The 53,377-nt window shown below is 41.5% G+C and overlaps 2 protein-coding genes across 3 annotated transcripts; both read right to left on the bottom strand.

Annotated features, from left to right (window-relative positions):
* Positions 1-22,927: 22,927 nt before the first annotated feature.
* Positions 22,928-29,311, bottom strand: LOC124271314 (histidine-rich glycoprotein-like). Its single transcript, XM_046706410.1, has 5 exons — positions 29,245-29,311; positions 26,816-26,941; positions 25,520-25,594; positions 23,848-24,446; positions 22,928-23,764 (listed from the first exon to the last, which is right to left on the bottom strand). Exons 1-5 carry the CDS (start codon positions 29,309-29,311, stop codon positions 22,928-22,930), a joined length of 1,704 nt encoding a protein of 567 aa, XP_046562366.1.
* A 2,453-nt stretch (positions 29,312-31,764) lies between these two features.
* Positions 31,765-46,393, bottom strand: LOC124271327. Of its 2 annotated transcripts, XM_046706421.1 has the most exons (8): positions 46,363-46,391; positions 39,138-39,247; positions 37,776-37,841; positions 37,060-37,122; positions 35,370-35,444; positions 34,252-34,335; positions 32,838-32,948; positions 31,765-32,017 (listed from the first exon to the last, which is right to left on the bottom strand). In XM_046706421.1, exons 2-8 carry the CDS (start codon positions 39,220-39,222, stop codon positions 31,845-31,847), a joined length of 657 nt encoding a protein of 218 aa, XP_046562377.1. In that variant the 5' UTR covers positions 39,223-39,247; positions 46,363-46,391; the 3' UTR covers positions 31,765-31,844. The 2 variants fall into 2 exon arrangements, with proteins under 2 accessions (XP_046562377.1, XP_046562378.1); XM_046706422.1 differs by lacking the exon at positions 39,138-39,247 and having other exon boundaries at positions 46,363-46,393.
* Positions 46,394-53,377: the final 6,984 nt, after the last annotated feature.

The following is a 53,377-nucleotide window of genomic DNA, read 5'->3' as shown; positions in this document are numbered from 1 at the left end:
AATATTTCGCTCATATGAAGACGTGTATGCGTGTGTATGTGTGGCTACTCAAAGAGTTTATACGTTTATAATAATGACCTTTGTTCTTACAATGAAAATTCATACTACTCAGAATAAATTATTTAAATTATTGATAACATATGCCTCTCTTTGTTTAATTTGGTCCCAACAGTAGACTACTAGTTATGAACAGTTATTACACTCATGAAATAAATAGTGAACAGTTGTTTCAGCCAAGGAACCCATTATATACAGTTGCTTCAGTAATTTCAGTAATCAGACAATTAAAACATTTACTTCACTCATGCAACTATTTATAAACATTTACTTTACCCATGGAACATATTAAAACCCTTAACTTTACTCATCTAACACAATTTAAAACATACACAATTACTTTTGCCATGGAAGAAATTATAAACATTAAATTAAGTCATGGAACTAATTGTCAGCATTAGCTTTACTCACGAAACAGAATATAACAATTTACTTTAGTCATGGAACTAATTATAAACATTAATTGTAGTCGTGGAAATAAATAAACATTAGGTTTAGTCATGGAACTGGTTAGCTGTATTTAATTTTGTCATGGAACTAATTATATACCCCAGCTTTAGCCAATTGAACTAATTGTAAACATTTACTTTCGTCATGGAACAAACTATATACATGTACGTTACTCATGTAAAATACAGATATTTACTTTCGCCATGGAACTAATGATAATCATTTTCTTTAGTCATGGAACTAATTATAAACATTAACATTAGTTGTGGAACAAATTATAAACATTCACTTTAGTCATGGGAATATATACACATTACGTTTAGTCGTGGAACTAATTACATACATTTACTTTAGTCATGGAATTAATTATAAACATTAGGTTTTGTTAACTAGCAAAATATAGACATTTTCTTTAGCCATGGAACTGATTATAAACAAAAACCTTAGTAATGGAACAAATTATAAACATTTACTTTCTGCATGGAACAAAATATATACAGTAGAACACGGATATAACGAACTCCAAGGGACCAAGAAATTTAGTTCGCTATATCCGTTGTTCGTTATTCACATTTGACCGCCATCTTGGATTGTAGAGATGAGGACATTCACAGACATTACCTATATCATGTTGATAAATATGAAGTTTATTTTTATAATAAAATTGAAATAATACAACTACAACTTAAATAAATTTATTTTATTTTTTAATGAAAATGCAAGGTTGTTGAATGGGTTAAACACGATATGTTTGTTTTGTTAATTAATTAATGACCATCAATCAATGTTGATTCACCACCAACAAGATTGATGTATACTGTACCGCTAAGTGGCTGAGCTGACACTGAGTGAGTTCGCTAATCACGTCCTTAATTGGGTCTTGGGGGTAGTAAATCAGTTCGCTATAGCCGTTAATTCGCTACTCACGAGTTCGTTATTCGCGTATAATTTTAATGATATTATAAAGGACTGTTGACGGGACTTTTAAATTTGTTCGCTATATCCGTTTGTACGCTATATCCGTGTTCTACTGTACATTATTCATGGAATAAAATATAGACATGTTTCCTTTCGCCATTTAAACATATCACATTATTCTTTAGTTAAAGAACAAATCATAAAAGTTTACTTAAGTCATGGAACTATTTGTAAACATTTACTTTATTCATCTAACAAAATGTAAACATTTACTTTAGCCATGGAACTAATTATAAACATTATTTTTTGTCGTGGAAATATATAAACATTAATAGTCATGGAACTGATTAGATATATTTCCTTTTGTCATGGAACTAATAATATACCCTAACTTTAGCCATGGAACAAATAATAATTTAAATAATAACTTTAGTTATGGAACAAATTGTAAAGATTTACTTTCGTCATGGAACAAACTATACACATTAACATTTCCATGTAATAAAATATATTCATGTATTTTCGTCATGGAACTAATTATAAACGTTTACTTTAGCCACGGTACTAACTATAAACATTAACTTTCGTCGTGGAAGAAATTATGAACATTAAATTTAGTCATTTAACAGAATATAAACATTTACTGTAGTTATGGAACTAATTATAAATATTAACTTTAGTTGTGGAACAAATCATAAATATTTTCCACTTTAGCCATGGAAATAAATAAACATTAAGTTTAGTCATGGAACTAATTATATACATTTACGTTAGTCATGGAATTAATTATAAACATTAGGTATAGTCAACAAGCAAAATACAGACATTTACTTTAGCCATGGAACTGATAAGGAACAATAACCTTAGTAATGGAACAAACATTTACTTTCGGCATGGAACAAAATATATACATTAACACTACTCATGACATAAAATATAGACATGTTTCCATTCGCCATGGAAACTTATTATTAACATTTTCTTTAGTCAAGGCACAAATTATAAACATTTACTTTAACCTTGAAACACCACATATCTTATTTATTTTTATTGTAGGATATTTATATAGTGAGTGAGTGAGTTTAGTTTTACACCGGTTTTGGCAATATTGCAGCAATATCACGGCGGGGGACACCAGAAATGGGCTTCAGACATTGTACCCATGTGGGGAATCGAACCCGGGTCGTCGGCGTGACGAGCAAACGCTTTAATCACTAGGCTACCACGCCGCCCGGATATTTATATAGCGCACATATCCACGCAACAAGTACACGCTCAAGGCCCTGGGTTTTTTCCCCCTCTAACATTAGATGTCAACCTCAACGGCACATCGTATTATCAATCTCCTTGGGGAGCATACAACTCGTGCAGCTACTAGGCGCACCAAGTTAACGTTGCTTTCCCATCTTTACCAGGTACCCATTCGCAGCTGGGTGGACTAGGGCACACAGTCACAGTATTTGTCCCAAGTTTTACTGCACGTTGCTGTACCCGCAACTAGGTGTTTGCACGTATTCATGTGGCCACAACCTTGTCAGTTACCAACGGATTAGTGGGTTCTTTTAAGTGCACAGGGTTGTGTACTGTACACTTGGGATTGTGACAACACTGAAAGAGTCTGCACATAAAGTTGACTCCAAGGTTTTTACACCCGGTCACAGGTGGGCTCGATCCCGACACCTCAACCTCGCTGGATCACTAGCCTGGAGCCCACCATGCCCCCAAATATATTAGCCATTGAACAAATTATAAACGATAACTCTAGTAATGGAACAAACTATAAGCAATATCCTTACTCATGGAACCCAATACTAGCATTTACTGTAGCCTTGGAACTACTTATCATTAGTTTTCTTAGTCATGGTAATTATATTATTTGCCTAAGTCATCATGCTGAATTATTTATCCAAGATTATCCAGAGCTGTATGTCTCCATTCAGTTTATGAATTACTAGTATTCAATAACAGCCCTCGCTATACTCGCCATTACGGCTTCCCACGGAGTTGGTTCGAATTACCAGATAAAAATAGCTGTCTGATACACGATTTTGGTGACTGACACAAGTCGCGATATCACCATTGCTCGACTCGTCTTGTCGAGTACCGTCTTAAATACAACCTTGGACCTGAACAGAGTGACGTTGGGTCAAAATAGGGGTCAGGTGGATGCACAACAGAGGTTAAATAAACACATCGTGTACATACCAGGACGGTGGGGTAGCCTAGTGGTTAAAGCGTTCGAAATGTGTGAAGCCAATTTTGGGTGTCCCCTGCCGTGATATTGCTGGAATATTGCTGAAAGCGGCATAAACCTAAACTCACTCACTCTTGTGCATATCAGCTACTTTCAAACTATACCCTTTCGAGGGATTATGGTTGGATCTATATTTTTATTAACATTTTTACTACCAGAGTCCCTTTTGCATTATGAGACTTACATCTAGAGCAAAACTGATATGGTGATATCGTTACGGAAGTTACAAGAACATACATCATTGCTTGATTTAGTATGTTTTTACACCTTTCACACTTTATTTAAAGGAATTGATAGGGATAAACAACCATCCAGTGATAACAATTAGAGAAAGACATAACTGGGCTAGTACAATAGAATTCTAGTGTATTATAATACACTTAACTGTGAGTCTGGGAAGCGTCAAACAAAGAGCGGTAGAATGCCCATTGTTCATGAAATTTATTCTATTCACTTTATCCAAAGATATATGTTTTTTACATATATCTATTTTTTATTTCATTCTGAAAATTCTTTAAAGATGGTTTTATTTTCTTCCATTTACATTTATGAAAAAAGTTGATAGCATTAAAGTCAAATCCAAAACACGATCAGTTTCTTTTTTTTCAAACAAAAATAGCTCTGCAATCAAGGTCATGTTGCAAATATGAACGCAGGTGTTTGTTATTCAGAGAAGTAAATTCTTCCAAAAATCCTTGACTTCATGACACTCCCCCAAAATATGCAAAATACTTTCTTACTCTGAGCTGCTGAAACTGTTCAGTGAACTCTCTGCCTTACATATTCAATATAGTATACATTTGTAGGTATAAATCTTTGCAACAGCCGGGTTAGAATTGATCGTCAGTAACCCATGCTTGTCGTAAGAGGCGACTAACGGGATCGGGTGGTCAGGCTCGCTGACTTTGTTGACACATGTCATCGTATCCCAGTTGTGTAGATCGATGCTTATGCTGTTGATCACTGGATTGTCTGGTTCAGACTCGATTATTTACAGACCGCCGCCACAAAGCTGTAATATTGCTGACTGCAGCGTAAAACTAACCCCACTCACTCACTCACTCGCTCACTCTTTGCAACAGTCCATATTGGAACCATGGTACTTTTGTGTCCTGAAGGGCTTTATATAAATATTTGGCCAGTCAAGATTCTGAGTTATGGCAGTGTCGTTCTGTCATTTAAGCTGTGATTTGATGTTACTTTTGGAAGAAAGCAATGTATGATAATATCTTTTGGAACCTTTTGACAGCTGTGAGGAATTTCTTTAGAGAACATTTCACGCCAAGATATTCCTTTAAATTCTCCCAAGGACACCGCCCCTAAAGCGTCTAAATTCTCCCAAGGACATAAACGTCTTACCATCAGTAGGAATAGCTACACAACAACTAGGGTTTCAGTCATTGTCCTCATGTCGGGAATCGAACTCCGGCCTCCGGCGGGATGTAAATAACAAAGGCCAGACAAGACAAACCTGTTACGGGCATAACGGGGTGCGATCTATGCTGCGGAGTACCACACACGCACGCACGCACGCACAATCACATTCTCACACACAAACTTGCGCGCACACTCTCACATAAACTCGTGCGCGCAGACACACTTGCACATACACTCACTCACAAATACACACACAAACACGCACACGCACACTCTTGCACTCGCACACACATACACACATGCATGCACAAGCGCGCGCGCACACACACACACACACACACACAGACGCACACATATGTCCTTAGTGTTTTTTCAAGAGTTCTTCATGTTTAACTTACGGACATCATTATCTATATCCCAACTCACAATATGAAGTCAAAGTCAAAGGTCTTAACTATGCATGAAGGCCACAGGCCCATATATACAATCAAAATATATTCGATATACAAAATAAAACATTTAAGAGTTTAAATATGTATGCAGTAACACACACACACACGCACGCACACACACACACACACACCACCACCACCACCACACCACCACACATAACACACACATATATAATGATTCAGTTCAAATACGTCAGTATTTAAAAATCTTCCTTCATTTATTTTTAATCTTAATAAGCCTGCTCGGAATTGTATAAGAATATTACGATATTTAATTTCATGTGAACAGCACTGAATACCATAAGGAAAGCGTGTTGGGACTTCCAATTTAAACAGATTGCAGATTGTCGATATTGTTTCGCCATATGGCCTCAGCAGAACAGTCAACCCGTTTGAAACCTGGCTTCAGAAATACGCCTACACCAATAGAGTCGACATCAACACAATAACCACTCTTAGCATAGGTCAGCCTTGCCTCAGTGGTAAGTACAGATTCCTTCTCCATGACTAATTTCCAGAACTGGTCTTGATGACTAATGTCACGATTCCCAAACACATCACATGATCATTCGACAGCACCATGACTCGACAGAAGCAAGGCTGAATTTGAATGAAAACTATTTATCATGACAATTTGAAAAGCCATATTGTTATTGCCGAGCAATACTGTGCCGCACAGATAATGTCTCGAGTAATATTTGAAACCAGATACTGCCAAAATATAATCTATGATGATTACCTTCTGGTGAACGATTTAAAAGAAATGAAATTTCGAAATGTTATAGAGGTTTTCGTTGCTGTAGAATCAACAAGTGAAAGTGGGTTCGTAATGCTTTGGTCACCCAAACTGACCATCTTTTTCTTGAATTAAATTAAAAGAACCAAGAGCATTCATTTCAATCCGCGCGTGCGTGTGTGTGTGTGTGCTTGCGTATGGGGAGTGGGGTGGGGTCCTTAAAACAAGTCAACTTATCCAGTATTTTCTTTCATATATGAATTCACAATGTCTAAGTCATAATTTTCTTAGGATTTGTAAATCAGCGTGCATTGTAATCCTTTTGAAATATAAAAGATTTATACGCATTATTTTTACTGTAAACATAGCGTTTCTCCTCCCGTCTGTAACAGAGACTTACAGGATCAGCCGAGTGTTTTAATAACATTTCTCTGAAGGCCTTTAGGAACTTACAGGGAAGGATTTTTAAAGGCTAAATCTTACTGACATAATCACCATGACACGATTCTAACCACAACCATATTGTCAGTCTGTGTTTATGAAACTCTATCACATATTGACGATAACAAGTATTCGCCAAAAGGTTAGCATATCCTGCCTTGTCGGTGTTACCCGTCACAGACGCATGCAGAAACAAAAATTATCCTGAAAAACACAGGAACTTATGGTACAAGTGACATCAATGAAATTCATTGGACATTTTTTTGTCACTGATGCATCCGATTTGGAAATGTTCTGCACATACATGTATCTACCATGAAAACTCCAGGTTGCCTAACGAAGGCATCAGAAGTTGCCACATTGATCTATCATTTTTAAAAAAATAGGGTTTCGAACGCTCTTTGAAATCTTTGATGAAAAGAACATGCCAGGCCAATTTGTTTCATTTAAGCCCGATAGGTTGCAAAGCTTTATTATTTAGATAGTATTGAGGGCTTGCCCAACTGTTTTTAGCAACTGTTTTTGTAAGCAAGGTTGCAATCATTATTTAGTAAGCCCGGTTGTTAGCCCGGGCTTTTTATATAATGGTATAGTATGACCAGACATTATTGAGAATTTTAGGAATATGTTTAATTGGATTTCTAGTATAAACAACCTTGACCAGCTATCAAGTGCTTGGTTTCATTCAAGAGGAGACAACTCCGTTAATCCTTTTCCATTAGTTTGTGAAGAGTTATCCCCCTTTGTTTACTTGCTAGCAGACGACATTTTCAGTGATCCTCAGTATGGATGATTTAGAGAAGAGGAAGTTGATTTTAGAGTATTATAACAAGGACATCAGATCAGCTAAAGTGATTTCAAGTAGAACAGGCACCCCTTTGTCCACTGTTTATCGTGTTTTGAAAATATTGCAAATGGATATGGCATTGAGCACCAGGGAGGCGCAGGTAGGCCCAGAAAATTGACTGTCGGTGACAGGAGGCGGCTTGGTATTCTTGTTTCTAAAAACAAACGAAGGAGTTTAGAAACCTTACGGCTGGATATGATTGATAGAGGTACTGCGGCTGTCTGTAAGGAGACAATTAGAACTGAGCTGCATGCAATGGGTTGGCAGAAGTGTCGATGAATTCCATCACCGATCATGAAACCTGAACAAAAGGAGCGAAGGTTGAACTGGTGCTTACTAGTGGTGGTCCGTTTAATTGAAATAATCGAAGATTGGTCGCAATGACTAAACGACCAAGCAATCGATCATGTTTTCTCGTAACAAACAATTCTGTTACACTTGTTTGCATTAACAATATTTTTCACACAGTTGGTTTCGTCTGTTACATTTCAAAGCACTACTAGCTCCTTCCAAGTCAGGATTGAATTGGTCTTAAAGAATCCAGGGAGTCTATGTTCCTAACATACTAATCATTCTTTAAAGCTGTGAAATTTGCAAATGATTTTTGTGCAAGTTGCAAAATAAACCCCCCAAAACCCATTTTTTGTGCAGTAACACACACAGTTAGGAAGATTTGGTAAATGACGCTTACCAATTATTTTCGATGATTGATCGGTTGCGATGAATCAATCATCAATTATGAGATTTAAACCAATTCCCAACACTATAGTGCTTACAGCATAGAAATTTTAACTGGGACAATGTGATTTTCTCAGATGAAAGTTCTGTGTGGCTGTTTCCTAATACACTGAAATTCTGGACCAAACAAACTGAAAATCTTTGAATCAGCGCCCAAAGTACAGTTCGAAATTTAACGTGTGGGGTGGCATATCTGTGTTAGGGGCAACGCCCCTCTGTGTATTTGAAAGGAATATGAACAGTGAGCGGTACACAGATATTCTCGAGGGACATTTACGACATTCCAGCAGGAAAACGACCCAAAACATCGTTCAAAGCATTCACAGGCCTTGTTTCGGACCCAAAATATGACATTATTAGATTGGCCAAGCTATAGCCCTGACCTAAATCCAATAGAAAATGTTTGGGGACTTATGAAGGAAAGTGTCAATAAGAAAAATCTGACAAATATTGCTGAAATGAAAGAAGAGGTGGTCCGATATTGGGACAGCATGGACCACGACTTTCTCACTTCTTTGATCAGTAGTATGCCCCGCCACATTGAAGCCTGCATTGCTGCCCATGGTGGCTTGACAAAATACTAACTGTTCACCTGTCTTTGAATCTGGAGTTATGTTCTGCTAATATTCACATTTAATACGTGAGTAATGAGTGAAAAAAATATAAAAAATTACAATCTTCAAATTCTCAATAATTTCTGGTTGTACTGTATCTATGCCTTTGCATGCTGCTCGATTCTTCTCTAAAAGTTGTAAAAGGTAGACATCAAAGCCTGGAGCTGGCGGGAGAAGAAAGTGTCTGTTACAGGCGGGAAAGAAACGAAAACCCGTATCAAATTTCAAAGTATCTTTTATTTTGAATAATCCTTCAGCTAATAATCTGCTAATATACTGCTTCGAGTATATTCTCTTTACTTTATTATTTTTCAAAAACTTGAAATTTCGATTAATTTCTCGTTACATCAAATATTTTCTCGTTGCTTCAAGCTTAAGTTTCTATCAAACACACGAAACTTCAAGGTTTTGAAAGAAGCCTGGAACGACGAGAAAATACTCGAAGTTCATGTAACGAGAAACTAATGAAATACCGAGAAAAAAGCATCGACAAAATAAACAAAGCAACAAGACATTTCGCTGAAAAACACGTAATTATGCTACAAAAGTGTCAAAATTAGGTTTTCGTATGTATTAGACATTTTTAATATTAAATACATCATGTATTATTGTGGTGTAGTTTTATCATCCTTGTCCAGTGGACATTGGTATCTGGTATTTAAATGGTAAATTGTGGTTACATGTACCTACTAGGTAAACAACGGTATACCATGTGTTGAGGGCGATGGTTGTCCTACAAATTCACCCCAGTTCATTTCACCCTGCAACTTCACCCCATCTTCTGCCCCGTCATCGCACGGTGTTTAGACATCGTGATATTAGTCAACGAGACGGATCTGTACATTAGTCAACGAGACGGAATCTGCACTTTTATGTTAATTGTTTTGGATGTCGAGTGGGGAGTGTAAGTGGGTGAAGGTGTGTTTCCTAAGCCTCTGGTCAGTTTGTTGCGCTAAAGGCATTTGCCGTGACACAATATGGACAAACTAGAAATTGTCTCCACTGAATGTCCTAACATTTTCATTCACATTTCATTATTCAAAACCATGTGTTTAGTTTACTCTGCTAAAGTCGTGGTTCATGTATAAGAAGTCTGTTAGTGTTAGTGAATTATTACACAGATAGAACGCATTAACAATACTTAGGGTCCGACTGTAAAGTGTCGCTTGTATCGTTGGCATTTGTTGTTGTTGTGTGTATATGTTGTGTGATGTGTGTGTGTGAGAGAAAGAGAGAAGGAGGGGGAGAGAGAGAGAGAGAGAGAGAGAGAGAGAGAGATGTGCGGAGAGAGAGAGAGATGAGAGGAGAGAGAGAGAGAATGTGCGGAGAGAGCTGTGAGAGAGAGAGGAGGAGAGAGAGAGAGAGACTGTGCGTGATGTGCGGAGAGAGAGAGAGAGAGTGATGAAAGAGACTGTGCGTGATGTGCGGAGAGAGAGAGAGAGAAAGAGACTGTGCGTGATGTGCGGAGAGTGCGGATGTGCGGAGAGAGAGAGAGAGAGAGACTGCGTGATGTGCGGAGGAGAGAGAGAGAGAGAGAAAGAGACTGTGCGTGATGTGCGGAGAGAGAGACTTAGAGAGAGAGAGAGACTGAGCGTGCGTGATGTGCGAGGAGAGAGAGAGAGAGAGAGAGAGACTGTGCGTGATGTGCGGGAGAGAGAGAGAGAGGAGAGAGAGACTGCGTGATGTGCGGAGAGAGAGAGAGAGAGAGAGAGAGAAGAGACTGTGCGATGATGTGCGGAGAGAGAGAGAGAGAGAGAGAGATGCGTGATGTGCGGAGAGAGGAGAGGGAGAGAGAGAGACTGTGCGTGATGTGCGGAGGGAGAGAGAGACTGTGCGTGATGTGCGGAGAGAGAGAAAGAGAGAGTGCGTGATGTGCGGAGGAGAGAAGAGAGAGAGAGAGAGACTGTGCGTGATGTGCGGAGGAGAGAGAGAGAGAGAGAAAGAGACTGTGCGTGATGTGCGGGGAGAGAGAGAGACTGTGCGTGATGTGCGGAGAGAGAGAGAGACTGCGTGATGTGCGGAGAGAGAGAGAGAGAGAGAGAAGAGACTGTGCGTGATGTGCGGGGAGAGAGAGAGGAGAGAGAGAGAGACTGTGCGTGATGTGCGGGGAGAGAGTGTTTTGTGTTTACTAACTACAGTGGAAACCTGATAAGTAAAATGTCAAGGGACTCGCCAAAATTGTTTACTTATCAGGTATTTTACTTATCCAAACTTATAAAAACCTGCAAATGACAACCATATGCATGTATATGTATGCATATGTAACAATGAACAACTTATCAGGGCTGGCCTCCAGTTGTCAGTGTATTGTCAACTGCTTGACGCCAGCGAGCTGTAAACAGGATGTTTGTTTGACTGGAGACTGACACGACTGCCCCTCATGTCGGATTATGTGGTGATCGCTAATTTAGTTATCCAGTCTCTTTTGTTAAGTAATTTACTTCCAGGGACCGTGAGAAGACGTTTAGTTAAGCGGTATTGTTTACTTATCCGAGTTTAGTTAACCGGACTCTAATAGTGATAATTAATGAAGAAAGTTGCCGGGACCAAAGAAAAGTGTTTACTTATCAGGTCTGTTTAGTTAAGCGGTCTTTACTTAGGCGGTTTCCACTGTAGTTGGTGGTTTCGTTTCCCAGTATCGGCAAAACATAGAATAGTATGCACTGTTGCAAAGTTAGGGCGGACGTTAAGTTTAACACCAACGCTAAACGACCCAAAGGACACACGAAAGTACTTTACATTTAGTTTATTTTGACAGATTTAGAACTTCACATATGTTATTCAATCAGCACGTTGAATTGTGAAATGATCCGAGTTAGAACTGGTCTTCAGTAACCCATGCTTGTCGTAATAGGCCACAAACGGGATCGGGTGGTCAGGCTCACCGACTTGGTTGACACATGTCATCGTATCCCAACTGCGTAGATCGATGTTTATGCTGTTGATCACTGGATTGTCTGGTCCAGACTCGATTATCACCGATCGAAAACAGAAAAGAAGATAAGGATTTATATATACAAGAAATGTACACAAGAAACACTAGTGTGTGCATTTAGGGATTACGCAAATATCCTTCAACATTTTCATGCCTTTGAAAATATGTTAATTTTCGAGAACATCAAACAGGGATGGTGTGTCGATTTATTGTTTCCCTAGAGCATGTATAAAGTAAAGCCTGAAGCGTGAACAGTGCATATTTTAATAACAAACAGTACCTCGATTAACCTTTTCTGCATGCACTCATGGCAAATTGTATACGAAATGTAAGTGAAAATAGAATTATAAAAGGTTCGAGAAACATTGAATTAAACATTACCAAAATAACGATTTCCTTGTTATTATTCGTGTATAATCGAGATTAAAATGTAATATAAACCATGAACTTAGTTAAACACGTGCACCCCCTGACATATCTTACGATGGAATGAGTCCCGATCTTAACCCTTTGGAGCATATCTGGAACATGATTGGTCGTTGTGTGCAACAAAGGGATCCTTCTGTACCTGGCCCAATTGGAAGCTGCTTTACACGAGGAATGGCGTAGACTGTGCCTTCAGAGGATCAGGAGGCTGACAGGGGGTATGAGGAGGAGAGTTTGGTCTGTCATACAGTCACATGGAGGTTACACTCGGTATTGACCTTGAATCTTGTAAGACACGCAAAATGACATCTTGAATGTCCACATTCAACATTAAACATTTCAGGGCCATACTGAATATTACAGACATGGTTTTGCATGGAAATCAGTGTTTGTTTGTTTTAAAAAGAGCAGTTATCATTAAATCAACATGGGTCAAAGGATCATACGGGTCAGAAAAACTGATGCTTTTCCATCGTGGTCACGACGAGCAGTTTTATGTACGTGTTGAAAACCTATCATTACAAAAATACAGGGGGAGCTTAATTATAATGCTTCAAAAAGGCGTACATCAGACCGTATTACCCGAGGGAGGAGTTTACAACGTATTTATCTTACCGCCATGTTAAACTACAAAATATCATTTTATTATATTTTGAAGATCCATAAGCTCGCTTCCGACAATATGACATGTAAACAAAATGGCGTCTGCCTCCCGACTGGATTTTTATAATCAGTGAAACATATTCTGACAAGCTTAAAACTGCTATAATAATGGTTAATGTTTAAGTTGAGTATGCAAATGATTCAATGTATAAAAAAGTTTAAACAGAGCAGTGAAAGTCAGTAAAATAAATGTGTACACAGTGAACTCAAAAACAGCTAATCGAACGGTTTTCGAACTCCGTGCACTGCTTGCGCCATATTATGACGTCATACGATTGTTAGCGATACAGCATCTCGGCGGAGAGCTTGGCGGTCACCGTGGCAGCGGGTAATATTTATTCCAGTCGTCACCCTCCTGAGAGGGGTGACACGGAAACTTGTTGAAGCGTCATTGACCAATGAAAATAAAGTATTTTACATGAAGGTAAAATAATATAAGTTGTATGGTTCTCTCGAAGGTAATACGGTCTGATGTACACCTCTCTGTAGCAGTGTCACCCGAGCCGGTAGCCGAGCAGGTAGGCGAGGGATGACACTGCTACAAAAAGACGTACATCATACCGTATGAACCGAGGGGGAAGCATACAACGTATTTATCTTACCGCAATGTTAAATGTACACAATATCATATCACGTTAAACATCGCTACTGACTACATGACATGTAAACAAAATGGCGTCTACCTCTCGACTGGATTATTTAAATCAGTGAAACATATTCTGACAAGCATAAAACTGCTATAAAAATGGTTAATCATGTTTAAGTTGAGTGTGCAAACGACTCAGTGTATAAAATAGGTTAAATAAAGCAGAGAAAATCGGTGAAATAAATGCCTATATATAGTGAACTCAAAAACAGCTCATCGAACGGTTTTCGAACTCCGGGCACTGCATGCAATCATACGATTGTTAGCGATACAGCTTCTCGGCGGAGAGTTTGGCGGTTACCGTGCCAGTGGGTAATATTTTTTTCCAGTTGTCACCCTCTCCCCGAAAGTGAATGAGTTTTACACCGCTTTTAGCCATATTCCAGCTGTATCACCACAGGGGACATCGGAAATGGGCTTCAGACAATTTGCCCATGTGCGGCGTAGACCACACTCACTCCATGTCATCATTGTCACTCAATTTCATCATTGTCACTCAATTTCATCATATTCACTCATTTCATGATACACACTCTATTTCATCTTACTTCATTTCATCACTCTCCGGGCGGAGGAGTAGCCTGGTGATTAAAGCGTTCGCTCGTCACGCCGAAGGCCCGGGTTCGATTCCCCACATGGGTACAATGTGTGAAGTCCATTTCTGGTGTCCCCTGCCGTGATATTGCTGAAATATTTCCAAAAGCGGCGTAAAACCCAACTCACTCATTCACTCACTCATAACACTCCCTGAATTTAATCAATCTCAAGTATATTCGTTATCAGCCGGTAAAACTAAATTTTGGTACACGAAAGAAACCAGTGTCACTGGTGGCACAGAATGTGCTTATTCTTTTACCGAACACTTGGAGCCATCACAGATTTTCAGTGATCCATTCTAATGATCAGCACCGTTTCATGGAATGGAATCTGTTTCGTCTGATTATCAGGACGGGTTGACATTTCAAGTACATGTTTTCAAATCTCTGCTTTTGTCCTTCACTCCTGAAAATATTACAGCCAGGTACTTTTAGATTCAGAATGGCACAAACGAACTATTTGATACCGATCAGGGTGAGTACCAAGGGTTGGTTGGTTTGTTGTTTAACGCCACATTCAGCAATATTCCACCTATATGGCGGCGGTCTGTAAATAATCGAGTCTGGACCAGAGAGTCAAGTGATCAACAGAAAGAGCATCGATCTACGCAGTTGGGGTACGATGACATGTGTCAAACAAGTCAGCGGGCCTGGCAAACCGACCCCGTTAGTATCCTCTTAGGACAAGGACGGGCTACTGAAGATCAATTCTAACCCGGATCTTCACGGATGCAAATAAAAATAATAAAAAAGCAGCATGCAGCAGTATGTATTAAGTCAGCCTAAATATCGAAACAAAACATTGCCAACATTACAATGGTCGCGAATGACTGAAGTGTTCCACGATTGACTCACTGTCGTTCACCGTCCCATCTCCTGTACCTAAAACAAAAACGATTTTAATTACTTTCTTTGATACCTTCACAGATGTAACGAGGCTCACAGTTGTATTGTGGGGTTGGGATACGTATATTAAATATAATGAGTGTCCCGAGCTGTATATACTGGACAAAATAAGTTTGGGATATTGGTATTTTATGATTGATATTTTATCAATGTGTCAATGAATAAATACATCTTTATTCATAATTTCAAAATTTACATATATCCCTAATATTTCTGTCCAGTATATGTAGTCTGTGGGCCATTCGGGTATAGTAGTAGCACATTAGGATCCAAAGATCAATACATATTTCATGGACTATTAAGAGACTTAAGAAATGTTTCAATAAAGGCCATGCAAAAGAAGTGTGTTAAGCATGTAATATCCCTATTAACTATTCTGCATTACATCTATATTCAGGAACACGCCTTCCAGAAAAGTTTTCCTAGTCTCCTGCCGGCGTTAATTGTATTTGCTGTATTTGTCATTAATAATTACATAATTGCAGTTGAAGTTAAGCAACGTTTGTCGCGGAGAGTCCTTGGATGGGTGACCGTGTTTGGCAGCTTGACTCCAGATAGTTTCTAGGACTTCAGTCCAGCCCTACAACGAAGCACATGTGATACATGTGCTCTCACCATAGGCAAGTGAGTTTGTTCATGAAGTGCCTTTTTCACCCAGGAGTGAATGGGTACCCGGTGGGATAAGTCATATGACTGTTATCCTTCTAGCGCCTCACTGGCGGGTTAGGTTATCCGGGATAATAATGCGTTAAAGCTTTGAGCATCTACAAGTGCGTGAAAACAGGCGCTTTGTAAATAGCCATTATTTATAATTATCTCAGCACGATCAACATACCTTTCCCTTGTTTTCTGCAAGTTCTAGAAATTGAAAATGCCCGAGAACGGCCTGGAACCCATTGAGCTCTTACGTTGACCCATGGATGAAAACGTTGAGCCCATCGCATTCATCATGTGACTGAGACCTGCAGTAGAGAGAGCATGTTATCTTTTATCCCTGTGTCATATAATTAGTAACTGTGGTATCGCTTATCCCTAATACAGATAATGCATGTTGTAGCTGGTATCGCTTATCCCTAATACAGATAATGCATGTTGTAGCTGGTATCGCTTATCCCTAATACAGAAAATGCATGTTGTAGCTGGTATCGCTTATCTCTGAGGCTGATAATGCATGTTGTGACTGCATTATCCCTTGATAATGCTGGTATCGCTTATCTCTGAGGCAGATAATGCAGATAATCTCTGAGGCTGATAATGCATGTTGTGACTGGTATCGCTTATCTCTGCATGGTAGCTGATATATGCATGTTGTGACTGGTATCGCTTATCCCTAATACAGATAATGCATGTTGTGACTGGTATCGCTTATCTCTGAGGCATCGCTTATCTCTGAGGCTGATAATGCATGTTGTGACTGGTATCGCTTATCCCTAATACAGATAATGCATGTTGTAGCTGGTATCGCTTATCCCTAATACAGATAATGCATGTTGTGACTGATACATCTTGTATCGGTTATCTCTGAGGCAGATAATGCATGTTGTGACTGGTATCGCTTATCCCTAATACAGATAATGCATGTTGTGACTGGTATCGCTTATCTCTGAGGCAGATAATGCATGTTGTGACTGATATCGCTTATCCCTAATACATATAATGCATATTGTAACTGTGGTATCGTTTATCCCTAGGGTATATAATACATATTGTTACTGTGGTATCGCTTATCCATATGGCAGATAATACCTATTGTAACTGTGGTACCGTTTATCCATATGGCAGATAATGCATGTCGCGTGACCACGGAACGGCGAATCGGTGTAACCACTATGTGATGTGTGAGCTTGATTACTTGACCATCATTAGGCGTAACCATTGTAAGTCATATGGGCGTGACCATTAGGCGACATCTGGTTGTGACCATATGCATTGTGCCACATCTGGGCGTGTCTATTGGGCCACATCTGGGCGTTACCATTGGGCTGTGTTTGGTCATCACCATCTTGCCACATGTGAGTCTGACCATTGTTTGACATATGGCCTTGTCCATTGGGTGGTGTCTGGGAGTTACTGTCGGACGGCATATGGGCGTGACCATTCAGCAGCATATGGGTGTGACCACTGGGCGACGCCTGGACTTGACCAGTGCGAGACCCACTCAGCCGTCGCGGTTTCCACAAAAACAGAAGTCGGACAACTGGTAGTCTAAAACACCAATCTGATAATTGTGAGTTGGCACAGCTCCCACGGCGTGGGTTCGAACCCCGGATCGGACTCAACTAAACTAAAGTAATGAGAAAGTGTAATCCCAAACAGATTAGTGATTTAGCATTAAAATTTAAAAATATAAAACACCGACTGTGCAGTGAATTTAAAGAAGACTATCCAACAGTCTGCCAGTGGATACCCAACGTTGGCACAGACACAACATCTTAAGCAATATGATGACATGGCTCGATTCTTTCATTACAAGTGGAAGACCTTGGTCTGTGGCATGCATTTGAATGCATTATGAATGACGGGGATAAATCTCGATACCACTCAATGGGCGAGTGAAGACATAAGTTGTTCACTGGTCTCGAGGGGGACATAGGCTGATGTACCCCGATGTTTCTTTATGAGCCTTTGTGCTCAGGGAACATAAACAAACATCGAGGGTACATAAGCCCTTCTGGCTCAGGTAACATATACACACATTCAGAGGACCAGTGAACAACGTATTTATCTAACCGAACACCTCAATGGTACGTTTGAACTGTTTGAAGCACGGGCATCGGATCATAGTATTGAGTACTATACGACAAGACGACAAGAAAAACAAATTTAAAGTTATCTCCCTCCCTCCCTTTCAAAACATCGGTAATTTCCATACATCATACGCGATTCAATGTTATTCGAGATAAAGAATTACCACTACGAAGTACCAAATGAGTTCGGCATTCCCAGCGGGGTACATAGAAAATGTTACTCGCTTGTAGTACATTGAAATAATAGAAAAGCGCTCAGCCAATCAGAAAACGACATTTATGTGGGAGGCAAGATAATGCATATTGTAACTGTGGTTTCACTTATCCCTAAGGCAGATAGTGCATATTGTAACTGGTATCTGATAGTGCATATTGTAACTCGCTTTGTACAAAATGGAAGTTATACCTTACTGTAGGAAGGCAAATTAGTGTGTCCGTTATAAGAAGCGTACCGCTTTTGATTAAGGGAAACTAGAAAGGCTTGAATCTGTTGGAAATCAATCGAATATGTGTCAAGGAGGTTCGAGACAAACATAGTACCTGGGGCGATGTTATATCGAAGTGATGAATTTAAAATAACGACAGTCACTTTACTTTAGCTTTATGTAGAGTTGTTTTCCTCGGATTCTTACTTTCGTTGTACGACGAATGGGCGGTATCAGCGTAAAACATTTTAGGGTGACCAGCTCGGGGCGTTTGGGCGTAACCATTCTGCGACATCTGGGTATGTTCACTGGGTGCCGACTGGGCGCTTCCATCAGGCGACCACTGGATGCGACCATTGGGCGACATCTGGGTTTGTCTATTGGGCCACACATGGGCATATCCATTGTGAGACTCTTGACCAGTTGACGGCCCATTGGCGAAACCACTGTGTGATGTCTGAGCCTGATTATTTGACCGCAACTGGTTGTGACCGTTGGGCGACATCTGGGCGTGGTCAATGGCCGACTTCTTGGCGGGATCATTGTACGACATATAGGCGTGGTCAGGGTGTGGCATATGGGCGTGACCACCGTACGACTTCTGGGTGTGAGCATTGGCCGACTTCTGGGCATGACCATTGTGCGACATATGGGCGTGGTCAGGGGGTGGCATATGGGCGTGACCACTGTGCGACTTCTGGGTCTGATCATTGGCCGACTTCTGGGCGTGACCATTGTGCGACATATGGGCGTGGTCAGGGTGTGGCATATGGGCGTGACCACCGTGCGACTTCTGGATGTGATCATTGGCCGACTTCTGGGTGTGACCATTGTGCGACATATGGGCGTGGTCAGGGTGTGGCATATGGGCGTGACCACTGTGCGACTTCTGGGTCTGATCATTGGCCGACTTCTGGGCGTGACCATTGTGCGACATATGGGCGTGGTCAGGGTGTGGCATATGGGCGTGACCACCGTGCGACTTCTGGATGTGATCATTGGCCGACTTCTGGGTGTGACCATTGTGCGACATATGGGCGTGGTCAGGGTGTGGCATATGGGCGTGACCACTGTGCGACTTCTGGGTGGATCATTGGCCGACTTCTGGGCGTGACCATTGTGCGACATATGGGCGTGGTCAGGGGGTGGCATATCGACCACTGTGCGACTTCTGGGTCTGATCATTGGCCGACTTCTGGGCGTGACCATTGTGCGACATATGGGCGTGGTCAGGGTGTGGCATATGGGCGTGACCACCGTGCGACTTCTGGATGTGATCATTGGCCGACTTCTGGGTGTGACCATTGTGCGACATATGGGCGTGGTCAGGGGGTGACATATGGGCGTGACCACTGTGCGACTTCTGGGTGTGATCATTGGCCGACTTCTGGGCGTGACCATTGTGCGACATATGGGCGTGATCAGGGTGTGGCATATGGGCGTGACCATTAGGCAACTTCTGGATGTGATCATTGGCCGACTTCTGGGTGTGACCATTGTGCGACATATGAGCGTGGTCATTGTGCGGCATGTGGGCGTGACCATTAGGCGACTTCTGGATGTGACCATTATGGGCCTTCTGGGCGTTGCCCTTGGGCGACTTCTGGAATATTGGGCGTGACCATCAGGCGACTTCTGGATGTGACCATCAGGCGACTTCTGGGTGTGACCATTGTGCGACATATGAGCGTGGTCATTGTGCGGCATGTGGGCGTGACCATTAGGCGACTTCTGGATGTGACCATTATGGGCCTTCTGGGCGTTGCCCTTGGGCGACTTCTCGGTGTGACCATCAGGCGACTTCTGGGTGTGACCATCAGGCGACTTCTGGGTGTGACCATCAGGCGACTTCTGGGTGTGACCATTGGGCGACTTCTGGGTGTGACCATTAGGCGACTTCTGGGTGTGACCATTGGGCGACTTCTGGGTGTGACCATCAGGCGACTTCTGATGTGACCATTGGGCGACATATTGTCGTGACTATCGTGCGACTTCTGGGCTTGATCTCTATGTGACTGTTGGGCGTGACCTTCTGACGGCGCCTGGGTTGAACCACTGTTCGATATCTGAGTTTGATTACTGGGTTGCCCCCTCTCACGGAGCGATCTGGAGATACTACCCAACTCTGTGGTGTGGAAAATGTAAGGTACGTGAGAATGTTCAAAACATGCGGAGAGATTTAAAATAGGATCATAGTAAATGCATTCTTTACAAATAATTCTCATCTTATCATATCCCGAAAACTGTATACTCGTGTATATAAATAAATATATTCATATATCTATCTATTTTATATATTAAAACGTATGCGTTATAATACTAACGTTGAGTGATTGATTTCAACATGGCCATTTCTTCACTCTTGCTGCCGCCGTCGACTACTTTAGACATGACTGCTGAATAAAATACATACTAATTTAATTGCATGCTGCGGATCCTTACACGGCTTAGGAGAGCAACTCTTTACAGAACATCAATGAGCATTAGACCGACCGCCGGCAATCGAATGTCAAGCTTGAAACTTTGTATGACGAATTCGTTTACTTTAAGACAACGGTGCTTGATCGCACGTTATTCACTTATCTCGGGCGAACGAGGTCCGTGCAAAGACCTTTATTAACGTTTATCTGGGTGTGATTGGGTGTGAGGGACCTGACGTTGAGGGAGTATGCAGTGTACTCACCATCAGAATACTGCTGGTCTGGCCGACGGTTGGAAGACGATGAAAGCTTCATCTCGGAAACTGAAAATATTTCCTACAATCACATCTTCCGGTAATTTTCTAACAATCAGTGATAGTCCTGCACTGTACAGCAGAGTTCTACAGGACGTAATGTTCTAACAACCAGTGATAGTCCTGCACTGTACATCAGAGTTCTACATAATGTCATTTTTGAACAACCGGTGAGAATCCTTCACTATGTAGCACGGTACCTTTGGACGTAATTTTGGAACAACCGAAGACAATTCTTTGCAGCATTCCAGACAGACAGAAGAATAAATCTCACATTATAATCTTGTATTCCTGTTTATCAGAATGTTCCTTGGTTACACATTATATGAACTGGGAACAAGTATATTGGGTTTTTATTACTTCCAACAGTAGGTGGCTTGCTAGTTGAATGTATGATAAATGTACCGTCTTTACGGATTTCCTTGATTTCCCCCAGAAGAAGTTCCTGCAGTTTCAGCATTTTGTCCATCGCTGTCTCCTCTAAACAAAAGTGTCATACGAGAAACAAAACAATGAAATTTCAACGAGAATTTGCTATACTGTCTAACTTCACATTACTAATGTTTAACATTATTGTTAACGTGCCCTTCTTCACCCCTGCTATATCAGAACCATTTGGTTCCCGAAGCACTCTAAACCAGGTTATATCTGAAACATCTAAGCTGAACGATTCTTATCTTTATCGGATCTATGATATATTAACATGTCATATCCAATCTGACCAATTCCTTAACCGCTTCATATATATCCCAGCAATATCCTATCTGAACCACGAAATATTGTAGCCATGTCTTATGTGATCGATCATTTATTTGAGCAAAATATTTTACCTGACAGTGTACATCATAGCAGAATCCTGTTTAATTCATCAAAACCCAATTCTATGTGACCGGGTATGTATCTGAAAACGTTCCAGCTCATGCTATATTGGTTGGTTGGTTGGTTTGTTTTTAACGCCGCACTCAGCAATATTCCAGCTATATGGCGGCGGTCTGTTAATAATTGAGTCTGGACCAGACAATCCAGTGATCAACATCATGTACATCGATCTACACAAATGGGATACGATGACATGTGTCAACCAAGTCAGCGAACCTGACCACGCGATCCTGTTAGTCGCCTCTTACGACAAGCATGGGTTGCTGAACACGCCGTAGTACATTATTTTTTTTAAACCGTACGTTTTCTGATCGAATAATTTGAATCATGTATGCATATTAATCTGGCCATATATCTCAAAGTGTTCTGTTTGGTTTTGACAGACGAGGTCCTCACCTTCGGATGGTGTCTGGACATCGCCTGAACCTGTATCTTTGTCTTTTTCGTCAATGGCTTCTAGTTGTGTCCCGTTTGACCCCCCCAGCCTTGGTGGAGGTGTCAGGAGTCCTCGGTGCGGTTTCAGCTTTGCGTAAAGTTTAGTAAAACAATAATCACTATCATAATCATATACTGTCCAGAGAAGTATTTATATCTCTTTTCTCTTCTCACCAGTCACACACACACACACACACACACACACACACAATACACACACACACACACACACACACACACACACACATATTAATAATACACATTTTGCATTACACACATTGTATATCACACACACACACACACACACACACGTGTGTCTATCTGTAACAGACCCTATGATCGGTTCCCTGTCAGCAACACATATCTGATTGGTAAAGCCGTCTGAAGCAGACTATCTTGGTCCCGTTCGGTATCGTAGCGCTACGATGATCGTAACTCCATACTTTAACATAGACTTACGACTGTCGTAGCGCCACAATCGCTTTGAGGAACAGGGTCCCGATCGGTAACCTGCCCGTAACATATCATCTGATTGTTGACCTCACCGTAACATTCTCTATGTGATCAGTTACTGTGCGTAACAGACTCTATCTGATCTGTGACCTGCCTGCCACAGACTCCATCTGATCCGTAACCTGCCTGCCACAGACTCTATCTGATCCGTAACCTGCATGCCACAGACTTTATCTGATCCGTAACCTGCCTGCCATAGACTCTATCTGACGAATGGGCGGTATCAGCGTAAAACTTTTTAGGGTGACCAGCTCGGGGCGTTTGGGCGTAACCATTCTGCGACATCTGGGCATGTTCACTGGGCGCCGACTGGGCGCTTCCATCAGGCGACCACTGGGTGCGACCATTGGGCGACATCTGGGTTTGTCTATTTGGCCACACATGGGCATATCCATTGTGAGACTCTTGACCAGTTGACGGCCAATTGGCGAAACCACTGTGTGATGTCTGAGCTTGATTATTTGACCGCAACTGGTTGTGACCGTTGGGCGACATCTGGGCGTGGTCAATGGCCGACTTCTTGGCGTGATCATTGTACGACATATGGGCGTGGTCAGGGTGTGGCATATGGGCGTGATCACCGTGCGACTTCTGGGTGTGATCATTGGCCGACTTCTGGGCGTGACCATTGTGCGACATATGGGCGTGGTCAGGGTGTGGTATATGGGCGTGACCACCGTGCGACTTCTGGGTGTGAGCATTGGCCGACTTCTGGGCGTGACCATTGTGCGACATATGGGCGAGGTCAGGGTGTGGCATGTGGGCGTGACCATTAGGCGACTTCTGGATGTGATCATTGGCCGACTTCTGGGTGTGACCATTGTGCGACATATGGGCGTGGTCAGGGTGTGGCATATGGGTGTGACCACTGTGCGACTTCTGGGTGTGATCATTGGCCGACTTCGGGGCGTGACCATTGTGCGACATATGGGCGTGGTCAGGGTGTGGCATATGGGCGTGACCATTAGGCGACTTCTGGATGTGATCATTGGACGACTTCTGGGTGTGACCATTGTGCGACATATGGGCGTGGTCAGGGTGTGGCATATGGGCGTGACCACTGTGCGACTTCTTGGTGTGATCATTGGCCGACTTCGGGCGTGACCATTGTGCGACATGAGGGCGTGATCAGGGTGTGGAATGTGGGCGTGACCATTAGGCAACTTCTGGATGTGATCATTGGCCGACTTCTGGGTGTGACCATTGTGCGACATATGAGCGTGGTCATTGTGCGGCATGTGGGCGTGACCATTAGGCGACTTCTGGATGTGACCATTATGGGCCTTCTGGGCGTTGCCCTTGGGCGACTTCTCGGTGTGACCATCAGGCGACTTCTCGGTGTGACCATCAGGCGACTTCTGGGTGTGACCATCAGGCGACTTCTGGGTGTGACCATTGGGCGACTTCTCGGTGTGACCATTAGGCGACTTCTGGGTGTGACCATTGGGCGACTTCTGGGTGTGACCATCAGGCGACTTCTGGGTGTGACCATTGGGCGACATATTGTCGTGACTATCGTGCGACTTCTGGGATTGATCTCTATGTAACTGTTGGGCGTGACCTTCTGACGGCGCCTGGGTTGAAACACTGTTCGATATCTGAGTTTGATTACTGGGTTGCCCCCTCTCACGGAGCGATCTGGAGATCCTACCCAACTCTGTGGTGTGGAAAATGTAAGGTACGTGAGAATGTTCAAAACATGCGGAGAGATTTAAAATAGGATCATAGTAAATGCATTCTTTACGAATAATTATCATCTTATCATATCCGGAAAACTGTATACTCGTGTATATAAATAAATATATTCATATATCTATCTATTTTATATATTAAAACGTATGCGTTATAATACTAACGTTGAGTGATTGATTTCAACATGGCCATTTCTTCACTCTTGCTGCCGCCGTCGACTACTTTAGACATGACTGCTGAATAAAATACATACTAATTTAATTGCATGCTGCGGATCCTTACACGGCTTAGGAGAGCAACTCTTTACAGAACATCAATGAGCATTAGACCTTGACCGCCCGCAATCGAGTGTCAAGCTTGAAACTTTGTATGACGAATTCGTTTACTTTGAGACAACGGTGCTTGATTGCACGTTATTCACTTATCTCGGGCGAACGAGGTCCGTGCAAAGACCTTTATTAACGTTTATCTGGGTGTAATTGGGTGTGAGGGAGCTGACGTTGAGTGAGTAATGCAGTGTACTCACCATCAGAAGACTGCTTGTCTGGCCGACGGTTGGAAGACGATGAAATCTTCATCTGGGAAACTGAAAATATTTCCTACAATCACATCTTCCGGTAATTTTCTAACAATCGGTAATTGGCCTTCACTGTACAGCATAGTTCTACAGGACGTAAGTTTGTAACAACCAGTGATAGTCCTGCACTGAACATCAGAGTTGTACAGGACGTAATGTTCTAACAACCAGTGATAGTCCTGCACTGTACATCAGAGTTCTACATGACGTAATTTTTGAACAACCGGTAAGAATCCTTCACTATGTAGCACGGTACCTTTGGACGTAATTTTGGAACAACCGAAGACAATTCTTTACAGTATTCCAGACAGACAGAAGAATAAACCTCACATTATAATCTTGTATTCCTGTTCATCAGAATGTTCCTTGGTTACACATTATATGAACTGGGAACAAGTATATTGGGCTTTTATTACTTCCAACAGTAGGTGGCTTGTTAGTTGAATGTATGATAAATGTACCGTCTTTACGGATTTCCTTGATTTCCCCCAGAAGAAGTTCCTGCAGTTTCAGCATTTTGTCCATCGCTGTCTCCTCTAAACAAAAGTGTCATACGAGAAACAAAACAATGAAATTTCAACGGGAATTTGCTATACTGTCTAACTTCACATTACTAATGTTTAACATCATTGTTAACGTGCCCTTCTTCACCCCTGCTATATCTGAACCATTTGGTTCCCGAAACACTCTAAACCAGGTTATATCTGAAACATCTAATCTAATGTTTAACATCATTGTTAACGTGCCCTTCTTCAACCCTGCTATATCTGAACCATTTGGTTCCCGAAACACTCTAAACCAGGTTATATCTGAAACATCTAATCTAATGTTTAACATCATTGTTAACGTGCCCTTCTTCACCCCTGCTATATCTGAACCATTTGGTTCCCGAAACACTCTAAACCAGGTTATATCTGAAACATCTAATCTAATGTTTAACTTCATTGTTAACGTGCCCTTCTTCACCCCTGCTATATCTGAACCATTTGGTTCCCGAAGCACTCTAAACCAGGTTATATCTGAAACATCTAATCTAATGTTTAACATCATTGTTAACGTGCCCTTCTTCACCCCTGCTATATCTGAACCATTTGGTTCCCGAAGCACTCTAAACCAGGTTATATCTGAAACATCTAAGCTGAACGATTCTTATCTTTATCGGATCTATGATATAGTAAAATGTCATATCCAATCTGACCAATTCCTTAACCGTTTCATATATATCCCAGCAATATCCTATCTGAACCACGAAATATTGTAGCCATGTGTTATGTGATCAATTATTTATTTGAGGCAAATCATATCTTTTGCCTGACAGTGTACATCCTAGCAGAATCCTGTTTAATTCATCAAAACCAAATTCTATGTGACCGGTTATGTATCTGAAAACGTTCCAGCTCATGCTATGTTGGTTGGTTGGTTGGTTTGTTGTTTAACGCCGCACTCAGCAATATTCCAGCTATATGGCGGCGGTCTGTTAATAATTGAATCTGGACCAGACAATCCAGTGATCAACATCAGGTACATCGATCTACGCAAATGGGATACGATGACATGTGTCAACCAAGTCAGCGAACCTGACCACGCGATCCTGTTAGTCGCCTCTTACGACAAGCATGGGTTACTGAACACGCCGTAGTAAATCATTTTTTATAAACCATACGTTTTCTGATCGAATAATCTGAATCATGTATGCATATTAATGTGGTCAGATATCACAAAGTGTTCTGTTTGGTTTTGACAGACGTGGTCCTCACCTTCGGATGGTGTCTGGACATCGCCTGAACCTGTATCTTTGTCTTTTTCGTCGATGGCTTCTAGTTGTGTCTCGTTTGACCCCCCGGCCTTGGTGGAGGTGTCAGGAGCCCTCGGTGCGGTTCCAGCTTTGCGTAAAGTTTAGTAAAACAATAATCACTATCATAATCATATACTGTCCAGAGAAGTATCTATATCTCTTTTTCTCTTCTCACTAGTCACACACACACACACACACACACACACACACACACACACACACACACACACACACACACACACACACACACACACACACACACACACACACACACACACACACACACACACACACACACACACACACACACACACACACACACACACACGTGTCTATCTGTAACAGACCCTATGATCGGTTCCCTGTCAGCAACACATATCTGATTGGTAAGCCGTCTGAAGCAGACTATCTTGGTCCCGTTCCTCAAAACGATCGTAGCGCTACGATGATCGTAACTCCCATACTTTAACATAGACTTACGACTGTCGTAGCGCCACAATCGCTTTGAGGAACAGGGTCCCGATCGGTAACCTGCCCGTAACATATCATCTGATTGTTGACCTCACCGTAACATTCTCTATGTGATCAGTTACTGTGCGTAACAGACTCTATCTGATCTGTGACCTGCCTGCCACAGACTCCATCTGATCCGTAACCTGCCTGCCACAGACTCTATCTGATCCGTAACCTGCATGCCACAGACTTTATCTGATCCGTAACCTGCCTGCCATAGACTCTATCTGATCCGTAACCTGCCCGAAACAGACTCTATCTGATCCGTAACCTGCCCGAAACAGACTCTATCCGATCAGTGACCTGCCTCCCACAAGGTCTATCTTATCAGTGACCTGCCTGTAACAGACTCTATCTTGTCAGTGACCTGCCTGTAACAGACTCTATCTTGTCAGCGACCTGCCTGTAACAGACTCTATCTGATCAGTGACCTGCCTGTAACAGACTCTATCTTGTCAGTGACCTGCCTCCCACAAAGTCGATCTTATCAGTGACCTGCCTGTAACAGACTATCTGATCAGTGACCTGCCTGTAACCGACACTATCTTATCAGTGACCTGCCTGTAACCGACACTATCTTATCAGTGACCTGCCTGTAACAGTCTCTATCTTATCAGTGACCTGCCTGTAACAGTCTCTATCTTATCAGTGACCTGCCTGTAACAGACTCTATCTAATCAGTGACCTGCCTGTAACAGTCTCTATCTTATCAGTGACCTGCCTGTAACAGTCTCTATCTTGTCAGTGACCTGCCTGTGACAGACTCTATCTAATCAGTGACCTGCCTGTAACAGACTCTATCTTATCAGTGACCTGCCTGTAACAGACTCTATCTTGTCAGTGACCTGCCTGTAAGAAACTCCATCATATCAGTGACCTGCCTGTAACCGACTCCATCTTATCAGTGACCTGCCTGTAACAGACTCTATCTTTTCAGGGACCTGCCTGTAAGAAACTCCATCATATCAGCGACTTGCCTGTAACAGACTCTATCTAATCAGTGACCTGCCTGTAACAGTCTCTATCTAATCAGTGACCTGCTTCCCACAAAATCTATCTTATCAGTGACCTGCCTGTAACAGACTCTATCTAATCAGTGACCTGCCTGTAACACTCTATCTTATCAGTGACCTGCCTGTAACAGACTCTACCTGATCAGTGACCTGCCTGTAACACTCTATCTTATCAGTGACCTGCCCGAAACAGACTCTATCTGATCAGTGACCTGCCTGTAACTGACTCTATCTGATCAGTGACCTGCCTGTAACAGACTCTATCTGATCAGTGACCTGCCTGTAACTGACTCTATCTTGTCAGTGACCTGCCTGTTACCGACTCTATCTGATCCGTGACCTGCCTGTAACAGACTTTATCTCGTCCGTGACCTGCCTGTAACACTCTATCTTATCAGTGACCTGCCTGTAACAGACTCTATCTGATCGGTGACCTGCCTGTAACCGACTCTATCTGTTCAGTGATCTGCCTGTAACAGACTCTATCTGATCAGTGACCTGCCTGTTACAGACTCTATCTGATCAGTGACCTGCCTGTAACAGACTCTATCTTGTTAGTGACCTGCCTGTAACAGACTTTATCTCGTCCGTGACCTGCCTGTAACACTCTATCTTATCAGTGACCTGCCTGTAACAGACTATCTTATCAGTGACCTGCCTGTAACAGACTCTATTTTATCAGTGACCTGCCTGTAACAGACTCTATCTTATCAGTGACCTGCCTGTAACAGACACTATCTTGTCAGTGACCTGCCTGTAACAGACTCGATCTGATCTGATGCATGTATGTTTGTATGTATGTATAAACCACTACAAAAAAAGTAATCATACGCGGTGTGTTCGTGAAACGATAGGAACCACTGACCTGTCAAATCAACCGCCACCGTCAACATCGTCGACACTACCAAGACGACAAACATCACCCGCATCATGTTGTAAACACTAGGAAGAAAAGAACAAAGTGAATTCCCTGCCTGCTCAGCTATTAAATAACGTTGTGTTCCCCATCCCGCAAGACTTCAAGAGCCAATGAGGAATTGATGACCCAAATTAGACAAACATCGGTTCATAAAAACAGCAAATAAATGTTTTGACGACGTTTCGAAATTGTAAACTAGTATTTTGTGATAAGTCTTGGACAAAGAGGGTTAAGTACTCACCGACACGGTCCACTGGGGTTGGATGTTGTTTTACTCCAACTCAGCAAAATTCTTGAGTAATCGCCAAATACAGTAAATATGACATTTTGCAACTTATATAGGACTTTGGTCATTAAAAATATGCTGAGCATACAAACTTTTGACAGAAGTACTTGCACCAAGTATCAAGTTCCATGTTCGAATATCATTAACTTTGACAAATATGAACAAAACCACTGCTCAAAATGATTATCATTTTATTACAAGGTTTATGACCTTGGTAACAATGCAAGTCCAACATTCTCACGACTGGCGAAGAATGTTGTGCAAGATTGATCTCCTTTACATATTGGTCCATATAGCATAAACTTGATTTCGATCTGTGCACAGGCTATTAAGAAACTACCTTTTTCGTATAAAGTCGTATTGTACCATTTCAGATTTTGCAAGGCATCTGTTCTTTTTTGTTGAAAACAACATGCTTGTAGGTTCAGGATTCTTGACACGAAATGACGCCCTGTTCAATGACCCAATACTCAGCAGCAAACAACGTTCATTTCTTACAGGGACACATGTAATGATATATGTCATACTATACTTCCCGTCAATAGCTTAGACACACTTAAATCACTGACTATATGTTATGTATATTATATATGGTTACATCGAAAATCGATTTCTCCACTAATTTGGGGGGGAACCAACTGCAAACCTTGTGCAGATGAATTGCAGGAGGATCATGCATCAAATTGCTGACAAGTATATGCAAATATCGTGCATGTGAACAGCTGCGTTTTGGTGTAAAGTTTTGTTAAGAATTCGCCAATTTTAACTGATTTTTATAATTTATTGAACTCACGACAATAATCTTTTCAACGTTACGAATTTGTTTTACAATGCATCAGTTCATGTGTAAACAGTTCCTTTAAACAGTATGGAATATTTTGCAAAATTTAGTTGCCTGAAGTAAGTGGCTATATTTACACTAGTGAGTCTAAACTTTTGATGGGAAGTATATACTGAGGAGTTACATTAGTGACTGTGAATGCTTCAGGCCGCATTTTAGCGACATTACAGAAGCATAACGTGAAACAATAAACCCATCTGGAGAACGTAGTAACACGGGTTTTCAGCGTGAGGAGTAACCGTGTTATCCACAAGGCTACCCCACTGTCATATTGACAGATATGAATAGATAAGATTAATGTCATGGGCAATGAGATATTAATAATAGATGTTTACAAGGATAGGGGCCACGATAAATTGCTGAATTATTAGTTTAGGCAAATACTTTGTTACAAATGGGGCCAGGGAGAGTGGATAATATTTCATACAAGTTTCATCCAAAAGGAGTGAGTGAATGAGTGAGTATGCTTTTACGTCGCTTTAAGCATTATTCAAGCCATATCACGGCGGGGACACCAGAAATGGGCTTCACACATTGTACCCATGTTCGGAATCGAACCCGGGTCTTCGGCGTGACGAACTAACGCTTTAACCACTGGGCTACCCCACAGCCTCGTGTGTGGTAATGTGACAGTGTTATTCCAAGTGTAATACATTGTACAAGTGAATAGTCAGTGAGGGACAGTGGTGTGCTATAATTAGACTTGTGCTATATTTGGACAGAGTTCTGGAAGGTGCTACGAGGTACAACCCTATAGGCTTTGCTTCCAAGTTCTGGCAGAGAGTTGGAGAATTTTTTGGAGTCTTTTTTCTTAGGTATATAAGGGGAGCGAACACTTACCCTGGATAGTCAGCCTGGGACTAATTCTAGAAATATTACCACTGTTGCAGTGAGGCGAAAATTACTATCATTGCTATGATCATTGTTTTTTGAATTTGTACTCCCACTCCCATGTTGTGCCACTGTATTCTTCACCTTAACGTTGCTGTGTTTTGATGAGGACGTCATTCAGAATAGGCAGACTTTGTTAGCTTAACAATTTTGGTCGAATCCATTGTGAGATGATCTAGAGTGGTGGGTTCTGGTGGGATTGTTCGTGTCCAGGGTCTGATAAAAATACTATCTAATGCATTATCCATACATCCAAAGTACATACAACATTATTCTTATTATCATTCATTCGGACAACACAAGGAATTATTATGAGGAAGGGTGATGATGATGATGATGATGATGATGATGATGATGATTGCAGAAGCAGTAATGATGACAAATCTGTAATTATCATCTACCTGCTGAGTAACTTTTTTCGAAAATGGAATATGAAATCAACATCAGATCATCCACATATAAACTTTATTCATTTGAAAGAAAACGTATGTGGGCAAATGTGTTCATTTGAACTCAGTGGTGTCTAACTTATTTAAAGAAGAATGGTGACGAGGCTTTCAAACTTTTGAATCCACCGCCAAAAATTGACCCAAAATCACTCGTCGCCTCAGTGAACGGTCCACGCTGCTGGGCATCGTCACCTGAGGTTTGCCCAGCTGTCAGGAGTGGATTCCCATTGTCTTCATCATTCTTCCTTGAGTCTTGGCGTGAACATAGAAAAAACACTATCATTGAAAGAGGAGTCAAGTCAAGTTCAAGTCACTTTTCACAAGGAGTGAGCTAGTGAGTGACTTTACTGTTACGCCGCACTCAGCAATATCCCAGCTATATGGCGGCGGTCTGTAAATAATCGAGTCCAGACCAGACAATCCAGTGATCAACAAATAATGAGCATCGATCAGCGCAATTGGGAACCGATGACATGTGTCAACCAAGTCAGCGAGCCTGACCACCTGATCCCGTTAGTCGCCTGTTACGACAAGCATGGGTTACTGAAGGCCAATTGTAACCCGGACCTTCACGGGTCGTAACGCCGAAGACCCGGGTTCGATTTCCCACATGGGTACACTGTGAAGCTCATTCTGCTAATCTTAGAATTAAATAATCAGATTTAACGCTTATAATTTGATGAAAATGATGTTAGTGGCGGTAGCTATACCTGTAATCAGTTTGTACAACATTTTATGACTTGAGATGATTGGTGATAGTTTCTACATTCTAAGTACCGTACATGAAATTGAGAGCAGTTACAGGTTATCTTTGGTTTGGTTTGCTGTGTTACGTCTCACTCAGCTATAGTCCAGCTATATGACGGGGTCTGTACATAATCGAGTCTGGACCAGACAATCAAGTAATCAATAGCATGAACATCGATCTACTTAATTGGGATTAGTTGAACCATCAGATCCCGTTGCAATTGGTCGCCTCTTACGACAAGCATGGGTTGCTGAAGACCAATTCTAACCCGGATCTTCATGGGTTACAGGCTCACATAACAACGTTTGTCTGTAATAAACTTACCTGTCGCTTGATTGCCACCCATGGCGTTTCCAAATAGCTGGCTGAACATGTTATCACCAGTCGTATCACCAGACTCACCAACAATCTGCAGTGGCATTCCTGAGTAGGAATCTAAAACACGTGAGGAGTGAGTGAGTATGCAATTTGCATTTCAGCAATACTTCAGCAATATCACGGCGTGGGAAACAGGGTCGGGGCTTCAGACAGAACAGTGGAGCCACGATAGAAGCGTAAACGACAAATAAGGATCAATGTCAAATACATCATGGGATCAGTATTGTCAATAGAAGTTCGACAAACATTTCTTCGAGGTCAATACTGTCAATAGAAGTTCGACAAACAAACTTTGGGATCAGTATTGTCAATAAACTTTCGACAAAGAAACCTTGGAATCAGTATTGTCAATAAAAGTTCGACAAACAAACCTTGGAATCAGTATTGTCAATAGAAGTTCGACAAACAAACCTTGGAATCAGTATTGTCAATAGAAGTTCGACAAACAAACCTTGGAATCAGTATTGTCAATAGAAGTTCGACAAAGAAGCCTTGGAATCAGTATTGTCAATAGAAGTTCGACAAACAAGCCTTGGAATCAGTATTGTCAATAAAAGTTCGACAAAGAAGCCTTGGAATAAGTATTGTCAATAGAAGTTCAACAAACAAATCTTGGAATCAGTATTGTCAATAGAAGTTCGACAAACAAACCTTGGGATCAGTATTGTCAATAAAAGTTCGACAAAGAAGCCTCGGAATCAGTATTGTCAATAGAAGTTCGACAAACAAACCTTGGAATCAATACTGTCAATAGAAGTTCGACAAACAAACCTTGGAATAAGTATTGTCAATAGAAGTTCAACAAACAAATCTTGGAATCAGCAAATAGAAGGACAAACAAGCCTTGGCATTAATCAATAGAATAGTTCGACAAACAAGCCTTGGAATCAGCATTGTCAATAGAAGTCCGACAAAGAAGGATGGAGGTCAGTGTAGTTGACTGATAAAGGGAGTTTCCGATAAGAAACACTTTGCAAATGATGCAATTGCTGTGACTTGGGCGCATGCTTGAACTCATTTCATCGTCAGATATGTCGGAGGACATGTTGATTCATCGCTCCCTGATTCTGTCTACGATTCTGAGAAATAAATATACCCCACGAGGTTGCAGAAGCTAGAAAGGACAGTTTTATCAGTATTTTGTACACTCTGTACAATATTGTTTTATGCCGCTATACCATAACAACACCGATGAGGACACAATGATACGTCACCACACGCTCCACAAATAATTTTTGCATAGTGGGCGCTACCGGTGTTGATTTTGAGAAATAAATATAACCCAATAATCATACTCACTCACTCACTCACTGTTATAAAATATGTAAAGCTTTTCAAGCTGAAAGTATCATATACTGACTCGATTGCCCAGTTGTATTCCCAGGTCCTGCAAGTAGCTGTTTCATCACGTTGAATTCCATTGCTGCTAACTTCTCTGCAGAGTCTGCAAAACAAAACAAAACAAGTAGAGAGGATACAGACAAGCCGTTTACTTCCATATCCATTTCAATAGCTGAGGGGAGGTGGGGTAGCCTAGTAGTTAAAGCGTTCGCTCGTCACGCCAAAGACCCGGGTTCGACTCCCTACATGGGTACAATGTGTGAAGTCCATTTCGGGTGTTCCTCCTTGTGATATTGCTGGAATATTGCTAAAAGCGGCATAACACTGAACTCACTCACTCACTCATTCCAACAGCAGCAGCAGACACAGCTAAGTGTTAACTAATTCATGTCAAAGCATCTTTAAGATGTGTAGCCTTCATGGTAATGGGGATCATATTGCTAACATAGTGTTTGGAATTGTAATCCTGTCAGCAAATAGTCGTGCTTCAATCTTCACATAACGGAGGCAAGACTGTGATATGCTTCTAGGTTCAGCCTAAGTGAGGTGAGGTGAGGTGAGGTGAGGTGAGGTGAGGTGAAATGGGGTTTAACGTCGTACTGAAGAATATTTCGCTCATATGACGACGTGCATGTGCGTGATGTGTGGCTTCTTGTACTAGCCCAGACATAAGCTGGTTTTACAGTGCAAGCTCATTGAGATACCATGCCGCAGTTAAGCAGGAATACCCCACTCAGACACATTATACTGACTCCGAGCCGACCAGTCCTTGTTTTACTCAGACAAGTACCATATTTCAACGTCCTTTGGTATGATGCGGCCGGGGATCGAACCCGCGACCTTCCGTTCTCCAGGTGGACGCTCTAACCACTAGAGCCACGGAGGCGGTGTTCAGCAAGGAATGTGATTTTATGTTCAGGGCCTTTACGTAGTATGGCACGGTGGGGTGGGGTAGCCTAATGCTGAAAGCTTGTCACGTTGGACACCGAATTCGATTCCCCACATGGTTATATGTATGAAACCACTTCTGGTGTCCTCCGCCGTGATATTGCTGGAATATTGCTGGAATATTGCTAAGAGCGGCGTAAAACCATACTCACTCACTGTTGTAAAATATGTAAAGCTTATAATACTGACCGGTTGTATTCCCAGCTCCTCCAAGTAGCTGTTTCATCATGTCGAGTTCCATGGCTGCTAGATCCTCTTCAGTGTCACCACTTTAGACCTTGTCATAAAAGTAGCTGTTTCATCATGTCGAGTTCCATGGCTGCTAGATCCTCTTCAGTGTCTGCAAAACAAAACACTTTAGGCATTCCAGATTGTCATAAAAAGGTGGAGTTGGAGATCGTGTTATCAATGCAGTGTTTGTAAGTGTAATCCTGTATCAAAGGTGGAGTTGGAGATCGTGTTATCAATGCAGTGTTTGTAAGTGTAATCCTGTATCAAAGTGTGGAGGATTGCAATCTGAATTCGCTCAGCAGCACCAAAAGAGTGGGTGTGAGAATGGTTTTATGCCGCACAGCAGGCGTATTTCAGGTTTTGGTCAGTTCTTAACACCATGTTTCCTTATGCCTATATCTGTAGACTGCCGGGCTTCGGTTAGATATTACAGCGTTCACTCGTCACGCCGAAAGCCTGGGTTCGATTCCCCATATGAGTACAATGTGTGAATCCCATTTCTGGTGTCCTCCGCCGTGATATTGCCGGAATATTGCTAAAAGCGGCGTAAAACTAAACTCACTCACTCACTTCGGTCAGATAGCCAATTACTCATTCCCCCAAGTAATTAACTGACCCTCCCTTGTTTCAGATTATTCTCAGTAGAAAAGGAAAAATAGCGATGAATGTTATTGGAATTGTTGACTGAAAATCAGCTAAACACTGCAATAACTTCTTGAAGTGGCTGCTATGATGGAGATGGTATGATGGACTTTTTATGGATAGACTTCTTCATTATTGCAACAAATGCGACGTTTCGGCGTAGATCCTAACGCCGTCATCAAACAATACGTGTCGGTAGATCGAATGCTTAATAACAGTGTTAGGATCTACACCGAAGCGTCACTGCAATAAAGTGAGTGAGTGAGTTTAGTTTTACGCCGCACTCAGCAATATTCCAGCTATATGGCGGGGGTCTGTAAATAATCGAGTCTGGACCAGACAATCCAGTGATCAACAGCATGAGCATCGATCTGCGCAATTGGGAACCGATGACATTTGTCAACCAAGTCAGCGAAACTGACCACCCGATCCCGTTAGTCGCCTCTTGCGACAAGATAGTCGCCTTTTTATGGCAAGCACATGGGTTGCTGAAGACCTATTCTACCCCGGATCTTCACGGGTCCACTGCAATAAAGAAGTTGTCTGTCCATAAAAAGTGTTCCTCTTAAACACCCCAATGTCATGCGTTTGCATGTAGCTTACATACATGACAAAAGGGATGAACGTTTCTCAATAGTAATTTTTTCCCTTTTGTCGTGTAAAATTTGATGCATCAGTCAAAATAAAAATATGTCCGATGCGATTCTTTATTTAATTTTTACTATATTATACGTTCCCGCTTTTTCCAGGTGAATAATTGACTAGCCTTTCCATGTGTTTATGACGGGTGTCACCGATTGGAGACCGATTTTCCCGAAACCTGGTGTCATCACTGTTTTATACTGATTCATAAACACATGCTCATGATATAGTCGGAATTGTTAACTGAAATTTTCTTATGGATGCGGAAACGGTTTTATCGCGTTTAGTTTAGTGCATTTTGACTGAACACATGGTGACGTTACTTATATTTGTAACCAACCACATCTAAAATAACACAGCTTACCTGAAAGGTCAAACGCCACGCCCTTCTTTAAGAGTGTCTTCATAACTGTCTTTAGTTGTATTACTGGAATGAAATTATGAAGACTATACAGTGAAAATGTCCAGGCAACTGAGGAATGGGTCGCTAATGCCTAGAAACTCACTGATGTACATATCTATTCATGCACGAATGCTGTTACTGCACGAACATATGCATTACTGAAGTATTCTCTGCCAGTACTTGTTTGTTGTTTAATGTCACACTCGGCAATACTCTAGCTATATGGCGGCGAGTTTGGACCAGACAATCCACTGATCAACAGCAACTACCTATATGTAATTTTGTTGATGATATGTGTATCCAATGTGGTATCCAATGCAGAAAGAGCGTCCGCCCGTAGAGTGGAAGGTCGCGGGTTCGATCCCCGACCGCGTCATACCAAAAGACGTTAAAATATGGTACTTGTTGGTCCCTGCCTGGCTCTCGGCATTAATGGGTACAACAAGGACTGGTCAGCTCGGAGTCAGTATAATGTGTCTGAGTGGGGTATTCATGCTTCACTGCGGCATGGTATCTCAGTGGGCTAGCACTATAAAACCAGCTTCAGTCTGGGCTAGTACAAGCAGCCGCACCTACACATACACACGCATGCACGTCGTCATATGAGCAAAACATTCTCAAGCACGACGTTAAACCCAATTTCACCTCACTTCACTTCCAATGCAGAAAACCATTACCTGCTTTGTGAATCATTTGTATTTGGTCAGCCATCTTCTGTTGTTGTTCATCCAGTTCAGACAGCCCTGAAAGAAGTGAGTGAGCATGGTTTAACGCCGCATTTAACAATTTTACAGCAATGTTACGCTGGTGGACACCATAAATGGGCTTCACACATTGGACCTATGTGGGGAATCGAACCCGGTCTTCAGCGTGACGAGCGGACGCATTTAGTCACTATAGGCTGGCTCACGTCAACAAAATATTCGGCAAATGCTGGCTGTTCAGGAAGAAAGCTGATGAAGAAGAACATTCTCTTCAGTCGTGGCAGGGGGCGGTGGGGTAGCCTAGTGGTTAAAGCGTTGGCTCGTCACGCCGAAGACCCGGGTTCGAATCCCCACATGGGTACAATGTGTGAAGCCCATTTCTGGTGTCCCCCGCCGTGATGTTGCTGGAATATTGCTAAAAGCGGCGTAAAACCAAACTCAGTCAGTCAGTCAGTCAGTCAGTCAGTCGTGGCAGAGTCCGCAAATTTGACTTTGTTCACTGAGGGCTCTCTAAAAATAAGCATGTGCGAGAAACTCGTGACAAATTGCAGGACTTGCACGTGCAAACAGCTTTTCAATTTCTTAAGAAAACAAATCATGCAAATGTTATAGGTCGTAACTCTAAAGGCAATAAAGACGTTTTATAAGTATAAGTTATAACTAGAAGTAAAGTGGACATTATTTTCCTTTGGAGGATAATTAGTACAATTTAGCAATTAAGTTCATAGGTTCATACAAGTGCTTCACCAGACATGCAGCATGTGCCCTTTATCGATCGCTATCATTTGGTAGGCGTATTAGCTTATAGGTGTATATTTTTAAAATAGAATGTTCAAATAAGGGACCGTTAATAATTTATGACTAGTAGGGTGATGATGATTTTTATGGAGAAACAAGTACAATGTGAATGCCCCCCCTAAAATTTATGTACAAAATAAGTACCCCCCTGCATGTCATGTACAAAATCAATGACCACCCTCCCCTTCCCATAATTTCTAAGCATAATTTTAAACATATTTTGAAGTACAAAATTGCTGACCCCACTAGCTCCCCAAAACAAAATGGGTGACCCCCCTTAAAATCATCATCACTCCCCCTAGTCATAAATTATGAACGGTCCTTAAGTATTTTACTTGTTTTAAGTGTGCTGTATCAATAGTCTAGATGTACTTATTAGTGTACTAAATTAGAGTGGGTGAGTGATTAAAGATTACGCCGCTTTTCCCAGCAATAATACGGCGGAGGGACACCAGAAATTAGCTCAACACTCATGTGACAAATCGAACCCGGTGTGACGAGTGCTTTAACTACTCGTTAAAGAAACTTGAGACTTACTAGTATCAGCTGTCTCAGCGCCGTTTCCCCCCGAAATGCCGGCAAGGAGAAGGAGTGACGTCACCACCAACAACCGTGCCATCATGTTCACCTACAAAGGAAGGCAGCCTCTTCACCAAAACATTCATTTTCCAAATTTAATTGGTTGGTATGTTGTCTTTCGCCGCACTCTACAATATTCCAGCTATGGCGGCGGTCTGTAAATAATCAAGTCTGGACCAAACAACCCAGTGATCAACAACATGAGCATAGATCTACGCAATACGGGAGTCAACCAGTCAGAAAGTCTGACCACCCTATCCCGTTAGTCGCCTTTTTCGACAAGCAGTGGTTACTTAAGACCAATCCTAACCTGGATCTTCACGGGTCTTCCAAATTTGACGCATCACTGACCAAATATAGGACTTCAGCGCAAAAGAATATTGACTTTCCTCAGAAACAATTTCCGTTTGGTGTAAAGGGAAAAAGAGTTGATATTATATGAATAGATCACTGAAAACCAGGGTGACACCAGATGTTCGCGAAGAGGGGACTGCTGTCCTGCTCTACCGGACGACCATGCAATCAAAGAAATTGCCTAAAATTAGGAGTATGTTTTGCCTGACGCCATACAGGCCAAGCGACGGCGGCCTGTAAACAAATCAGACAATCAAGTGATCGATGGAACGGAAAATACAGTCAGATAATTGTGTATTACGACAGCTGTATAAAGTGAGTGAGTGAAGAAAGTGAGTGAGTGAGTTTAGCTTTATGCCGCGGCATGGGTTTCACACATTGTACCCATGTTGGGAATCGAACCCGGGTCGTCTGCGTGACGAGCGAACGCTTTAACCACTTGGCTACCCCACCGCAATTATAAGTAAAGAGTGACGGCTGGGGACACCAGAAACGGGTTTTACACATTATATGTAAAGAAACACGTTTGGGAAATAGATTTGCTTTGGGGTCAGTTTTAATGTCTCGGACCAAACATTTCTTTTGTATGTGACTCGGCGTGACTTAAATATGCTACTGAGCTTATGATGAAACTCGGAAACTTCAATTCACCAACAGAAACATCGCCTCAGTTGAATTAAACATAGAAGTCCGTGCAAATTTGATGTTTGATGAAATTTTGTCTTGTACTTTTATGTTCCCGTTTTCCTCAGTTAACGAAAAATCATAAAAAGTTTGTATTGTTTGTTAAAGAGTTCCACCCGTTGGGCAGATACGTGAACATAGGGTATCAACAAAATTGGAGAGTGATTCGTAACCACATGCTCAGGAGACCCGTGAAGATCCGGGTTAGAATTGATCTTCAGTAACACATGCTTGTCGTAAGAGGCGACTAATGGGATCGGGTGGTCAGACTCGTTGGCTTGGTTGACACATGTCATCGTATCCCAATTACGTAAGGGCGGTGGGGTAACCTAGTGGTTAAAGCGTTGGCTCGTCACGCCAAAGACCCGGGTTCGAATCCCCACATGGGTACATTGTGTGAAGCCCATTTCTGGTGTCCCCCGCCGTGATGTTGCACGAATATTGCTAAAAACGGCGTAAAACCAAACTCAGTCAGTCAGTCCAATTACGTAGATATATGCTTATGCTGTTGATCACTGGATTGCCTTGTGCAGACTCGATTATTTACAGAACGCCGTTAATTGCTGGAATATTGCTGAGTGCGGCGTTAAACGACCAACCAAAATGCTCAGTAGGAATTGTAAACTGACTTTGCTTTAAGCTTTCTGTTTGTACATGATTCATTGGATAATCGATAATCTGGTGTTGATGTTTTACGTTTATCGAAAGAGTTCTTTCGCTTTTAATTTCACTTCCTGTTAGATATCCCACAACGACTATACAAGAATGTATGTCCATTTTAACCAAAGTAATCCTTCATTTTATGCAACCGTAATAATCACACTGCATTTTACTCTACTGACGAACTCTACTACTCTACTCACCCACCCAATGTCTTTGTCTTCCGCCTGATAGAAAAGTAAAAAGTGCGTTTGGCTCAAAAATGGACCGATGAATTGCAGTCTAACTCAAAAACTAATAAACATGCAATACTCAATGAAACGCTGATCATAATCAAAATGTCAGACCAACTCTGTGATTTGTTTGCAGAATTTATGTCCTAAAATTAAAAAAGTTGTTTAACAAACTATCATTAAAATATTGACACAGTTCACTATTTGTTACGAGGGGAGGTGTGCAGAGAAAGGGACAGCCAGGTGTTCGAGAAGCACGTGCACAAGTGCCCACAAAGTTATTGATTCATTAACCTGTGCTGTGCCGTCTCCATCCTTTCTCGCACCCCTGGCTGTCCCTTCTCTGCACTCCTCCCTCGTAACAAATAGTGAACTGTGTGGATATTTTAATGATAGTTTGATAAACAACTTTTTTATTTTTAGGACATAAATTCTGCAAACAAAGCACAGAGTTGGTGTGACGTTTTCATTATGATCAGTGTTTCATTGAGTATTTTATGTTTATAAGTTTTCGAGTTAGATTGCAATTCATCGGTCCGCTTTTGAGCCAATTAAACGCACTATTTTTTCATAAGCATGAATGAAACGCTACTCACCGTTGACTGTGTTGACTGTGAAGAAGGTGATTTCAATATGCATTCGCAACAAATATTCCTATATTATATACGGGTGTATGAGAATAACATATTTACGTTAACTGAAACCGTGTGTTGGCAGGAGGCTTCAAAGCTTCTTTGAGCACAATTTCTGTTGCTTTTGATGTGTGGTATTTCCAAAAGATTAATAAAGTCATTTGTCAGGATAGCGCCGTGTGTTTTTTCTGACATCACACAAACTTTCAGGATTTTATCAAGCGGATCTTTGAAATGTATTTCGGTTCTTCGGTTCCTCTGATGTTATAGCATGACAACTTCCATTCTCACCAGATAAGAAACATGAAAGTATTAAATACTATTCACAATAGCTTCTGTTGTTCTAACATATGATCGTATCAGTTAATAATGTTTCTCAATGCAATAATGACGCATGTGGTGTCAAAAGAACAAGTAAACAAAGAGCAAAAGGGATAATATCAATATAATTCATGTATGTTTATGACTCTTGCCTAATAGTTGATTCGATTCTCCACATGGCTACAATGCGTGAAGCTTCATTTCTGTTGAGGGGCGGTGGGGTAGCCTTGTGCTTAAAGCGTTCGCTCATCACACATAAGACCCGGTTCAGATTCCACATGGGTACAATGTGGGAAGCCCATTTCTGATGTCCCCCGCCGTGATATTGCGGAAATATTGCTAAAATCGGCGTAAAAATAAAATTAATCGTTTCTATTGTCCTCCGCCGTGATATTACTGGAATATTTCTTAAAGCGGCATAAAACTGCACTCACTCATACTTGAGGAAAGCCCAGAGTAAAGCAAGACTTATGACGTTTATGACATTTAGTGAAAGCAACTACGGGCAACTAAAGATTAGGACCTTTTACTTTTCCATCTTCAAAACGTAATGTGATGAATCAGGGATATTTTTTCCTCTTTCCGGTGTGTTCCGAATGCATAAGAACCTCCGGAGACAGAGTCTGTATTTCATAACGTTTTGAAATTGCAGTTTGTGTGTTTATTACCGTTTTGGACACATTCTTCAAATGTTGAACTACAGGATATACAATGCTGACAAGACTTGCAATATAATCACAAGAAGTCAGGGATTCGAACTCTAGGTCAGATTTTGGCTGTACAGAGAGATGCAATTGTATTGAATTGGAACTTCTTATATTCATCATTTCAATTCAATAAGTTTTTTACCAAACTCTGTGGGGGATTTTCACCAGACATACTTTGACAAGTACATTCTCCTACTACAGCGACGTTTATTCACAAGTCAATATTTATTAACACCGAATAGCTCGGATCAACTCACACAGCGTTCTCACACTTAGGCGTTACGTTTTTAAATAATGAAGTTTTTAAATACTGTTATCAAAACAAAGTTGTTTAAACATATCATGAGCAAACTTTATTTGAGTTGTGGCTCCACGAGTAACATTTGTTTGCATGAGGTTGAGTTCATCCTCTAATTCGGCGGTAACTGGCACAGCAAATTAAGAATAAACATTGCTAGGTTGGAGTTGCAATCGTTCATCTGGTTGTCAGATAATGTCTCAACTGTTGTCTCTCGTATCAAGATCAACACGTTTAGCTAAAAAAGTAGCAATAAAAATATGGTGAGAAACTGAAGTATACAAAAGATAGCACACACCTGTTTTTTGCTGTTTTATAAAAGAAACTTACTTATTTCATAAAGTGTTTGATTGTGACTTACAAGTTTCAAACATTGCACATGTGTCGCTAAAACAATGCAGAAGTCGTAAACAGTGCAGCGGGATATCATGAAAATCATTATTTTGTTGAATTGCAGGTGCATATTATGCGCCAACAATATACACTACAGTCCATTGAGATTGTTAGTGGTATGTCTCTTCAAGGTCACACTTTGAAATACCAAGAATACCAGCGGAGCGACCACTATAGACCCATGATGTAAACAAGTTTGGTTCAGACTCGATTTGTTTACAAACAACATCATACAGCTGTAATACTGCTGAAACAAATATGTACACATGATATAGCAACAACTGTGTCAACAACTCTGTCAACAACGTGTATACGTACAACCTGCTCTGACAACCACATGTATAGTTATAACATGCTCTGTCAACCACATGCATAGGTGCTAGATGCTATGTCAACAACATGTACAGGTACATCATGATCTGTCAACCACATGTACAGGTATATCATGATCTGTCAACCATATGTACAGGTACAACATGCTCTGTCAACCACAGGTATAGGTACAAAATGCTCTGTCAACCACGTGTATAGGTACAACATGCTCTGTCAACCACATGTATAGGTACAACATGCTCTGTCAACCATATGTATAATCAACATGCTTTGTCAACCACATGCATAGTTACAACATGCTCTGTCAACCACATGCATAGGTACTACATGCTCTGTCAACCACATGCATAGGTGCTACATGCTCTGTCAACCACATGTATAGGTACTACATGCTCTGTCAACCACGTGTATAGGTACAACATGATCTGTCATCCACATGTACAGGTACATCATGATCTGTCAACTACATGTTTGGATACAATGTGCTCCGTCAACCACATGAATAGGTACAACGTGCTCTGTAAACCACATGTATATGTACAACATGCTCTGTAAACCACATGTATAGGCACAACATGCTCTGTCAACCACATGTATAGGTACAACATGCTCTGTCAATCGCTTGTATAGGTACAACGTGCTCTGTAAACCACACGTATAGGCACAACGTGTTGTGACAACCACATGTATGGATACAACTTGCTCTGTCAAGCACATGTATCGATACAATGTGGTCCATCAACCATATGAATAGGTACAACATGCTCTGTCAACCACATGTATAGGTACAGCATGCTCAGTAAACCACATGGATATGTACAACATGTTCTGTCAACCACATGTACAGGTACATCATGATTTGTCAACCACATGTATAGACACAACATGCTCTGTAAACCACATGTATATGTACAAGATGTTCTGTCAACCACATGTATAGATACAACATGCTCTGTAAACCACATGTATATGTACATCATGCTCTGTCAACCATATGTATAGGTAGAACATGCTCTGTCAACCACATGTATAGGCACAACATGCTCTGTTAACCACATGTATAGGTATAACATGATCTGTCAACCACATGCATATGAACAACATGCTCTCTCAACCACATGTATATGTACAACAAGATCTGTCAACCACATGTATAGGTACAACATGCTCTGTAAACCACATGTATAGATACAACATGCTCTGTCAACCACATGTATAGGTACAACATGTTCTGTCAACCACATGTATATGTACAACATGCTCTGTCAACCACATGTATATGTACAACATGCTCTGTCAACCACATGTATAGATACAACATGCTCTGTAAACCACATGTATATGTACAAGATGTTCTGTCAACCACATGTATAGAAACAACATGCTCTGTAAACCACATGTATATGTACATCATGCTCTGTCAACCACATGTATAGGTACAACATGCTCTGTCAACCACATGTATAGGCACAACATGCTCTGTTAACCACATGTATAGGTATAACATGCTCTGTCAACCACATGCATATGTATAACATGTTCTGTCAACCACATGTATAGGTACAACATGCTCTGTAAACCACATGTATATGTACAACATGCTCTGTAAACCACATGTATAGATACAACATGTTCTGTCAACCACATGTATAGGTACAACATGCTCTGTCAACCACATGTATAGATACAACATGCTCTGTCAACCACATGTATAGGTACAACATGTTCTGTCAACCACATGTATAGGTACAACATGCTCTGTCAACCACATGTATATGTACAACATGCTCTGTCAACCACATGTATAGATACAACATGCTCTGTAAACCACATGTATAGGTACAACATGCTATGTAAACCACATGTATATGTACAACATGCTCTGTCAACCACATGCATATGTACAACATGATCTGTCAACCATATGTATAGGTACAACATGTTCTGTCAACCACATGTATAGGTACAACATGCTCTGTCAACCACATGTATAGGTACAACATGCTCTGTCAACCACATGTATAGATACAACATGCTCCGTCAGCCACATGAATAGGTACAAAGTGCTCTGTAAACCACATGTATAGGTACAACGTGTTCTGTCAACCACATGTATAGGTACATCATGATCTGTCAACTACATGTTTGGATACAATGTGCTCCGTCAACCATATGAATAGGTACAAATTGCTCTGTAAACCACATGTATATGTACAACATGCTCTGTCAACCACATGTATAGGTACAACATGTTCTGTGAACAGCATGTATAGGTACAACATGCTCTGTCAACCACATGTATAGGTACAACATGCTCGAGCTCTGTCAACAACATGTATGTATACAATGTGCTCCGTCAACCATATGAATAGGTACAAAGTGCTCTGTAGACCACATGTAGATTGTAATAGAATCAAATTAATGAAGTGAAAGTATTAAAATCATCATGTAACCTTTGTCAATCAAAAGTGTCACCTATTTTCGTTATATCACGATCTATCTGCAAATGTCCATCTATATTTTTAACATTAAAGTAAATAATAACCAAACAACATCATAGACGGTTACCTGGTTCTGAAGTTCACAGATCTGAGTCATCTTTAAGGGGGCATATTCACTGTTGATAGCTTTATCAAGCACTGAACGTTCGCGGTAGCAGCACTTGTCAGACATGACCTAATTACCACTGTGTGTCACTACGCTATTTACATCGATGAAGGATTCTACTACTGAGGTCATTGTGTACTGTTATTGTACAGACTTATGTATTTCATGTCTCCAAATGATGTATTTATTCACTGTCTTGAATCATTGTGTATTTTGAGTGATAACACCGATGTTTGTCAGGGACTATTTCTTGTGGACACTCCTGCTTCGTGGCTATTTATAGAAAGTAAGTGTGACTTTTGACCCAGATAAACAATGACTTTTTACACTTGTTAATGACGATTTTCTGATAACTTTCTTGCTCAGAAATGTTTTAAAGTGTATTCCATGATGTATACTAATGAAATTACACTTGACTGAACTGAAAAACGAATTTGAGCTGTTTGACATTTCTCAGGTTACGGTGACCTGTCAACATGATTTACATTAGTTTGAGTGACTAATTATAAACTGGATGTCTGTTTTTATATCCAAGCCACATATTCATTATCTGGTATTTTCCTGCATTCTATGATGGAAATGCATTGTTTTAAGACATAGAGGACAATGTATAACCACCTGTATTTCCTACATTTGTACCTGCAATATGACAGTCGTTTCGTGTTTTGACATTTGTTGCCGACAATCATTCTAGGCACTAATTGACAGCCTGCTGTCCGTTTTCTCTGTTTGCATTAACCAAATATTTTAGCAATCTTGTTAGTGTCCGATTTGGTAAAGGACACATAGGACAACATCAATTCCTGCATACAGGGCATATTGATGCTACACTGGGCCAAAGTTGTTAATGGTCTTAGCATACATTTGACGTCCGACAAAATGTCGTCCCGTCGCTTGGCCTGAATATAATCGTTGTCCTTATTCTTGTTATATCACATGTTAGCACAAATCTCACTTTTCCATCATGCTCGATCTTTTCGGACACTTTATATCACATAAGGACAATACCATATGATAAAGGAAACCGATGCTTTTGTAAATTTCTCTTGTCATAGAGCCGACCACCAACCAAGATGACGGCCACTGACGCTACGTTGACGGAAAGATATTGTCCGTTTTATTATAACAAATTGTCTCCTGATTATTTCTACTGTGTCCTAATTGTATTCGGACAAGAAGGACAACATAAGGACAATTAGTAATCACTTACTTGTGTCAGAAATGACACTGCCTATGCAGTGTTTCTTGTATGCAAGCCATTACACCTGTGTTCTGATTGGTTGAGAAAGGTCACATGACCTCCTGATGATACCTATAAATACGATCACTGGTCAAGGCCACGCATCCCAAGGAGGGATAGGTCTGCCGACATGCCAACCGGCGAAGGCGACCTCAAAAGCATCAAACACAACAACAAGGCATTCGGCATCCGATTCGGATTCGATTCATTCGATTCACTCGGGTCACTCGATTTAGATGCAATAAGGGGCGGTGGGGTAGCCTAGTGGTTAGAGCGTTGGCTCGTCACACCGAAGACCCGGGTTCGAATCCCCACATGGGTACAATATGTGAAGCCCATTTCTGGTGTCCCCCGCCGTGATGTTGCTGGAATATTGCTAAAAGCGGCGTAAAACCAAACTCAGTCAGTCAGTACAATAAGACATTCAGTCTGATTAAAGGCTCCTGCTCATATTTTTACCTGGCACCTGTACTGACTTAGATTTATCATCATAACTGCTCCTAGGTATATATTTTAAGTCAAATTACAATCAATGTGATAACTATATTACATACTCAGTATCATTTCTGCAAGATATTCGAGTTGAAATAAAAAATAACTATTTCCTTGGAGACTGAGCCTTGTCATTATATATACATAATATTCGAGACACCGGCATTCGACTCATCGGGATTTGACTGTATATATATATATATATAGGCCGACTGTCCATTGTTGTATAGTCAATCGACGTGCAGGAACACGTTGTATAGTCAATGACGTGCAGTAACACGTTATGTAGTCAATGGACGTGCAGTAACAGGTTGTTGTATAGACAATGGACGTGCAGTAACACGTTATGTAGTCAATGGACGTGCAGTAACAGGTTGTTGTATAGACAATGGACGTGCAGTAACACGTTATGTAGTCAATGGACATGCAGTAACAGGTTGTTGTATAGACAATGGAGGTTTTATCGTGTCCTGACATGCGCCATTATGTGACACGTCGTTATATATTCTCCAAGGCAATTATTCTTTATTAGTTCGCAAAACAAATATGTCTGGATCGGGAGACTTGTCTATACGTGTAGGAAGATTATAATGCGGGTCAGCATGACCCAAGTTCAACTGTTCATTCTATCAGTCACTAGTTTGTCTGACCCAGAGTCGATTATTGACTTGCCATCGTGGCATAGCTTGAATGCCATGTGCACCTTCCGCTCATTTAGTTTGATATTTTATTGTACAGTCATCATCTCGTGATAATATTGTGAGGTCTCAGATAACTGTGCCCACTCATGAAACACAAACCTCGTTAATTTGTGTGATTTTCCTTCGAAATAATCTTTCAGACCGTTATCACGAGATCAGTACGTTGCAATCTTAATGTTGGCGAAACAAAGTTTGTGTAAACATTGTAGAAATTAAGAATAAACGTAATACAATATTCCCATTTTCCAGAAGGAACGGTCGGCGGGATGTCTGGGATATCAGGAATGGTCGGTGGGATGTCTGGAATATCCGGAATGGTAGGCGGGATGTCTGGAATATCAGGAATGGGTGGCAAGATGTCTGGAATGTGACGAATGGGTGGCAAGATGTCTGGAATATCCGGAATGGGTGGCAAGATGTCTGGAATATCAGGAATGGGTGGCAAGATGTCTGGAATATGAGGAATGGGTGGCAAGATGTCTGGAATATCCGGAATGGGTGGCAAGATGTCTGGGATATCAGGAATGGGTGACAAGATGTCTGGGATATCAGGAATGGCAGAAGGGGTGTCAGACGTGACTGAAATCGTAGGCGGAATGTCCGATTTATGGAGATTGGTGGATGGAATGTCCAATATGTCTGGATCGGGATGCGGAATGTCCAATTTGTACGGATGGGGAGACGGATTGTCCGATTTGTACGGATGGGGAGACGGAACAACCGATATGTCCGGATCGGGAGAAGAAATGTCCGATTTGTCCGGATCGGAAGACGGAACATCTGATAAATCAGGAACAGGAGAAGAATTGTCCGATTCGTCTGGATCGGGAGATGGAATGTCGAGTATGTCCGGATCAGGAGACAGAATGTCCGAAATGTCTGGATCAGAAAATGAAACGTCTGACGGGTTGTCCGAAGTGAGTGTGATATTCAACAGATTATTTCGCGCTCTGCCGAGTCCGGCTGAGTATGATACCGATGAGGAAGAAACATATGATACGTCTGGATCAGGAGAAGAAATGTATTATACGTATGGATCGGGAGAAGAAACGTATTATACGTATGGATCGGGAGAAGAAATGTATATAAGTCTGGAGAAATGATTGATTGGACGGCAGAATTCAGAGGACTCCTTGGCAGTAACTTCAGCGAACTGTCAGAGCGAATTTGAATGGCTGTTCAAAGGGGAATTCGTATTATCCAGATTATTGGCCGCTCTGATAGATCCGACTGAGGATGATGAAACCGATGGAGAAGAAACGGACGACACGTCTGGATCGGGAGAGGAAACGATCGACTGGACGCCAAAACTCAGAGAATTCCTTGGCATTAACTCCACCGAAGCATCAAACGGAACGAATATGGATGACGGGTTGTCCGAAGTGAATCTGATATTAAACAGAATATATGGCGCTCTGTAAAGTCTGGATGAGTATGATGAAACCGACTTAAAAGAGTACATGTAACTTCCAATGCTATGGTAATGGTAATTTTACAACATTTGATTTAATGAAATGAGTGAGTGAGTGAGTACTCGAGGCGCCTGGGGCAACAGGGCCATATGTCCCAATATATACTCGGCGTCATTTATGAAGGGTCAAGCTATTGGTAACTCTATTTCTTAAAAGATGCAAAATCTTCATTTTTGTTTGAAATATTTACAACTGAATGTTTTACAAACTTTGTTGACACTACGGAAAAACACATCAGGCCATTGAAATGTCATAATTACGTTCTTTAATGCCTGATACATTTTGTTACAAATGGCACATTTTTTATTCATATTGTCAATAAGGAAATACACCTGCCACTTAATGTCAACGATTTGCTGTTGCAAGTCGCTCTATCAATGGAAAGTGGAGGACAATACACATGCATTCATGCTTTTTCACTTTTGTTCACTGTTCAGGAACCTATTTGAAATCGCAGCTTAAAATGAGACTTTTTAGACACTTGCTGAAAGGGTTCAGGCCTTTTCGAATCTGGTGAAGCTCGGCAGATTGCTGTCGGCAGAGTTGCTATTGGTCGTGGCAGAATTCAAGCCAATGGGTCTGGGGAATATGCTCGTCGACCAGGACTCCCCAGAGTCACAACAGTCCGAGATGATAGGCACATGATTAATACTGCGTTACGTAACAGATTCCTTAACGCAGCAGATCATTTCAAATTTAGCAATGTAAGGATATCCAGGAGCACTGTTCGTTGACGTTTAAGCCGGACTCCGCTGTAGGCGACCTGCAGTTCGTCGACCACTAACACCACGTAACATTCAGGCGCGTTTGAGATGGAGTTAGGCGTTATGGCCGCTGGAATCAACGTCATTGGTTTCGTGTGGTCAGCAGAGGATTTATCATCACAGTGGAGAGCGAATCACAGATGCAACTGTGGCCGCGCATAACCGATTTGGCGTGGGGTCGGAATGGTTTGGTCAGTGATAACTCCTACTGGACGTACTCGACTGTACGTGGTCGACGGTAATCTTACCGGACAGCGTTATCGGGACGAGATTCTGGCTCCTGTAGCAGTACCATTCTTGTAAGCTATGTATGGCTTTTATGGTCGACCCTCTTTACTGCAAGACTACAACGGTTGGCCTCATAGGGCCAGGGTTGTCACGGAATTTCTTAGCCGGCAGGGTGTAGAGCGGATGGAGTGGCCAGCATGCTCGCAAGACCTCAACCCAATTGAGCATGCCTGGGGTCACCCAGCACCAGTGGATCTCCCAGGACTCCGTAGAGCTCTAGTAGAGGAATGGAATGCGATTCCGCAGGCTTTCTTTATGAACTTGAGAACATGAGAACAATGGGCACCTGTGTCTTGGTAGCACGAGGAGTGTACACACGATTTTAATGACCAAGTGCTCCATATTTGCCATGGTCATTTTGGGGAGTTGGTCTGTACAACTGATGTTAGCTAGTGCTGTTTGAACTTTTGATCAGTATGTCATGATATGTCATGTTTGTTAATACATTACACATTATGATGACACTCTTAGTTCTATTATTTCTGAGAAACTTTTCTTTACATGTGTTATATATCATTTGACCCTTTATTAATGACGCCTAGTAGCCTAGTATAGTTACAGACACGGTGCATTCTTCATCATTGACAATGCACCTCAGCCATCGAATTGCATTGTATATTTTGCTTGATTCTTTACAGACGATCTGACTTCGGCGGCGAACATGCGGCATAATTCGAATACATCTTTCATGATCATAAAATAAAAAACACCCAGTTACTGTATGACAAAACATCTTTGTTTTGCCTGAAAGGTCAATGGTTTGTAGACCCGTGAAAGTCCGGGTTAGAATATTGATCTTCAGTAACCCATACTTGTCGTTAGAGGCCAATAACGGGATCGGGTAGTCAGGCTCACTGACCTGGTTGACACATGTCATCGGTTACCAATTGCGCAGATCGATGCTCATGTTGTTGATCACTGGATTGTCTCGTCCAGACTCGATTATTTACAGCCCGTCGCCATATAGCTGGAATATTGCTGAATGTGGGGTAAAACTAAACTCACTCACTCAATGGTTTATATCCATGGTTGATACAGGGGGTTAAGTTGATGCGCTGAAGCTCAAGGTTCGAGTCCGCATACAATAGGCAAAGCGACATGGCATTATGTCCCTGAATCTTGAAGGGTGGTCAACTTTGGAGCTAAAATAATGTAGTGGTTGGAACAGCATCCAACCATTGCGCTACATCATGTGGGAACAAACTTTTGCCACCAAATAACAATTACAGCCGAAGTAAATGTGTGACAGCATTAGTATTCTGTGACGAGTAGTACTTGTTATCTCATACTAATCAGAAAAGAAGCCGATGCTGGTCACAACAGAAGCTGACCAGATGGGTTTGGTGGTCACAGTGCGGGATCTGGCTGATTGTGTATCCCCTACCCAGATGCTGGGGATTCTGATCATACAGTGAATCATTCAGGATTCTGGGTTGGAACAGATCTCCGGCAACCTCTGCAGGTCATAAAAGGCACTAACTGGATGGTCAGGTCACTGACTTAGTTCACAGCATGTCAATGTAGCCCAAACGTTCGGATCGTGTGACTCAAAACGTTAGTTACTGGATTGCGTGGTTCAGATTTAGTCTTTATACTACAAAGGAAGGACTCTCTCGATATTCACAGAAGGTATTTGAGACAAGCGGAATTAACGCCATGTAGATTCTCAAACCCTCAAAGGATGATTTGCTGACATGTTTACAATCTCAGAAACGGACTGAGTTCCCTTCTGTCAAAACATTTGATTTTTTAGTTCGATACCATCTCACATGACGAACTTAAGGAAAAACTTTATTCCTTGATCCATGAGGCTTTCGTAAACAAACGTGGTGAACACAGATATACATACATATCTATCTTCAGAGGTTTAGGAAAATTTGTCAAAAATGAAAGCAAATGTCATTTGAAGTTTACTGAGAAAACAATATATGAAATACTTGACTTTCTCATTGATAACATCTTTGTTAAAGTTGGGGATAAAACATTTCTACAAGAAACTGACTTTCCATGGGCTCCAGT

The sequence above is a fragment of the Haliotis rubra genome, unplaced genomic scaffold, assembly GCF_003918875.1.
Source record: "Haliotis rubra isolate DU_JTF1 unplaced genomic scaffold, ASM391887v1 Scf16, whole genome shotgun sequence".
NCBI classification, from domain to species: domain Eukaryota; kingdom Metazoa; phylum Mollusca; class Gastropoda; order Lepetellida; family Haliotidae; genus Haliotis; species Haliotis rubra.
The sequence above is the reverse complement of the archived record's forward strand: the minus strand, read 5'-3'. Positions and strand labels throughout refer to the sequence as shown.

Bases quoted from the DNA above. Each gene is read 5' to 3' on its own strand.
- LOC124271327 (XM_046706421.1), bottom strand. From the start codon at position 39,222: ATGATGGCACGGTTGTTGGTGGTGACGTCACTCCTTCTCCTTGCCGGC. The intron at 37,123-37,775 runs GTAATGGTTTTC...ATTTCATTCCAG, and splicing joins ACAAATGATTCACAAAGCAG to TAATACAACTAAAGACAGTT. The intron at 34,336-35,369 runs GTCAGTATTATA...TTTGTTTTGCAG, and splicing joins AGGAGCTGGGAATACAACCG to ACTCTGCAGAGAAGTTAGCA.
- LOC124271314 (XM_046706410.1), bottom strand. From the start codon at position 29,311: ATGATGCGGGTGATGTTTGTCGTCTTGGTAGTGTCGACGATGTTGACG. The intron at 26,942-29,244 runs GTCAGTGGTTCC...CTTTACGCAAAG, and splicing joins GGTGGCGGTTGATTTGACAG to CTGGAACCGCACCGAGGGCT. The intron at 24,447-25,519 runs GTACATTTATCA...TCCACACCACAG, and splicing joins CAAGGAAATCCGTAAAGACG to AGTTGGGTAGGATCTCCAGA.